Source organism: Semicossyphus pulcher, unplaced genomic scaffold, assembly GCF_022749685.1.
Source record: "Semicossyphus pulcher isolate SPU_LCO1_2020_fin unplaced genomic scaffold, fSemPul1.0.p SCAF_1, whole genome shotgun sequence".
Lineage (NCBI taxonomy): Eukaryota > Metazoa > Chordata > Actinopteri > Labriformes > Labridae > Semicossyphus > Semicossyphus pulcher.
Genome location: NW_027211603.1, coordinates 36,761,187 through 36,833,275, shown reverse-complemented (window position 1 = coordinate 36,833,275; position 72,089 = coordinate 36,761,187). Strand labels below are relative to the sequence as shown.

The window sequence follows — 72,089 nt, the reverse complement described above, 5'->3', positions numbered from 1 at the left end:
AAGAAGAAAACTGAAACAACATGGCTTTCATGGAAGGGTTGCTAGGAAGAAGCCACTGCTCTCAAAAAAGAACAAAGCTGCCCGTCTCAACTTTGCCAGAGAGCACCTGAAGAAACCTGAAGCTTTCTGGAAGTCCATTCTGTGGACAGATGAGTCCAAAATTGAACTGTTTGGTCACAACCAAAACAACCATGCAAAAAGTCAACACTGCATACCACCAAAAGAACCTTCTCCCAACAGTGAAGCATGGTGGTGGCCATGTTTGGCAAAAAGTCAACACTGCATACCACTAAAATAACCTTCTCCCAACAGTGAAGCATGGTGGTGGGAATGTTAAGATCTGGGCCTGCTTTTCGTTCTCGGGACCTGGACAACTCCACGTAGTCCAGAGAATCATGAATTCTGAGGAATACTGTAAAGTCCTGGAACATAACCTCAAGCCGTCAGTTGTGAAGTTAAAGCTTGGCCGAAAATGGATCATGCAACAGGATAATGATCCGAAGCATTCAACCAAGGAATGGCTGAGGAAGAAGAAGATTTGTGGTCTGGATTGGCCTAGTCAAAGTCCGGACCTGAATCCAACTGAAATGCTGTGGCGGGACCTGAAGCGGGCAGTTCATGCCAGCCTATCCAACCTCACTCAACTGGCTGCGTTCTGCAAGGAGGAGTGGGCAAAAATCCCCCAAAGCAGATGTGAGAGACTGATTAGTCGCTACAGAAACCGTTTGGTTGAGGTTATTACTGCGAAAGGAGGTGTAATATCCTATTAACTGAAGTGGTTCACAGATTTTTGTACCCATGAAATCTTCTTATCACTATAACGGTAAATTACAGCACAGAACAGAAGGCACGCACTTATTTACCTTTTTTCGAGTTACAAACAAGTTATTATCAGGACCACGAGTAGTCGACCTCGCAGATAAAACTTGTAATTCTCTCAGGAACATGCTGCACGTCTCTCCTTTCTCAGCATCACAGTACGTCTGCTTGCGGAAAACCCAACACTACCCTGACCTGCGCCACGTGTCCCGCCCCCTTTTTAGGGAATGATTTGAATTTGCTAATAGGTTGTTAAAACCCCAATAAAATTACAGAAACAGATTGACTGACATTAAACTGGTAACAGGTTAGGTTGCACGGCTGATTACACAGACTTTAGATCAAACAATCTCCTGTTCTCCTAAATAACGACTTTTAAAGGAACATAACTGTTTGTACAAACATTAATTTAACATTTTAAACTATACATATGATATTTAAACTTTTTGTTTTTTAGTACATATTTTAACCAGTTTTAGTATTATGAACTTTTGTGCTGTTATAAACATTTACATATTGTGTTACTGATTTTATGCACTGTAGGCTGAATGATTTTAGACAGGGCTACACATATACATATATATATATATATATATATATATATATTCAGCACCAGCTCAAAGAAAAGTTGTGATTTTGTTGTTGCGGTATTGTAAATTTCCTGTTCTGTCAAATGTTGGGTTTCTTATTTTTTGGTATATTTGGTCATGTGTTTTGTATAAAGTCTTGTGAGGGCTTAATCTTAGGACCCAGAAGCAGACACGGACACAGCTGGTTGCAGTGGTGTTAACAGGTTTTATTGTAACAAAAGATGGAGGAGGCGGGAGCTAGCGGAACGATGAGTGGAATGGCTGAGGGAGAGCTGCGGCTTGTGAGGATGGCATGAAGACAGAGCTGGCACTGGTATCCTGAGGCACAGGAGAAATAAGTTAGCCGACAGCAAAAACACACAATACATCTAATCCTCAGAAATGTACTGATGGGCTGAGAGTCTGACTACCACTGAGCTGGCAGAACAATCTGGTAGAATGGCAGAAGAGCTGGAGGTCTTAAACTGTGAGGTGATGAGGTGATTGCAGACCGGTGTGGAGCTGCACCAGGTGCCAGATGAGGTAGCCGCGCCCCCGACCTACCGACAGACACACACACTCTCTCACACACACACACACACACAGATGTGTTTTGAAACACATACCACCCACACCATGATTCTGGTTTCCATTAGAAGAAACAGGCTGCAATTAAAGCAATGATGCCAATTCAAAAACAGAAATGCAAAAGTCTAAAACAAACACGACTACGGATATGCTCTGCAAATAATAAAATGAACCTACAGCAAAAGGCCAAAACAAATGCATTAATATCAAATGAGCAACAGATACAGAAAAGATGCAAAGTCAAAAACACACAATCCCAGAAAACACATACAAAAGAACAATGTTGCAAATCCAGTCAACACAATGGAAGTGCAGTAAGCCATGTGTAGTTTGCGGTACTATCAGCTGACTGCCTGTTGTTGGGCTCTGAGCAAATGGGTGTATTAGTGTTCACTCCTCAAACTACAACAAACTCCCAAAGCCCCTGTGCTAGTTGGAGGAATTAACACTATCACATCACTGCTCAAAGCCCAACACCGGGCAGAGTCATTGAAAAGTGTCCTACTGCTAGCTGCACGTCTAACAGAAGCTCACTCAGTAGTGGTTACTTTAGCAAAGCTATGTGTTGATCAGGAGCCATTTTCAACAAAAGTTGTGTGATTTTTTTGCTCGTGTTATAAAGTTTTGCTTTTGTACAGCAGTCGGTGGTACATGGACAACAGAAACACTCCACTCCAGTGTGATAATTAATAAATTCACTGTCTCGTCTCCTTCCCTCTCTTCCGTCATTAATAAACTTTTCCTCCAAGCACCCCCTACAGGCCTGGAGCACTTCTGTTGTGATGACTGAATTTGCGTTTTTCTTGTGCATGTGTTTTCTGGGTTTGTGTGTGCATCATTTCTGTATTTGCAGTGCAGCACGTTTTTGTCATTTGCAGCGCGTTTCAGTCGTTTCTTCTATGTAACATTTTTCTTTCTCTATCTTAGTTGTTGTGTTGACCTTCGGAAAGGTTCATGAGAGTTTTTGTGAGACTTCCCGATGTTTTTGACACCAAATGAATGCAGACTGGGTGCCTTTGGTTGTGGACCCCACAGGAAAGATCCAAGATACTTCAGCACTGATGAGCTTGATTGTGCAATACATGTTTAAAAACAAAACACAATACTCACATGCAATAATTGCAATGTGCACTTCCACGTCCAACCATTTTGTGGACTGTGTGCACTGTATTGTATTTTCTGTATAACTGACATTTTTACAGAAGTGTTTAATTGTTTTTGTGCATTGTGTGCTCTTCTCTTTGAAAATGAATTGAATTGAAATGAAATTGAATTCTCTGAAAATTTCCCCGTTGTGGGATCAATGAAGCTTTATCTAACTTTTCACCAGTTGTAACATCAAGGCCTAGCATACTACAATCCATCACTCACTGACTACCCAAAGTTGACCCAGAGCTGACCATTTATTTCAAATCATGTATTTCAATAAACTCAGTAAAGTGGAAAAGAGAAGGCCTCAAGGTGCCTTCACACCTGCCTCGCCCTCCTTTTTTTTCTGCACTGACCTCACAGTTACATACCAGCATTTGGCAGACCAAAAGTCTTTATTGACACAACACAAACATGTTTTTATTAAAGATGCATCACAGGATGCATATCCTGGACAGAGGGAGCTGAGTCACTATGGATTATTTACCTTGGCCTCCGCCATCAACACCAGCCCAAAAGTCCTTCACCTCCTTAGAGCAACACACGTTATATTTACACCTTAACAATGTGCCATATTGTATTCTTCCCATAGCAGGCTAAGTGAAGGGTGTGGACTGCAGCATATTGAGACATCTTACAAACAGACTAAACCATTGCTTTGATCGCATAGCTACTCTTGGTTCAGCACTCCTGGAGTGAGACTCTGGAAAGTAAAGATGATAAACTTTCTCTTTGTATTTAAAGGGAATTTATATCACCTCCTCTTCTCGTATATGTGATGAGTTGGAGAACAGCAGATAGGAGATATATTATGAAAAATGGTGCAGGCTTTCCTTTCTCAATCAGAAGGGAGTTAAGCCAAATGGCAAGGCCTTTAATTTAATAGTTGATCTGTTTTTCTTGCCCCGTCATGAGCTCTTGGTAGTATTATGGTAGACCCTGAGCAAACTGGAGAGATTCTACAGATAGATGAGTGATACAAGGAAAAACCTGAATGAGAGGAGAAACATAAAAAGTGCTGATGATTCCGTTGCAGTGCACGGTACAGTTAAGCAATGGCGTCCAATCATGCTCAATGTGATGTATAACATTGCTAAGCAGGTGCAGTTGAATCAGATTTTCGTAACAAATTCCATCTCTGGATTAAATTCCCCATCCATAGAGCCCTGTGGGGTCACTGATATGATGGCGATTTTTGCCCGGTATGTTACACAGGTCTCTCCATAACCATAATTAAATTGAATTGAATTGAATTGAATTTGAATTGAATTTGAAAGTTTATTTTGAACAAAAAAAAAAGAAAAAAAAGAAAACAACAACAGACAATGAAAAGTTTGTTCAAAAAGGAGTAGGAAGAAGTCGAAATTTATCTAATCCCACCCCTTCTCCCTGCACGATGATTTATACATCTATAAATCTATCCTTCCTTAGAAATGCTACTATTAATAACAACAATAATAATAATAACAACAACAATAATAGTAATAAAAAACATGATTTACACTAAATATACACCAATATATCCATCTACATTTAAAGAAAAGACTAAGACAGAAGGACCTAACAATAACAAAACACAACATAAAAGAAATGAACCAACTAATAATGAACATAAATAAGTATAAAAAAAACAATAATTAAAGAAATAAATAATCAATAAGCACACCTAGTGACTGTCACACCCCCACATTTTCTTTAGATTTTTTTTTAAACTGTTGCATGTTTGGACATTGCTTGATCTCCTCACCTGTACTGTTCCACAGTCTCACCCCACAGAATGAAATGCAAAATAATTTTATTGTATGGATTTGGTTAGTTTTGAAGTCGTGTTTTCCTCTTAATTCATATCCCCCCTCTCGATTCTCAAACAATTTTTGTATATTTTGTGGCAGAAAGTTATTATTAGCTTTGTACATGATTTGTGCTGTTTGGAATTTCACTATGTCTGTAAATTTTAATAATTTTGACTGAATGAAGAGTGAATGAGTATGATCCTGATAGCCGACATTATGAATGACACGTATTGCCCTTTTTTGTAGAATAGTTAGTGAATTGATTGAACTCATGTAATTATTGCCCCAGATCTCTACACGGTAATTGCAATATGGTAAGACAATGGAACAGTACAGGATGCGTAGTGATTTATGATCCAGAACCTGTTTTGCTTTATTTAGAACTGAAAAGCTTCTTGATAGTTTACTTTGAACATGTTTGATGTGTGGTTTCCAACTAATTTTCTCATCTATAATGAATAATAAATAATAAATAATTCCTTGGGGTGATACCCCAAGGAATTTATTTTCATGAACCCTTTCAATCTGCACCCCATCCATCTGTATTTGTACTTGTTCGTTAATTCTGCAATTCCCAAATAACATTATTTTTTTAAATTTAAGTTTAATGATAATTTGTTTCTGTCAAACCATATTTTCAATTTACTCATTTCTTTGGTGACTTTCTCCAGTATTTCTTTTATTTCTCCCCAGAACAGAAAATGTTTGTATCATCAGCAAATAATACCAGCTTCAATACCTGTGACACCCTACAAATATAATTTATATACAAAATAAATAGATTAGGGCCCAACACTGACCCCTGGGGGACACCACAAACAATATCCAAACATGAAGAACAAGCATCACCCAATACAACAAACTGCCGTCTCTTCTGTAGATAGCTTTTAATCCAGTCTGACACAATACCTCTGATGCCGTATCTTTCCAGCTTTTTTTAGTAAGATGTCATGGTTGATTGTATCAAAGGCTTTCTTAATATCAATAACAATTCCAACTGCATATTTCTTTTGCTCTATAGCATTTGTAATTTCTTCAATTGCTTCTATTATTGCTAGTGATGTTGACCTGTTTGGTCTGAAACCATATTGACTATCAGAGAGTAGTTTGTGTTTTGCTATGAAGGTATGCAGTCTATTATTGAAGAGTTTTTCTAATATTTGTTAAAAATTGTGGAAGTAAGGAGACAGGTCTGTAGTTGGTGAAATGATGTCTGTTCCCAGTTTTGTACAGCGGAATGACTTTGGCTATTTTCATTTTGTTTGGAAATGAACCAGTTTGAAATGATAAATTACAGATGTATGTTAAGAGTTTAAAACAACAAATGAGGGAATATCTTTGAAAGAATGGTGTTCATCCCTCCAATATAGTTCAGGGACTTGTAGAATCAATGCCAAGATCTGTTAAAGCTAAGCTGCCACACTTGGTGGCCAGACACCTTAGACACTTTGGTCCCTTTTTACATAGCATTTGACAAGACTGACCATCACATCCTGTTACAGAGACTGGAACAGTTAATTGGCATCACATTAAGTTAAACCAGTCAGCCATCTAAACTAGAAGCATGCCTTAAGGACAAAAACACATGGATGACTTGAAATTTTCTCATATTTGATTCAGAAAGAAGTTACTGTGCTTCGCCGCAAACACCTCAGAGATTCTTTTTCTAATGATATAGCTGCCCTAGATGGCATCAGCCCGGCATCCAGCACTACTGTTAGGAGTCTGGGAGTTCTATTTGATCAGGATATGTAAATGGTAAATGGTAAATGGACTGTACTTATATAGCACGTTTCTAGTCTTTGCGACCACTCAAAGCTGCTTTTTACACTACATATCACATTCACCCATTCACACATTGATGGCAGAGGCTGCTACGTAAAGTGCCCAACTGTCAATCAGATATCACATTCATACCCCTTGGCTATGCCACCGGGAGCAATTTGGTGTTCAGTGTCTTGCCCAAGGACACTTCGACATGTAGAGACACTTCCGTTCCGTACAAGTGGAGGGAGTCCGGTAAGAGGCTCTGTCAGTATTGGCATTTTACCCACGTTTTTAGTCGTTTTTACTGTCACAGTTTTTAGCCTCATTTATGTTATCCTATCCTGTTTTAACCGGACAAAAGCTTTTAGTAATCGCACGCTTCGTTGTGAAGTTATAGGCCAACTCTACAACACGGAAGTCTTCCGGCCTGTGAAAACGCCGGTATGTGCTGTCAGCTGTCAAGATACTGCATCGCTTTTCTTTTGTCTTAAGTGATCAGTGCTTTTACGGATTCTACTCCCGGCTGCTGATTTTTACAACTTTTTACTGCTCTTACGGACTGCCGAGAATTCTGGACTTTTATCACATTTACTATATTATGGACGGACGGTTATGGCTACTGATGGATCTGAGTGAGCCTTACCATTTCAATGTTGAAGAAAAGCATCGCTTCAATGAAGGCCGAGCTCAGAGAGAAAGATAAGCTCATCTTGGGGTTTTCCACTGTTGCCACGGCCCAGGCGAAACACCTTGCAGTCCTGAGCTCGTCTTGAGATGGCTACCGAAATGGGACCAGCCGTTCTCACTGCTCCGTGCCAACTTCGGGACTGTTCTTTAATGATCACACTGTCCTGTGGTCCGGCTCCACAATCACCGGGACTCCAGAGCCCGAGGCCGCTTCAGTCCTGCAGGAGGATCCGCGGCTTCATCTGGGAGCGAAGCCCAAAGCAACGGCCGGCTCTACTGACTGCCAGGTACCCGTGGAGACACAGGCATGTGTCGGCGGAGCTGACGGTTAGGCCCCTGTGAGTTCGACTCCGCGTCAACCAGAGCCCTGGTCGGTGGCATGTAGGGATAAACACCGTGCAAAGCTTCCCGCTCCTTTCTCTCCACCTCTGGACCTCCCGCTGGCCAACAGGTTCGGCATTCTGAGCATGCAGGACATCCCTCCTCTGGTTGGACCCTCTCCTCAGCTTCCATCGCAGGCGGCTAAGTTCGTTTTCTCCTCCGCCTACCGCAGGTTGCTAAAGGAGGCCGTGAGGAAGAGAAACTCTGGAGGACTCATCCATCTGAAGGCAGCGAGGGTCCCCTCTGCTAGGAAAGGAACCATCACTTCGCTGCAGAGGTCCCCGGTCACGACCAGCCAGCCACACTCTGCGGCTTCCCAATCCGATGGCTCAGCATCCGTGGACACGGCGGTGGCTGGCTCGCCACACTTGTCTGCCCGGTCACGCACTTTGGGGGGTGCACCAACAGTTACCCGTCATTTGAGTATCACACATTAGTTTTTAGCAGTCCTCCTATTCTCTGCATCACTGTTTATAGACCACCCCATCACTCCACTTCTTTAATCAGTGAATTTTCAGAGCTTTTATCGATCATACACACCGCCTACAATAGAATTTTAATAACTGGCGATTTTAACTAACACGTCGACAACATCTCGGACCCACTGTCCAGAGAATTTTTAAACCTTTTAAATTGCATGAACTTTAACCAGCATGTGACACAGCCGACTCACCCTGGACCTGGTCATAACCTATAGCCTCTCCACTGCTGTGTCCTCTGTTGTTGACCTGGCTGTGTCCGACCACTACTGTGTGTATTTTAACATCGCCAGTTTTAACCACCAGGAGGCCCCGGTGAGAACAGTGAGAAAACGCTACCTGACTTCTGAGGTGGCTGCAAATTTTATCGAGATTTTACAGAGCACTCCTGCTGAAATCTTACCTGCACCCTGTGATTTTATTGCTGACAATTTTAACAAGAAATTTAAATTAGCTCTGTACTCTGTGGCTCCACTTTTAACAAAAACAATAAAAACAAAACCTTTACCCCCGTGGAGAAATGGGGAAATTAAAAAATCAAGAAGACAATGCAGGAGTGCAGAGAGAAGGTGGAGATAAACTCACAGTCCATTATCAGATATTTCGTGATCATCTCAAATCGTACAATAAAACAGTCAAACAGGCAAGAATATCCCATTTCTCAAAACTCATCACAGACAACAAAAATAACCCCAATTTTCTTTTCTCCACCTTCGATCTTTTAACCAACACCAATTTTAAAAAATCCTCAGAGTCACCAACAGACGCCCTCTGCGAGGACTTTGCAGACCACTTCAGAAGTAAAATCGACGACATCAGATCCAGTCTTTTAGCACATCAGAATGCAACTTTTATCACACCTGGACAGTCGCTTTTATCCGAGGAAACACTGGAGAGTTTGTCCTGGTTGATGCAAGGACACTTGGTCGAGTTTTCTCCCAGATAAACCCAACAACCTGCCTTTTAGATCCAATTCCCACATCACTTTTAAAGACATTTTAAGGATTCTTCGAGGAACAGATTTTAAATATAGTAAATTGCTCTCTTCAGACGGGTGTCTTCCCCGCTGCCTTCAAAACGGCAGTGGTGAGGCCCCTTCTGAAGAAGAGCAATTTAGACCCCAGCAGTTTTAATAATTACCGACCTGTATCCAACTTACCGTTTTTAAGTAAGATTTTAGAAAAACTGTTTTTTAACCAAATAAATGAGTTTTTAAATACAAACAATATTTGAGAGAAATATCAATCTGGTTTAAGGATGAACCACAGTACCGAGACAGCCCTTTTAAAGATTTTAAATGTTATCAGGTGTAACGCAGATTCTCAAAGACTCACAGTCGTGGTGCAACTGGATCTAAGTGCTGCTTTTGATACAGTAGATCACCATATTTTATTAAACAGACTTAGAAACCTGGTGGGCCTCTCTGGTACTGTTTTTAACTGGTTTTATTCCTCACAGACCGATGTTTCTTTGTAAGTATGGATACATGTTCCTCCAGAACACATGAAATCAAGTGTGGGGTGCCCCAAGGGTCAATTTTAGGTCCAATACTTTTTAATCTCTACATGCTTCCCCTTGGGGACGTCATCAGGAGACACGGCATCAGCTTCCACAGTTATGCTGATGATACACAGCTCTAAATTGCTGTGTCTCCTGATGACACAGGGCCTGTTGACACCCTGTCAAACTGTATTCTAGATATCAAGTCATGGATGGAAGAGAACTTCCTACAGCTCAACCAGGACAAAACAGAGGTTTTAGTTATTGGTCCTGAAGGCAAGAGAGAGAAACTTTTACCAAAACTACAAGATTTTAAACCCTCACGATATGTTAAGAAATTGGGCATCATTTTTGACTCTGTGCTCACTTTTATCCCACACATTAAAAACATAACAAAAAGAGGTTTTTATCATCTTAAGAATATTGCCAGAGTCCGCCCGTTTCTCTCTCAGGCTAACACGGAGGTGCTGATGCATGTTTTTATCTCCTGTCGTTTAGACTACTGTAATGCCCTGCTCTCTGGTCTTCCCAAAAAGACTATCTATAATTTACAATTACTCCAGAACTCAGCCGCACGTGTGCTGCCGAGGACCAGAGGGCGGGAGCACATTACATCGATTTTAGAATCTCTGCATTGGCTCCCCGTGTCTTTCAGGATCGATTTTAAGGTGCTTTTATTAGTTTTTAAGTGTCTCAACGGTCTTGGACCATCTTATTTATCTGACCTGCTTTTATCATATCAACCCTCACGGATCCTGAGGGTCCTCTGGCACCGGCCTTTTAATCATTCCAAAAGTTAGAACTAAAACTCACGGGGAGGCTGCATTCAGCCGTTATGGGCTGCAGCTTTGGAATAGCCTGCCAGACGGCATCAGGACTGCAGAGACTGTTGATGTTTTTAAAAGGAGGCTCAAGACCCACCTTTTTAGTTTGGCCTTTAACTGACTTCTTTTACCCTTTTAAGTCAGGCCTGTTTTCATCCTATCCTATCGTCTGTTAGCTTTTAGGTCCTTTTATTCTATTGTCTTTTAGCTTTTAGGTTCTTTTACTCTATTGTCTTTTAGCTGAGTTTTTTAGTTTTTAGCTCCAGTGCTTCCTCATGGGGGGCCTCAACACTGGTAGGTGTGTCTGGTCTGCCCGCCGGGGCGTCGTCCTGGAGACCCCTCGGGCCTGGAGGACTGGGGGGCTCTGCACCGTGTGTGGAGTCCACCCCGGTCCGTCCAGGTCGGGGGTCTCTGCGGTGGCATCGCTCCCTATGGCCCTGGGCTGTGATCCCTCTCAGTGTGGATGAGCTCCCCATAGGCGGTTCTTCCCCTCTCATGGTTCGTCGGTGCCCTGCCATGTTATTACGCGGACATTTGCTGTGGCGTGTGTGTATGTGTGTGTGTGTGTGTGCGTGCGTGCGATGGATGCGTGGGTCTGCGTGTGTGTTTGGGGGGAGGAGACGGGTTTTTTATTACAAGTTGCATTTCTGTTGCATGTTTTAATTTTTTCTTTCTGAAGCACTTTGTGCTGCATTTTTAATGTATGAAAAGTGCTATATAAATAAAGTTTGATTGATTGATTGATTCAAAGCCTGAGGGAGCTGGGGATCAAACCTCCGACCTTCCGATTGAAAGGCGACCGACTCTACCACTGAGCCACAGTCCTTCATCTCTCACATAAAACAAATATCAAGGACAGCCTTCTTTCACCTTCGCAACAAAAATCAGACACATCTCGTCTCAAGATGATGCAGAAAAACTAGTCCATGCATTCGTTACTTCTGGGCTGGATTATTGTAACTCGTTACTATCAGGCTGCTCTAATAAGTCACTAAAGACTCTTCAGCTGGTACAAAATGCTGCAGCATGTGTGCTGACAAGAACTAGGAAGAGAGATCACATCTCTCCTGTATTAGCCTCTCTGCACTGGCTTCCTGTAAAATCTAGAATAGAATTAAAAATCCTTCTTCTTACTTACAAAGCTCTTAATGGTCAGGCACCATCATATCTTAAAGAGCTCATAGTGCCATATTACCCCTCTAGAACATTGTGCTCCCAAGAGCAGGCCTGCTTGTGGTACCTAAACTTCATTCATGATTTACATGTCCAGACTTGCCGTCAGGATCGGACAGGATCTTATGTTTATAAGTTCTGTGTGCTGACCATCAAAGAAAGGTCGGATGTAAATGTTTATTTACTTATTGCTGCTGGATCACATGGCTGTATTCTCCACTGCGTGCATAATGGACACTGGACAGTGTATTAATATCTGTGGGCACAAAGTCAGTGCCACAGGTAGTTATGTTTGAGGATTATAATAAATGTACCTGTTAGTTGCGTGTGTGTATGTGTGTGTGTTTCTGTGTGTATTAGAGAGAGCACACATTTGAATGAGCATGCAAGGTGGAGAGCTTGGTGTCTCTGAGTTTTTGGCCTGTGTGTGGCTCGAGCAGGAATCTCCCTGAGGTGAAGCAGGTGAGTGTGGAGGCAGAGGTGAGTTTGTCCACGTCTTCCTGCACTTCTCACCAGATCGGTTACAACAAGAAAGCAGTATCATGATTCTAGGAGATGAGGGAAACCAAAGCCTGCTGTCTTACAGATGTCTGTCCCATAAACAACTTCATTTCACTGTATCTGCAAACAAACTGCTTTTTCCTTATGGTAGAAGTGCTGCTGTGCGTCCCCGTGTATGACAAGCAGACTCGCATGTTGTGAACTTGCTGATGTATGCCCATAATTTGTCCTTTAAATAGCAGGAACATAGGCTGCTTCTCATGTCTCTTATTTGATATGTCCTTGCTCGAACCATAAGTAGTTCCGGAGCCGCCATATTGAGGACCGTCTCAAAGCTCTTAATGCTACTTGGAGGAGCGATAAGAGATGATACACGATAGCAGCCTCCACGGAAATCTTTTACTGGCTGACACACCCCCTTATTAGATATCAGTTACTGATTGGACGCTGCACCAGATAGGACTGATGTGAAACTTCACAACATCAACAGAAACTTTCAGCCTAATGAATAATTTTCATAGTTCATGAATATAACAGTATTTGGGCTTAATAAATAATGAATTCAGATCAGATTATCAGTAATCCAAAATGCAAATAATGAATGTTTTATTAGAATGAATACAGTGCAAATGTGTGCAGACACAAACAGCTGTTAAAGCAGACTGACTGCTGATCCAGCGATGATCAGCTGACGCCGTCATCACAAACTGACATCGCTGCACGTGACGCTTCAGAGGAAAGGACGTCTCATGTCTCTCAAACATTCCCGATGATCAAAATGGCTGCTGATCAGGACTTCCGGTCGATCGGAGTTTATTCCCTAATTTAAATGCAAGTTCTCTTTTAAGTTTATCTCACAAATGGTGGAGGGGGAAAACACAAGAAAGACAAGGGGAAGGCAGTCTGCAAAAGTGGAGAAGAGTGACATAACGGCTACTGATGAGGCCTTGGCCGAGGAGCATGGGGAGTGTCATAGCGGGTGCGGACAGAGCACAGGGCTAGCAGCGACGAAAGAGGAGGATAGCTTCAACACCATCCGCGGAGATATAAAGACACTGGCCATGGAGATGAAGTCTCAACTCTGCGACTTCCGGAGCAGAATAAGAGACGATTTGAAAAAGGAGTTAGCCGATATAAGAGACAAGACCCAACTGAAGCTAACCGAAGTGGTATCAGACCTCAAAGCTACAGCTGAAAGGGTAGATGAGGCGGAGGGTCGAATTGCCGACATTGAAGAATGGACCGTGGACTTCAAAGAGGCACTGAGTCAGTCCCTACAAGCACAAGAAAGTCTTCAGACTAAGCTGACAGACCTAGAGGCACGCTCGCGGCGCAACAATGTCCGCATTTACGGCATCCCCGAGGCAATTGAGAGCAATAACATACAGCAGTTTATTGGCAATTTTATCCAAAAAGAGCTGGAGCCACTCACTGAAATTGATCTCCGAATACAGCGGTGCCACAGAGCCCTTGGCCCTAAACCACCTAGGGAGGTGCAACCAAGGTCAGTGATTGTGTACTTCCAGGAGTTTAAGACCAAAGAGCTCGTGTTGCACTCCGCATGTAAGCAAAAGGAGATTTTTCAATGCGACAGGAGGATTTATTTTGATCACGACTACCCTTCAGAAACTCTTGCTAAAAGGAAGGCGTACACGCAGATATGGAGGATGCTTCGGTATAAAGGAATACGGTTTCAAATGCCGCCGCCAGCCAAGCTACGCGTCTTTTTTGACATCGGGGCGAACCTACGGATCCGCAGCTGAAGCAGCAGAGGTCCTGAAAAAGAGAGGCTTCCCGACTGACTGCGAGAAACCTGACCAGCCTGGGTCAACGGGAAAATCACGGAGAGTTACCTGGCAGCGAGCACAACCCGCCGGCAGACCCGCCACAGGTGGATTAAGGAGAAGCTGCAGGGTTTTCAATGGCAAAAATAGTCCTTGGAGGTAACAGAGGCAAATGTGCCTGCACTATAAGAGTAAAGTACCGGGTAAGAGTCCAGATTCGCTATTAATGACACTTGCACTATCACTACGGGAGACCTGTTTCCCTCAATGTGAGGACAAAAACACTATCGTCACTTCTTCCCAGCTGATTATTCTTCCTGCTGGGACTTTATTCTGTTTATTTATCTGATTACATAAGTATAGTTACTCTCCCAGTTGGATCTAAAGCTTTTATTTAAAACTTTAAGGAACTTCCCTTATCTATAGAAAGACTATTTTTGATCGACAGATATGGGTACAACATTTGTTTTTTGACAGCTAAGTGCACAAAATACACTCTTAAAGAGGGAGTATAACAAGCTGCACTGGGGGGCTCTGGTGGTTAACTAGACTATTCCCTCCGGCTTTTAGAAGTATCTTGTTACTTCAAAATGGAGGTAATTTGAGTTTTATGTCTTTCAGCTTTACGTTATCTTGCAATGTTCAGTGTTCACTTTACAGTTCAAGAGTGGTTCAGGTTTGGTCATCAATAATACGTTACTCAACTTATGGGACCTGTGGGATCAAATGCAATGTCAGGAGTATAATGTGATAACCCTTAATGTAAATGGCTTACATAATCCAATTAAGAGGGGAAAGGTCATTGCAAAGATGAAAAGGGAGAAGCTGCATGTGATATTCTGGCAGGAGACTCATCTTAGCAGTATTGAACATGAAAAGTTGAAAAAAATGGGTTTTTAAAATGCTTTCTATTCGTCATTTAAGAAGGGGAGAAAGAGAGGGGTAGCAATACTAATTCCTAACAGAGTGAGCTTCCAAGTGGTGTCTGAATTCACGGACAAACAGGGTCGATATGTTTTAGTTAAGGGACTCCTTGATCAGAAAGAGGTCACACTTGTTAATGTTTATTTACCACCAGGTCGAGATAATTCATGCATTAGTGAAAAATTCCAGTTGATTGCTTCTGAAGCCTCTGGAGTTTTAATATGTGGTGGAGACTGGAATATGCAGCTCCACCCTAAATTTGACTCTTTAAAAAAGCTTGCCTCTAATGCCAGGTTAACAAAAGAAATGTTGACAGAGATGGGAATGTTTGATGCATGGAGGGATTTCCACCCAACAGAAAAACAATTTACATTCTACTCAGCGAGCCATGGTGTCCACTCAAGAATAGACTATTTTTTTGCCTTTAAGTGAGACAGACACAGACTGAAAGATTGTAGGATAGGGATCAGATATATTTCAGATCACTCGGCTGTTTACTTTACTTTTGACCTAGACACAAATAAGAAAAACACACTCTGGCGACTTAATACAAGCGTTTTGAATGACAAAACATGTAAGGAATACATACAGAAGGAGTTTAAAGACAACATGGATAACAACAATAATGGGGAAGTTTCGCCAAGCGTTTTGTGGGATGCAGCAAAATCCGTGATCAGAGGAAGGCTAATTGCCTTCACATCGCATAGAAAAAAGGAAAGGAGTAAAAAGCTTTCTGATCTAGAAGAAAATTTTAAAATCTTAGAGAAGGAACATAGTGAGGGGAAGAAACCCCATTTAATAAATCAGATAAACAAGGTTAAAAAGGAAATAAACAAATTATACGAGGAAGACTTGGAGAAAAAAGCTAAATTCATTAAGCAGAGATATTATGAAAATGGCCCAAGGGCCCAGAAATTTCTGGCGTGGAGACTAAGGAAGCAAAAGTGACAGAGTGCCATATTTGAAATTAGGGACCCTACAACTAAAAAAGTGTGTCACAAATTGGAGGACATCCAACGCATTTTTGAAAAATATTACAGAGATCTATATAGGGAACGAGAGACAACTAGCCACCAGGAAATAAACACTTTTCTAGATCCTTTAGACCTGCCTTCGATAGGTGAAGAACAGAATATTGCCCTAACAGCTGAAATTACAATGGAAGAAATAGGGAAGGCAATTTCTAGATTAAAGGCTAATAAAGCCCCAGGAACAGACGGCTTCCCAGCCGAATGGTATAGGGCCTTTAAAGATCAAATAGTGCCTTTACTCTTCCACTTTATACACTTAAAGGAGGAGTCCCACCGGGAACATGGAGGGAGGCAATAATATCAGTCATTCCTAAAGAGGGAAAGGACAAAAAAAGAGTGCAGTTCATTTAGGCCAATCTCTGTACTGAACATTGACCACAAGCTAAATGCGTCAATATTAGTCAAAAGACTAGAAAGATTAGTACCAGATTTAGTGGACAAAGACCAGACAGGCTTTGTTCGTGACAGGCAGACACAAGATAATATTAGACGGGTGTTACACGTAATTGAGCTCTGTGACTAAGGAAAATGGGAGCGCCATGGTGATTAGCTTAGACGCGGAAAAAGAGTTTGACTCAGTGCGCTGGGAGTACTTGTATTTGGTAATGAGAAGATTAGGATTCAAAGACTACTCCATCAGCTGTATCAAAACTCTCTACTCCTCTCCGAATGCCAGGATAAAAATTAACGGTCACCTCTCTCAGACTATAAACTCAGAGAGAGGCTGCCGACAAGGCTGCCCCATCAGCCCCGCCCTATTTGCTCTATTTATCGAGCCCTTAGCTCAATTAATTAGGGAGGACCAGACGATAAAGGGAATAACAGTTGGGGGATCCGAGCATAAGATTTGCTTGTATGCTGATGATGTGTTACTCTTTGCCACGACACCAGAGGTTAGCTTCCCCAAACTGATGTCCTCACTAAAAGAATTTGGAACTTACTCTGGATACAAATTAAAAGCACAAAAAACACAAATTCTAAGTCTTAATTATACGCCCCAGAAACACATGCTGTAGAGATTTTAATTCAAATGGAACTCATCCGACATTAAGTACTTCGGGATCCGAATACCTAAAGATTTATCAAAAATCTATGATAGCAACTATGGACCTATTAACAAAAGCATTAAGACAGATATAGACAGGTGGTCCCAACTGCCTTTAGACATGCATAATAGGATAGAAACAATAAAAATAAATGTTCTCCCTCGACTCTTATACTTATTCCAATCCTTGCCAATCGAAGTCACACCTAAAACATTTAATGAATGGGACAAATGGATTTCAAGATTCATATGGGAGGTAAAAGGCCAAGAATTCAATTTAAAATGCTGCAACTGCATAAAAAGAAAGGAGGTAGATCCCTGCCATGCCTATCAGACTACTATAAGGCAGCACAATTAAGACCTCTAGCATGTTGTTGTAACCCAGAGTATACAGCAAGGTGGAAAGACCTGGAAACCTTGCAGTTGGATATACCACTACAACCCATACTGGGCAGTAAAACCCTGTACAAGAAGCATCTTAACAGTTTGAACCAATGGACAAAAGTGCCTCTCAGAATTTGGTTTAAGGAATGTAGATCACCATTACTTGAGAGACAGTCTAGACAGCTAAGATGGATCGCTTTTGACCCAGATTTTAGGCCAGCGAGGTTTGACGGGAGGTTCAAGTATTGGTATCAAACCGGCATCACTTCCTGCTGCTTAATCTCCCCAAAAGGAGAATTGGACAGTTTTAAGAAAATCTCTGAGAATTATGGTCTGGAAAAATTGTTGACACATATGTACAGAAGTAAGGGCACCAGGAAAATTGTCTCAATTTTATATTCAAGAATTCAATCCGTGAAGACACACTCAACAAACAAGGTTAGGTTAAAATGGGAGAAAGAATCTGGACTTGTCATCTCAGAGGAGGATTGGCTAAGTATGTGGTCTGTACAGTCAACCTCCACCAGCTCGGGTCTTTGGAGGGACTTCTGTTGGCGGAATCTGATCAGATTCTTCATAACCACCAAAATAAAATGTTTTCAGACAGCCGAGGCTAAAAGGGGTCTCTGTTGGAGAACAGCTGGCTGACCATTTTCACATATTCTGGAACTGCCCAGAAATTTGGATTTACCGGCAGGCGGTAACAGGGGCAGTACGACACATATTTGGTGTCGGGATCGACTGTTCTTTTCCAACCATTTATCTGGGCAACATTGCAGCTCACTTTTCAATACAGGACAAGTACTTATTAAATATATTATTAGCAGCCAGCAAGAAAGCAGTAACACGGAAGTGGCTACAATCCAACCCTCCAACAGAGACTGAATGGATAGATATTGTCACTAATATTGAATGTATGGAGAGAATGACCTTCTCACTTAATCTGAGGGCAGAAAAAAATCTGCAATACTGGGAAAAATGGATTGTCTTTGTAACTTTAAGAGGAGATTTCTGAACAATTATTGTAAACTGACATGTATTTCCATCTCTATATCATAAGGATTTATAGATGACCAACTGTCTGTTCTCATTGTGTTGTAGTGTTTTTTTGTATACAACAAAAGAAAAAATACAGTATAAAAAAAGAAATTCCTTTTTTCCATTTCCTCTCTCCTCTCTTGGTTTCCTTGCATCTCTCCATGCAACTCTGGTGGGAGGGACTAAGATGCAAGTGACGGGCACAAGTGAAAGATGCATGCATGCAATTTAAGAGACATGAGAGGCAGCCATAGACTTTAGACTTTAGACCAGGTTTTTGTTGGTCTATGGCATAGTCCTTTTCTGCCTCCTCAAGTTAGCATTGCTCCACCCGTTTACCTGACCCCACTCCATTTTAAGACCAACACGCCCATGGGGGCTAACGTGGGCATAAGATCACTTGCTATTAACACAACGTGAGCGCTGGGCGTGAAAATGACAAATAGCAATGACACTTTGTGCTGGGTGCATAATAGGGCCTTTTATGTTAGTTTTTCTGTTAATTTGTAATTTACCCAAATCCAAGTGCCCATCTCACTTGAGAACAATTAAGGATCCCCGAAGAGTAGCAGAAAGAAATTTGAGAGTACCATTCCACGCTTTTGCCAACACAATCCGGCCTAGACAAGTGACAGAAATGGATGGACGCATTTAAAGCACTCAGAGGACAAACTGTTCTGAACCATGCTTTAAATGATTTTAATGAAAATTGTATTTTTGCACAGCAGTCAGTGGTTCAAGGCCAACTAAGACACTCCGCTTCAGCAGCGTCTTACGTTACAAAGTCTGACAATTAATCATTTCACTGTCTCGTCTCCCTACTTTCTTCCATTCATAGTAAACCTGTTGTTGGCCACAGTGAGCACGGATGCTTGAATCCCCCATTGAGTCCCCCTGCCCCGGGCCTGGCGACTCCGAACTCCTGGTGGTCTGAGCTTTTGTGCTAGTCTGAAAAGTGACTGCTAACAGACCCGTGCTCTGAGCCTTGACACCGGGTGTCCACCAGTAATACCGATAGCTGCTTTTGCTCTTAGCTGTTACACCGAGCGAATGCCAGAAGCAGCTGCACCCTGATTGGCGGTCAGTTTAGCTTCCTCTGATTGGATGGTCAGTGGACAACACGGAGGCGAGCTGATTGGCTCGTCAAGAAACTGTAAAAATTTGTACTCGCAGCTCGTACTCATAAGTTTGGCTTCGTACTTGCACACAGGAAATTTGTGTGTCCGTAACTCGGACTACAGCTACAAAAACGTTTTACACACTTGCAAATCTTATCCGCGAGCACAAAATATTTCTACACCTGTGAAACTTATTTACACAGTCATAAACCTGAATGTGTGAGGACAAATTTTTTTTACACATTCTGAATTTTTTTTACATGCACACAAAACATGAAATTTTTACAAGCACAAAATCATTTTACAAGTACAAAATCTTGAGCCATTATTTGACTCCATAGCTCCCTAGGAAAAAAGAAACACACCCACGCTACTTATATATCAATTTATTAAAGGCCTCAAACATAACCACTACAGTAGCTCTACATACAATAATGCCGACAAAGATTAATATTGAAAGTCCACTGTCTTTTACTCATGCTATAGTGAATATAGTCATGTGAACCAGCACAAGGTTATAAATACAAATGCAAAGTAGACCTTCCTTTGTTAGGCACAGAAAATATTATCCTGTTGAGGCATGTACATTCATATAATTAAATATATTCATATATTTATTATACTGGATGCACCGTTTGTTTTTCTTGCTTATAGTTTATATTTTAATCCTGGTTCTCTATGTATTGTGTTGTAGACTTGAATTATAAATATATTGACATGTCGACTGATTCAATCTAGAGACAGCTCCACATTTGTAGTGATCCTCTGAAGAGATGAGGTAAAAACTAGTAAGGTCTCCTCTATCTCTCTATCAGGCCATCTCATCCACACATGGAACTTTCCTGTATACTTGTTTGTAAAAGCTTACCTTTTGTCTGCAACGTAAATGGCACTTCTCTGTTGCTCTCATAATCCCTCGTTTTTTCTTGTATTGAATGTCTATTCTTACATAGTAAGCTGATCTGTCAGTGCATGACATGAGTCGAAGTACAAACATCCTACTGTTGAAAATGTGCCGAATAAAAGGGCACTTGTCAAATGACAAGTTGAAGTGGTTTCTCCAGCTTCTTGAAAGAGGGGCAGTACTGACTGGGATCTTCTGCTAGTCTATTAATAAGCACCTCACACAGCCCCACTTCAAAAACCCCTTTAATCTTTGATTTCGAGTTGTTTTTCTGTTTCACCAGATTGGTGTGGGGAATGAGGCTCCCTCAAAGAGCCATGGTAGCTCAGTTGGTTAGACAGTAGCGCAGTCTGTAGAGTTTGAACTGGAGGGTGGCTGGTTCAAGTCCTAGTACGGACCAAGTGTGGAATTGGAGCTGGTAGCTGGAGAGGTGCCAGTTCCTTTCCTGGGCTCCGTCACAAGGCACTAAATCCCCCACTGCTCGGGGTACATGTCCATGTGCAGCCCCTCATTCTGACATCTCTCCATTAATGTCCATTAGTGCATATCCATGGAGTTCTGTTTGTGCATGTGTGTATTTCAGGCATGTATGTGTGTAGCATGTTTGTAAAAACAGTGAAAAGATTGCATTTCCCCTCAGGGATGAATAAAATATCTCTTCTACTTCTTCTTCATCATCTGTGGGAGAGTAAATCCTTTTGGGGAATATAAGGACTTTTTGTTTGTTTGTTTCGAGGATTTGCCTAAAAATCCAAGTAAAACTTATGACCACTGATGGGGTGTCGGTTTAGCTCAGTTGGTGCCCCATATACAGAGGTGTTGTGGCAAAAAGTTCCACAAACTCTCTTATCTGCAACTTAATTTCAATCCCTAATATATAATAAAAATCTTAAAAATAGTTCATAAACTTGGTCGAATAAGTCTTCAAATTGAGAAATAAAACTGTCAAAAATAATCGTAGAAAAAGCAAAATCTGATGCAACAAAAATCTTTATTGATCACAGATAAACTGATACATCAATAAATCAATGAGTGTCATCCGGATGTGACTGCCCACGGGTCAGCCGCTCGGGTTTTATATACTCTAAACCCCTCCCTCGCTGGGCTTCTGCTTGCCCCAACACCTGTTGGAGCCCCCCCCTCGCTCTGGCTCTCTGCCCTCAGTTTGTTTCCTCTCAGTTTTGCCCGACTCATTTCCAACTTTTCTGCAGGACTCTTCCTCACTCCGGCCAATTAGGCGCGTTCTTGCGTGAACATGTGTGAAGCCGGGACATTGAACTGTTAGCCGTGAGTCTCCATCCCTATTATTTGCCCAGAGAGTTTTCCCAGGCTATCATCTTTGTTGTTTACATTCCTCCCATGGCTGATGCGTCGTGGGCTGCTGATGTCATCAACTCAGCAATGGCGAGGTTACAGACCCTGCACCCTAATGCCTTCATAGTGACCTCTGGGGACTTCAACCATGCAACACTGACATCAACCCTGCCCACTTTCAAGCAGTTTGTGGACTGTAAGACCAGAGAGAGCAAAACGCTGGACCTGCTGTTTGCTAATTTCAAAGAAGTATACAGCTCCACTGCTCTCCCTCCCCTGGGCAGATCGGATCACAACCTAGTACACCTTAAGCCCCTTTACATACCTGCTGTCCAGTGTCAGCCTGTACGAAGGTGGTCAAAGGAAGCCCAAGAGGGCTGTTCAGAGGCAACTGACTGGGATGTTTTCTGTGATGCTTATGTGGAGGACATAAATGGACTCACAGACACCATAACTGACTGTCAATTTTATGTACCGACAATCTCAATAAGGACTCACCTCCCCCTGTGCACTCACCTCATACATCTCTGTCCAATTCCTGCCCCCTACCCCACACCCCCTAACCCAACCCTGATCACCTCCCTACCTCACAGCACTTCACACCTCATCTTCCCTCCAACCACCCCCACCCCCCCTGCACCCCTGCCCTCAGCTGTGTGGTATCTTTCAGCACATTTTCAACCTTAGCCTGAGCATGATGATTGTCCCTGACCAGTGGAAATCATCATGCCTGGTTCCTGTGCTAAAGAAAAAACATCCAAACACCCATAGCGACTACAGACCGGTAGCTTTGACTTTACACGTCATGAAGTCACTGGAGAGGATGGTCCTGAAGCACCTCCACACCATCGTTGAGCCGTCATTGAACCCCCTGCAGTTCGCCTACCAGCCCCATATTGGAGATGAGGATGCCATCATCTTTCTGCTGCACAGGGCTTATTCTCACCTGGAGGAGGCAGGCAGCACTGTGAGCATCATGTTTTTTGACTTCACCAGTGCTTTTAACACCATACGACCTTCCCTGCTCAGGGTGAAGCTACTGGACATGCAGGTGGATGCTCTGCTAGTGACCTGGAACACAAACTACCTCACAGGCTGACCACAGTATGTGAGGCTACGGAACCACGTCAACAAATGTCATCAGCACAGGGGCACCACAGAGGATGGTCCTGTCTCCCTTCCTGTTCACACTCTACACCTCAGACTTCAGGTTCCAGTCACAGTACTGTCACCTGCAGAAGTATTCGGACAAATCTGCCATCGTGGGCTGTATCAGCAGGGATTAGGAGGCAAGGTTCATGGAGTGGTACGGACTGAACCACCTACAACTCAACATCACAAAGACAAAGGAGTTGGTGGTGGACTTTAGGAGACGAAGGACCAGTCCAAATCCAGTCACCATCAATGTAGCAGAGGTGGACATTGTGGCTGAATACAAGTGCCTGGGCGTCCACATAGACAATAAACTGGACTGGACTAAAAACATAGATGCGGTTTACAAGAAAAGTCAGAGCCGTCTGTGTTTACTCAGGAGACTCAGATCTTTCAATGTCTGCAGAACCATGCTGCAGATGTTCTTTCACTCGGTGGTGGCCAGCGTCATCTTCTACGCTGTAGTGTGCTGGGGAGGCAGGCTGAAGACATGAGACGCTAACAAACTCAGTGAGCTCATCAGGAAGGCTGGCTCTGTCCTGGGAGTGGAACTAGAGTCTCTAGTGGACTTGTCTGAGAGGATGATGCTGAGGAAGCTCCTCAGTATCATGGACAACACCGCTCACCCCCTGCACGCCACTGAGGAGCACCACACCATAAGTCTGTATAACTCCTGCCCGTTCAGCAGGAGGAAAAATGGAGCATGATGGGACTTTTTATCACTATGTGCAACTTCTGATATCATGTGCAATAACACGTTCAATATCAGACAAAGCACATGCAGGCAGGTATCAGGTGATGTGTCCAGGGTGGTTAGACATTTGCCAGCTCTGTGTATTTTGGCCATGAGCTTAGAGCAAAAATTCTCAAGACATCATTCAAAAGTGCAAAAAAAATGTCAATAAAAACATATCAGCGCAGTGTCACCACCCAGGGTCTGAACTTTTTACCAGCCAAGTGCAAAGTGCCCATTTGCTTTTCTGTTCAGAAAGCCAAATTGAAAATGTTAGTATCTTGACCTCATCATTATGAGCCAGAAAATAATTTGAAAACATAAAATCACTACCGGGCAATATTTTATGAAAACCCAAATTATTTCTCACCAACATAATGCTTACTAAAGCTGCTTGCTGTCAAAACTGGCCAAAACAACATTTAAGATCCACTTATTTTATAACGTGCAAAGTGAATCATTCAGGTGAAGCCAAATACATTACACACATACCACCATCAGGCAGAGAGAAATAAGACCTCCGGCACACAGGCAGGAACTGTAGGCAGACTTTCATTACTTATTTCAGTTCTCTGTGATAGTGTGGCGGTTTTGGTCCAATATTGAAAATACTTTTTTAAATTGTGTGACATTGAACAGAAACCAGGATCTGTTTACCCTTTAAATGCGTGACTGCAGAAAAGCTCCACCAGAGCAAATCATTTAACCCATCACACTCCATGCATGTTGAAATAATTTTCTGCCATATTCTGCCTTCTTCTGTGCCATTCAACATACTGACACATCACTCAAAGAGCTTGCAAATAAAGATGTTTGTATTGATTATAAAAGATCATTAGAGGCCTGTAGGGTGAAAACGCTGCTTTGTACAGTGATGGAGGTGACGACATGTTTGCTGAGCAAACAAATAGTAACTTTGTGCACATTGTCAGGTATTTATTTAACATGCAAATGTCACAGTCCAACTACACTGAAGTTGTTTAGATTAAGGGAGGGATCGATAGTTAAGATTCCTCTTTCCCTCACTCTTACCTAAAGGAAGTGGTGTAGCTCCACCTTGACTGGAAGGATATAAAATGACATCCTCCAAGTGAGTCTTTCATAGAGTGTCAGTCCTCAGGACCAACATGGGGACCACAGAACTCCAATCCACTTTGTGGCTCATCTACCTGACGCTGTTCTTCGGCTCTCTCCCTGATATTGGTGAGTGAACACATAAAAACTGCTTCCAGGTTTTGGCTACTAGATGATGGAACATGTCACAGAGAGGAAGACTAGATGTTGTTCTTTGATCAGAAGTTCATGTTTGTATGTGCTGCAGGAAAGAAACTTTATTGTTATTATTATTTTCATGGTTGCTAAAAAATGACTCCAATTATTTATCAATGATCAAAATACAATTTTCCAAAATAATTGTCTTTTGATTGAATGATCAATAAACTGCTAATACTGTGATAATGTTGTTGTTTTAGTGGATGCTTCTCACATCGATCACGTGTGCTCAACTTGGGGACATTATAACTGGAAGACCTTTGATGGAGAATTCTTCAAGCTGCCATCCAGCTGTAACCATGTCCTGGTCTCACAGTGTCAAGAATCCTACGAGAATTACAACATCCAATTGAGACACACAACAATCACCAATTCCCCCACCATCAGCAAAGTCATCATGAAGCTGGAAGGTGTCGTTGTGGAGCTGTCCAACAATGCTGTGCAGGTCGATGGCACAACGTAAGTTCAGTTTAAACTGTGTGGCTACACTTTACCTCATGTGTTCTGTGCTTTAGTTAGGCTGAGACTGGGAATTTGATTAAAACCAAATATTTACACTCACTATTGCAGGACAGGTTGAGCATGTAAAGTAAAGTAGTAAATACCGTAAGTAAATACGGTAGTTTAAAAACAAATAGGTTCATGTGTTTACCCTGTGGCGAATCACACAATCACACGACAGAAATATTTTCTCTTTTTTATTGGACAACTGAAGAAAATGTTAAAAACTGGTATTCTGAATTATAACAAATAAATACATATGACTTTAAAATGCCTTTTTAATAATGTGGAAAGATAGTTGGCAGAATTTAATGTTCATGACAAGTTCACTTTAGAGGGGAATAAAAAAATGAACATTGACGCAGTATTTTGACAACCCTACTTTAAATGTGTTTATGGTACCAATTGTTACATAAGTTGTAAAGACAAACATTTAATTGTAGAGGGAAAGCTGATTCCTCTTCATGAATGTCATACCTTTGTTACATTTGTTACAAACCTAGTGAAACATTATTTCATTAGGTTTGCTTTTAAGCAATTCCAGAGATTTAGTAACTTTTTACAAGATTTAAACTATGAAATTATTACTAAGGCTTGGTTGTACTAGAGTTAAATCAACACAATAAAACTCTCACTTCCTGTCTATTGGTCACATGACTAAGGAAGCTGCACAAGACAGCAACAAACTTACAGAGGGAAAACGAAAGAATAAATCACATTAAATGTTCATCAATATTCTCTAAAATAATACTCCAGCATATTATGCTATTCAAACAATACAAACAAACGTATAACTGAGAAATGGCGCTTACACTTCCCCTTGATGGTCTGAAGGGAAACAGCAAAGCTGCTTGATGGTGAAGGTACAGGATGATATAATCTTCCATACCAAATTGTCTAATTAAGAAAGGTTTAAACAATCTCAGCATCAAGGAATTTTATTTAACTGTTACCTGGGTCGTACTGTTGCCTGTTGTACTCGGTCAAGGGCTTTGCCTGTTTTAAACTGAGTGTTCAAGCTGAAATTTTAAATGTTTGAATCATCAGTGCTCTTCTTTATATCCAGAGTCTGATCTCTAAAAATAACTGGGATGTCCTTGATGTTCTTGTTGATCTCATAGGATTTGAAAATTTCTAATTAAAGTGCATCTTAATGGCAGCATCAAACTAAGAAGCACAATGGCAGACAGTGCAGCAGAGGCGAATCAGCTGTCACAAGTTTAGAGCTTTAGGTAGATTTTCAAACTGCAGTAAAGTGAGGTGCTAACTAATGCTGCTTGGATGGTTGGACAGAATCAGCAAATGCTTTTAGTAAAAATTCCACTTTGCACTTCTCAGCTGATATTTTTGTCCTAATTTAAACCGGAAGTTATTTATTTTTTTATATCAACATCGAAACAAAGGACCCTGAGGAATTAAACCTGGTTACTCATATTTCTGAGGTCACATCTTTACCCAGAGATGTTCTACGTAAAGCTTTTATTCTCTTCCTGAGACGACTCCCTTTCCTAGACTGGAGTACTGACAAATAAAAAGTACCCCTTCAATACTAGCACAATAAAAAGGCAAACATATTTGTTATTTTTTTCCAGCTGTTTCTACTAACCTTTAATGGACGTGATATTATTGCTACCGTTGATGTATGGTGGAACAGTACACTGAATTGTAATCCTAGAAACAAGTGTAGCACTAAGAAACAAGATTAGCTTTGTGCTATTTTCGAGGAAGCTGAATTACTTTTCATGTAAAGGCCTAAGTCATTATGCAGCAGGAACACAATAACAAGAAAGGAAGAAGAAGATAATTTGTTTAAACAGAAATGATAAATACACATATCCAAATTAAACAAACTTTTGGCACTGAACCTAATGTTATAGCAAACATGAGGTGGCCTTGAAGTTGGCAGATATAAAATCAAGCAGCAGGACAACTGGACAAGGAATTCATTGGAATTAGGAGAAGTTGAAAATAGATCGTATTTTGTGTCCTTATTTTAGAGAATACTGAATACCTCTTATTGGATATGACTCCCTGATTCAGCTGCTGGTTTCTGTCTCATTTTTTACACTAACCCTCTGTGTGTCCTTCAGGGTGACTCTGCCATATGTCAAATTCGGTGTTATTGTCAGAAGGACCACATCCAGTATCTTCGTTAACTCCAAGCTGGGAATCAAAGCAATCTGGAACCTGGAGGACTCCCTGGATGTACGATGCACACTCTCAAACATGCACAAATGTTTGCAGTCAATTTAGCGTTCAGGTGTATTTTAAATATATTTACAACAAATTTCTGTGATTGTGAACCTAAAAGGAGCTGACTGTGCAACTGCAAAAGCTCATAAGCATTATAGAAAGGCAACCCTCAGGGCTAGCTGTCGGTCATTTGCCCTTCAACCAGGAGACTGCTGTTCAAGTCCCTTGTGAAACCAAATGTAGGTAGCCCGTTTTACACAGCCTGTTCAAAGCGGGATTGTTATGCCATTGTTCTGCCTCTCTGTTCTGTATAAACAGTACAAAGGGAGAATGGTAGGGTGATATCGCTTCCATTATGTGGCAGTGGAGGCAGAAACAGAGCCAAATTGATGTCTGTTAAACAGGGAAGCTGGCAGGATGGGACAGTGATGTGAGCTGATGAGGCCCTGTATGGAATCATATAGAATCATGTTGTAGATTCTTGCTAATACACAACCAACCAACTGTATAAGTTGATGAAGTTAGGAAATAAGATTAGCAGAGAGTAGCATCTGAACAAAAAGCACACATTATTAAGTACACCTGTTACCTGCCATTCAAACACTTTCCATTGATGAGCAATTCCATCATACACATGCTTTCCTTTAATAACTTCTGTAGTTAGCAGCACTAAAGAGCTGAAACAAAATGAAGAATAAGACCCAGGGCAGCTGAGCTTAGGGAATTTAAATGTATCAAAATGCTATTGTCTATGTCATCTAAATTGAGTTACAACACACAATGTTACAATGTTACAGTTTCATTTAGCAGATGCTCTTGTCCTAAGCCATGTACATCTAAGAGTTACGCCTTCAGGAGTTATTGCAACATAAAGTCTGTCTTTCAGGGTCAAAGAAATGGTTCTGCACATCACAGTCCACAGTAAAACCAAAATCAGTTCTTATTTATGCTCTGGTCTAACTTGTCACTGCGGCGTGTCTTCAAGCATTTGTTTCAATCCTAAAATTCAGACGTTTTCACGCTAAAACTTTTCTGATGTGAACAACTTAAACTCAAACGGTTGAAATCCTTTGATTTGCTAAAAGTAATATATGTTTGGGGTGTATTCACAGATCGAAATGGATGAAAAATACCGGAACCAGACATGTGGACTGTGTGGAAACTTTGACGGCATAAGCAATGACTTCATGGTAGATGGTAAGGTCCTGTTTAGTATTATGGAGGGATAATGTGCTGATAATGATTGTAGTGGTACAGATTACAGGAATTAATTTTACTGTGACACCTCTCATTGTGAGGGTTGTTCTGTAAGGGTACATAACGTGTGAACAATCTCCTTAAAGGGGAATTCTTGTATATTTGTACCGTAACCATTTTTTTTGCCATATTTATGGTCTAAATGACTAATAGATACAAAAGTCTTTGCTTTCAAAGATTGACAGGCTCAGATTGATAATTGATTTCTGGTTTTCAGCTTTCCTGTTACATTACAGAAAAATATCTCTACAGAGATGATCCCATATTTCAGAGAGCAAGATTCCTTTTTTAAAACCAGAAAGAGCAATTAGATCACTCTTTTCCGTAGAGTCTAAGAGTACCTCTGTCTGTTAGTGTTTGTGTGTTACTATTTTACAACCCCCTGCATTATTTACAACCTTGTGCTGCTTAAGGCAAAACAAATATGTCGTAGGTTCAACCTGTATTATACTCTGGAAACCCTAACCATTTACCTAAACTGAACTACCCCTGACATAATCCCTCACATTCACCCGGCTGGTTGGGAGCTAAACACTCTCTTGATAGTGACTATTGTAACAAAAACCTCAGCACCTAAAGCATATGAAAATATTTTCAAATATTATTCACCACTGACCTTTTCTTGATCTTTCCTGCACATTATTATGGTATTTTTTTGTCTTAACCTAAAGATACTGCTAGATAATTAAAGTGTTGTGTGATTCACTGTATTGTGCTGTAGGGTCTCCACTATCTGTGACAGACTTTGCTGAGAACTACAAGGCCAGCGGCTTAACAGAGAACTGTGAGGAGCCTGATCTGATCCCAGTCCAGAGCTGTGGAGATAAGGTAACTCTCTGCACTCTTAATCAACATCACCATCATCATCATCATCGTCAACCTTCTTTTATACTCAAGAGACCATTGAGATGCAACCCACATTTAAACTTACCTCGAGTCAATTGTCAAAGCTAAGCAAAGGAAAACTGCAGCAGAAAGATATAAGAAACAGAGAAAAGACAAAACCACAATTACCTTTATTCAAAGCAATTCAGAATTTTCACTCATTGTAAATTATTTGATGACTAAAATACTATAATGACTCATGGCCAGGCATTTTGAGCAGAACTGTTCAGATCAAATTGATCATTGAACCTTTAAGTATCTGTGGATTTATCTGGAACACTTACAGATGTCTGCTGTTTTTTTTGTTTACACTTCTTTTCACACATTTTTACACAGTTGTATTGCTCCATAAGTGACAAACTAATGTTTAAAGATTTTCCTTTTTCTATTGATGGCAATAGTTCACATGAAGGTTAAATTCAAAATGATATCAAAAATTCACTTTTTCTGATAAAATTGAGGAATATAACACACTACATCAATCATTTCATCAGATTTTCTTTTCCCGTGTAAATTGGAGATTTATTAAGTTATTGCAGTACCTTATAATGAAGATCAAAACTTGAATAAGATAAGATTGTATCGATCCCCCACAGGGGAAATTTACTTTTTACAGCAGCTCAAGAGACAGGCAAATTTAAAAAGTACTCAAGTAAGAAAATTAGGCCAAAAAAGTACAGTTGGCAAAAGGAAATGGCAAAAGGATAGGAAAATAATCTGACAATATAAATAATAACAGTAAAACATAAAACTAGTATAATTGTAGTATGAATGTTGGGACGAATCTGGTTAAATACAGGCTTAAAAATTAAATAAATAAAAAATAGTTATAGTATTGTTTTTGCACTATAATGAGGTGTTATAGAGTCTGACAGCAGTGGGTATGAAGGACCTGCGATAGCACTCCTTCTTGCAGGGTGGGTGTCTCAGTCTGCTGCTGAAGCAGCTGCTTAAGGCCCCCACAGTCTCATGTAGGGGGTGAGAGAGGTTGTCCATGGTAGATGTCAGCTTGGCTCACATCCTCCTCTCACCCTACTCCTCTATGGAGTCCAGAGGACAGTCCTCCTGACCAGTTTGTTCTGAAGCATGCTCTAATATCTAAATAGGGAAGGGGAAGGGGGGTTTTAAGAAAAAAATGTTCTCCTTCTAAAAACGGGACGCCCTCAGAAGCGTCTCAAAAACTGAGGCTTTCCCGTCGGCGACGACACGTTCATTAATCTGTCGTCGTAGTGCTCACGGATCACTACTGGGACTATTCTAGCGGGCCCTTAGCCCTCAGGGGAAAATACGGCTAGTTTCTCTGTCCCTTGGTCCGGTCCCTACCGTGAAACCCCTACACGTCCTTCTCCCACCCTAAGGCCTCGTCCCTGACTTAAGGCTAAAATACAAAAGGGAGAGACGCGAGAAGGGGAGGGGGCTGAAGGAAAAAAGTCCCCTTATCTGACTTTATTCACTGGCCTAAACACCCATAAGATTTTATCTTCCTCCGTATGAGAGCCCTGTTAGTTGGACCCCTGTATGATTTAATCCTAACAGCTATGAAGGCCTCAATAAACATAGATGCCTAACATTGCTCAAAAAGGGGCTTTCTAAAGGTGCTCTCTGCCCTGTGTGTGTGTGTGTGTGTGTGTGTCTATAAATCAGTAATGTCGCCGTAGTGTGAATCTCATGAGCTTACCTCGGGGGCGTAACGGAGTCCTTTGAAGAAAACCTTTTCTCACTTTTGATTTAATACCACTCACTCCGGAACAAAAACTCCCTCCAAAGGATTTCTTAAAGTTTTACATGCCTTTATTTGTTCACTCAGTTATAAATGACACAAAATATAAAAAATAAATATAAAAGAAAAAAGTTAAAAACTCAAATTTGTCAGAACTGGTCTGGTTCTGTTTTCAGATGCCTTTAAATAAGGCTGATAATTTAGGAGTTGGACAATTTGGATGCAATTTAAGAAACCTTAAATTACATTCTATCTATCTATCAGCTAAATTTGGGAGTCTCTGGCGGGCATTGATTATTCACAAAACCTGGAGTCCTGTTTAGGTTTGTCTATCAAGAGATACCATGCAAATCCTCAATAGGCGTATTGTCGCCAGGAGCTTACGAGCATCCCCATTATGGCAGGCCCAACAGTTGTCAAAGTCTTGCTTCAAATCTAAATTACGCCAGAAGTTCAAGTCACAAACGGACAAGATTCAGATTTAAAGTTTTTCAGGCTATCTGCTTTACCTCTTCCTGCGAATGGAGAATCTCTGAGAGACGGGTAGGCATGTCCTGAGGAGAGTGGAGCGGGGAGTGAGCCCCGATCTCCGGACATTTGCCTTTATATAGGCCTCTGCGCAAAAGCTGGAATTTCCCAGCTCCTGCACCTGCAAGTTCACGAGGTCCGTTCACGTGAGGTGAGGTGCACGCGGTCCGTCCACGTGAGGTGAGGGACACTTTTACAGCCTACCCATAACTATTGGCTAACCAGAGCCCTACCCCACGTGGGCCAGCTGCGGCCGGGGAGCCAATCATAAATCTGTTCACAGACAAGACCAGTTTCAACAACTCTCCGACCCACAAATAAGTACTCAAAGAGAAGTTATCTGACATCTCAATAAATGTAAGCATAAATGATAAATGTTTAACAATACATAGTCAAAAGTCCAATAAATGGATATATGACATGGTTACATGAGTACATAAAAGTACATTGACAGAAAAATCAACCATGCAGATTGATGAAAAGACTAAAGTAACTACTAGAAGGAGAATAGTAGCACAAATCATTGATTAAAAGTCAAGGTTAAAATAATTCCTTGCAATTCACAATTCACCAATAATTTGTGTTAATAAAAAGTCAACATAATTGAGTAATACTCCAAAATAATATGTAATCAAACATCATTCTATTTTTCCTAGTTAAGAAATTAGATTATAATCCATTAATTAATAAACTCATATTATAAGTTGTGAGCTATAAGCTACACAGTGAGTTTACAATGTTGAAACTTAAACGCACACATATAATAAATCAAGAGAAAAAGAGCAAGAGAGCAAAGGCTATAGTACGTAAAGCTTGTTGGCTATAATGTTAAAGGCTGACATACAGTCAGTGTAAATGAGGGAAAACAGGATATAAATCAAGAATAGGATCTTTAAAGACTCAACTGCAGTAATTCTCAAGACACTCAACTAAGAGCATCAGAGGCCAACATGGCAGTAAAACTTAAAGCATACATGTTAGACTCTGACACCTCAAGAGGAGTACAAGAGGAGTAGATTTAAGATAATACAGAGAACATAAAAGTGATTCTCAAGACTCAAACGTGCACAAGTTATTCATAACAATTTTTCTGGCTACTCTTTCATGCCAGTGTAAGTTTATGGAGATTTCCTCCTTATCCTTTATTTGTATTATTTTTTACTTGTTATTTATATAGTCCCATAAGGGACATTGGCAAAATGCAGGAGTCCAAAGACATGTAACCCATTACTTCCTACATAAACGCTCATTTAAAAAATATTTAATTATAGTAGTCAAATATTAACAACAATTGCATTAAATTTTACCTGTCCTGTCTAACAGTTCAGTCTCTTCCTGTCCCTCTCTGTGCTCCCTCCTCCCCAGCAGACCACTGCATAGAAGACAGTAGACGCCACCACAGTGTCGTAAAATGTCCGTAACAGAATCCTGCACACTCCAGAGAACCTCAGTGTCCTCAGCAGGTGCAGACGACTTTGGCCCTTCTTGTACACGACGTCTGCGTTGTGGCACCAGTCCAGTTTATGTTTGAGGTGAACACCCAGGTATTTGTAGGCCTCCACCCTCTCGATGTCCAAGCCCTGGATGTTCACCGGTTCTGTCTTTCTGCAGAAGTCAGCGGGCAGCGATGAAGTGGCTGGGATGCTATCTGGTCTGTGCTCTGATGGGTGGGGGGATGAGTGGGAGCAGAGTCAAATCTGTTAAAAAAAACAGTCTGAGTTGGTTTGCCCGCTCCCGGTCTCCTGCTTCAGGCCCCCTCTCATGGCCTTTGCTGTGACCTGAGATGTTTTTCAGTCCTCTCCAGACCCCCCCCTGCATTGTTCTGCTGGAGCTGCTCCCCCATCTAAGGCTTGTTGCTGGCCTTGCCTTCCCTGATTTTCTGTTTTACCTCCTTCTGCACCCTCCTCAGCTCCTCTTTGTCCCCAGATCTAAAAACCCTCTTCTTGTCAATCATCAGGGCTCTTAGTTCATGGGTCACCCAGGGTTTGTTGTTCGAGAAACACTGTACTTTCCTGGTGGGTACAGTGATCTCTACACAGAAGTGTATGTAGTTTGTATAGTCCAATTTATAGATGAATCTTAAATAGGCTCACCACTTGCCTTCTTGAAATACCACCCATGCTGGTCTGCACCCCAGAGTGTGTGCGTTCTAAATGTTCAGAAATAGTCTGCAAGCAAAACAAATCATCAATGGATCTTGATGTAGCCAGGGCCTCTCTACAGGATTTTTATAACTGATTATATTGTATTGTTTTTTTCTTCAGCAATACTGTGACGACATCTTCTCCAGTGCTCCATTCAGCAGCTGCCAAAACTTACTGGATAAGGAAGCCTTCATTAGAACCTGTATGGCTGATAAGTGCTACTCTGAAAACAACACTGAATCCATGCTCTGCAAAACGATCTCAGAGTTCTCCAGACAGTGTGTCCATGCAGGCGGCAAGCCTAAACAATGGAGGAGTCAATCTTTTTGCCGTAAGGATGCTGACACCTGAAGATGACTAAATGTATTTGCAGTTCATCTGAATGTGCTTGCTCATGAGTTGCAGTGTTGAGTAGGATGATACAGTCACAGTAAAGTGTTTGTCTCCACAGCCAAGACATGTCCATACAACATGGAGTTTATGGAGTGTGGCAGTTCATGTCCTGATACCTGCTCCAACCCTCAGGCTAGTCAAATATGTGAAATCCACTGCCATGATGGCTGCAGCTGCTCTGCCGGTATACATACACATTTTCATTACAATAACAAGCTTACATTACATGCAAGCAGGATCTATTTTATGGTACACGTACATACGTAAACATGACAATAATAACAGTTATGTCTCCTCCCTATTTCAGGAACGGTCTTTGATGATATTGGTAAAACTGGCTGTGTTGCAGTGGATCAGTGTCCCTGTGTGCACAACAACAAAGTCTACATGCCAGGAGAGTCCTACTCTTACAACTGCAGATCCTGGTAAGACTGGAGACCTTTATTGAGGTGTCAGATTTAAGCAAGTATTCCTTTAGTTGACCTGTCTAATGAAGATGAAATGGCCAAAAAACAAATATAACTAGACAATTCCCCGTTGGGAAATCGCGAGAGTGGGCTGTGCTGCGCTGCATGTCTGTGTGCGTACATTGATCATATGATTTTTGAAAAAGAAAGTTTCATTTTTTTTGTCAATGAGGATTGCCAATGCTATGATACTATACTACAATGCAATGCTACAATGTATTCATTTCACCACCTACCATTCATTCTCAGCGTCTTCATCTATGGTATTTGTCTAGACAGACACATTCTGTACTTATGGATAGCCTATAGCTTTGCTAACCCCTGTTGGGAAATTTCCTATGGAGATCTGTTCAGGCCGAGACTATAATCATGCATGTGAAATTTGAAGCTGATATAACATTGTATGTAACAGGTAGTACTGGCTCTTGCCAGTAGGTGGCGCTAAGAGTATGAGCGAAAAATGATTCTGTAGAACTGTTCAGTCCGACACTGTAATCATACATGGGAAATTTCAAGCTGATTGAACATTGTATATGAGAGTTACTACTGGCTCTTACCAGTAGGTGGCGCTGTGACTATGAGTGAAAAATGAATATGCAGATGTGTTCAGGGCAGTACCCTCATGAAACCTGTGACATTTGGAGCAAATCAGACAATGTATATGAGAGTTGATACAGGCTCTGCCCAGTAGGTGGCGCCATCAGTATGAGTGAAAAATGTATCTGTAGATGTGTTCAGGGCAGTACCCTCATCAAACCTGTGAAATTTGGTGGAGATTGGACAATGTATATGACAGTTTATACAGGCTCTGCCCAGTAGGTGGCGCTATGACTATGAGTGAGAAATGTATATGTAGATGTGTTCAGGGCGGTACCCTCATCAAACTTGTGAAATCTGGAGCAAATCAGACAATGTATATGAGAGTTGATACAGGCTGTCACCAGTGGGTGGCGCTATAGTATTGGTAAGGAAAGGAGTGTGTAGATCTGTTCAGGGCGGGACTCTGATCAAGCATGTGAAATTTGGTGCAGACAGGATGAAGTACAGGCGAGTTATCGCAGCCTAAATGTCATGGCGAGGCATCATGGCGAAGGTTATATGCGCCGCGCCGCCAGGGTCACGCCCTCTGTTGTAACCTGAACAAGTTTTGTCACAGACCTTAATCAAGGTCTTCAGAGTTTCCTGACATGAATTTGAGGTTAACATGTTTTACCACCTTGGAGGAGGGGCTTGTAGAGTAAAATATGTCACTTCCTGTTGCCAGTAGCGGGCGCTAGGCCTGATGGGAAATATTTTCATGTAATTGTGTTCAGGCTGGGACTCTTGTCATACACGTGAAATATGAAAAACCACACACACACAACTGTCCAATCAGAGTCCTCCTGTGTTGTCTGTCATCTGTATCCGAGGTGATTTGTCCAATGAGATCGATCAGCGCGGAGCAGAAGGTTATATCATGGCAGAAAAAACCACACACACACAACTGTCCAATCAGAGTCCTCCTGTGTTGTCTGTCATCTGTATCCGAGGTGATTTGTCCAATGAGATGGCTGATATCTGTGCACTTGACACAGACGCCGGACGATCATACTCTGCTGCAGTCTGTCTGTCTGTGTGATTTACATTGGAGTGAATGGAGCAGTTGAGCGCTACTCTTGTCGGTTACAGTCAGATCAATCAAAAACCATAAGTCCTACTGATAAAGTAGACAGATTGGGAGAAAGAAGACAAGTGTGGCTACAACTTTGTGAAAAATCACTGTTCTACTGTGTAATTTGTGGCTGGGGTGAGTCACGGAAAGAGAGAATTTCTGAGAGTTTTTTGGAGTCTGAAGAATGAATTGGCCCAGCTGAGCTCGGTTGCCGCGGTGATGGTTGTCGTTACTCCCTAGCAACGACCAAAGCTGGTGTCTGTGGCAGCTGATCTGAGCGTGATTTCTGGCTCACATTTAGGACGTCAAACTACTGCCATTTCTTCTAAACCAAACATGATATCGGCAAAATTTCTTCACCATCAAGCCAGAAAGGCCTTAAAGAACACAGACATAAGTTTTTGTGGTCCTAGCTTCTAAAATGTGGTAATAGGAGCGAGTTAAAAACAGGTGCACTTTCGAAAATCCTGGAAAATCCTCCTCCCGATTAACATTGGAGTAAATGGAGCAGTTGAGAGCTACTCTTGTCGGTTAGGGGCAGATAAATCAAAAACCGTAAATTCTACTGATAAAGTAGACACATTGGGAGAAAGAAGACAAGTGTGGCTACAACTCTGTGAAAAAATCACAGTTCTACTGTGTAATTTGTGACTGGGGTCGCGAGAGAGAGAGAGAATTTCTGAGAGTTTTTTTTGAGTCTCCGCACTCTGTCAATTAGCTCTGCACGAACATTCCGCAATACACACCCATTATAAATCCTGATTTTTCCCAAAATAACTCACCATCTTTAAAGGGTCACCGTTCAAAAACGAAACATGGTAGGAAAAAAGTTCAAATACAACTTAAATAGACAAGACCCGTGCCTACATTTTAAAGTTTGAATGGTGTTTCTAGGTGAACGTAGGCCAGAGCAGGAGATGTTTGAAAAACGTGGCAGATTTGTGCGTTTTTTGGACCTCGTCCCATTCATTCCAGATGGGAAATTTGTGGCAGTTTTTCGCGTCTTACGACGCGAAAAATTAATATTCTGGAGATAAAAATAATAGCACACCGAGTCCGAACGAGCCGCACGTTTTGATGTATTTTTTGTTTGTGTGCGCTCAAAGCTGCGGGGCAAGTTAGGTGCCGAAAATCAGGGAGGAAGAATAATAAAAAGAGGCGCGAGCAATAACAATAGTGGGCTGTGCTTCGCACAGCCCACAATGGACCCCTATAGCTTTGCTATAGAGGGGGCCATTGTGGGCTGTGCTGCACAGCCCACTAATAATTGGTTTAATTTGGTTTTTGGAGACTACTTTCTCAAGTTTGATGTTGGTTACTTAAAACAGGTTGATCAAATATTTATTAGAGTTCACCTCCAGTTTACTAAATCGTAATTAATAAACAGAAAACAGCTCGTATTAAGTGTTTGTTCAAATCATTGCTTCATCAAATTATGGCCTGTTTACACTTGTAAAGTAAATGTTTACTTTAAGACGAACTCCCTTATTTGTTTTCCCTAATCCCCACATTTCTTCCCTGTTCTCTGTTGATGCATTGATGTTTTCCTTCTTTTTAAAGTAACTGTATCAGCCATGAACAAACAAACACACTAAATAGTAATTGTTTGTTTTGTTCTTTTAATCTGGGCATTATTTCTTAATCATTCCATGGTCTGGGCGAATGTTCTATTCTGATTGGCTAATGGTTTATCTTTTATTCCTGACAATTGGACACTTAAAAGAAGTTCTGGGAAAAGAGCCTTGTCATTGTTCAAAATTAATATGCTGGCTATATACGCCTATATGTTAAATAATTAACCAAATAACTAAATCAAAGTCTCCGTTTCCAATTCACGCAGCTAGTTTACAAGTGAAAATGTAATTAAAAACAAAAAGACTTCAACATTTTTTAACCTGTTTGTAGAATATGAAACCTTGATGACTGGGAAGCAGCTGAAGAAAGAAACTGAGAAGTAAAGGAGAAACAAATATAGATGATGAGCTAGGAGGAGGGGAGATACCTTATTTTCAGTTCACCGTTAAGCCCAGACTTAGATGTGTACAAGTTTCCCATCTGTAACGCTGCCAAGAGATTTATTATAATAACACTGTCAAAATATAGTTAACAGACTGTACTGACAGACAATTTCATTGTCTTAGGTCACATAAAGATGGAATTATTTTCATGACGGGTGTCACATTCCTTAATACTGCGCTGAAGTTACCACCAACTTTCCAAAGACACAAATAATTTCACTTTAACTGTGCAGTGCTATTGGTGCTGATGTTTGTGAATTTTTTATAATAAAATGATTAGCAGCAAATTGATAAATGAGGACAATACAAAACAAAAAGAACAGACAATATCAAATGTGTGAGGATGATTGTCAAATCAGAATTGGCCTGGCTGTAGTGATGAAGAATATGATTTTCGTTTTAGTACCAAAAGCATGGTAATCTAAACCCTATAAATTGTGAGATAGTAAGAATTTAAGATACTATCCTACAACAACTTTTGATCACAGCAACAGCAGACAACAATCATAGTTAATGACTACTTGTATGTCCAGTATGTGGAAAAGAAATGTGGTCTGACACTTAGGCCAATGTAGGGTTCTTTAGCAGGAACAAACTTCCTACAAATATCCGTGAACACCACAGAATGGTGCCTGTACAAAACAAGCATGAAGAAGCAAACTCACCCTCAAAACTTCTACTGCAGATCACTCCTCCCTACTAACAGCAAACATGACCTTTCATTTATTCGTGAAAATCTTAATGATAAATGTTGTACAAAGGTTAGCTTGCTAGTCTTGTTGTTGTAATGTAGTGTAAATATATATTTACTTTCGGTGCAAGTAATTGACTCTTGCTAGTGTACTGTTGTCTTTCTTGCTCATAGCTGAGCTAAAACACTACACTATGAACACTACCATGGACTACAACATTTTCATGTTGCCAAGTTGTATCAAAGATGTGTTCGCCTGAAGTAGCGAACTTTCCATTGCATTAGAACCTTTAGAACCCATTAGAAATCTTTGTTTTTAGTAATAAGTGAAACCCTTGGGCATTACCAATGAAACAGCATGTGGGCTTGTTTGAAACTATTTGATTGAAACAAGTAATGGTCAATTTATTTTATCTTAGCAAGTGAACATGGTATCAGTGAGATAATGCCCTTCGAGATGATGATTTTTGGTTACTGTTTGTTTTGTTTCTCCAAAAAGTTCAATGCATTCGCCTTAAATCCACAACATTAGAATAGTCATTATGTATGTCTGAAACTAATCCTGCTGTACGCTGGTTTTGCTCTGGACATGTGAAAACACCTCCGCTTGAAAACTAGCGCCACAGAAATAAGCCTTTTCTTTTCTGGTCTCACTTCCTTCAGCCTGCTCCAGAATTACTCATAATGGCAAACATTCTTCATCGCTACGTTTTGCCTGAGGAACCTTTCCCAACCTTGTGTTCATGTGTGTTTGGTTTGGAACAGAGAGGACAGTGGGTTCCTTCCTGGGGACGAGGAGCAGTTCTATTTTTTAGTAGCTACAGGCGGCAGGCATACGAAGTTTAATTATATTTCCTGAGACTTAGGTCTATGTATTCCTCATCTGTTGTTCCTGCTGATATAATGTTAGCCTGTTTGCAGGGAATGACAGTCTTCCTTATATTCCTCTGCCTATTAAACCATGTTTTTCTTTCAGGATTTCTAGATAAAGCACCAGAGTAATTTGAACACTGCTTGAAAAAATGTTTTGTTGTTGTTGTGTGTGTGTGTGTGTGTGTGTGTGTGTGTGTGTGTGTGTGTGTGTTTACTGACAGTGAGTGTAAAAGTGGCTTGTGGAAGTGCAAAGAGGAGGACTGTCCAGGAATCTGCTCTGTGGAGGGAGGAGCTCATGTCAACACCTTTGATGGAAAAATGTACACCTTCCATGGAGACTGCTCCTATGTTCTAGCCAAGGTAGCACACACATCATCTGCAATAAAGCTAGTGTACCACCACATACACACCAGAGTTATACACTGCACACAAGCAGCATGGGCTGGTATCCATCTATGCTGAGAATTATATCGCAATGTTGATGATTATATAATGTCATGAACTAATGAAAGACCCATTAAGTTTTTGGTGAACAGAGCTCTTTGAGTGTGTCATCATGAAACAGATCAGTGTTTGTCATTAATACACTCATTTTATCCCCAATGTGTGTTGCAGCAAAGTAGTGGCTCGTCCTTCGCTGTGCTGGTGGACCTGGAAAAGTGTGGTGTCTCTGGCAGTAAGACCTGCCTCAGAGCTGTAACTGTGGTCTTAAAGAGCAATACTATGGTAAGCTGCACACAGATATGCTATTCACTAATTTGTCAGGATACACACTGACAAACAGGTATTCATTATTATAGTCTGTTTGGAGTGGAGTTTTGTAAATCATTTATCATATTTATGCAGACACCACCAACATAGTGATTAAAAGTAAATAAACACCTCAGAATTATTTGGAATACTGTTGGATTCCTGTTTCTTCAAATCTAAAACATTTCTTTCTACACTCTGACAGGTGATGAAAATCCTTGCGTCTGGGCAGGTCAATATAAATCAGATTCGTTCTGAGCTTCCACTGTCTAATCGTGAGTTACTTCAACATATATTTCAAGAGACACACAGGTTGTCAAATAAACAGCTATAAAGACCCTCAGAATCACCAGTTACAGTGCTTATCTATAAACTGAAGAGGGACTGCCGATATTTCCATCGCTAAACCCTTTTTTTTTCTTTTTTTTTTTTTTTTTACATATTGGGGTCTTAATGATAAATAGGTACAGAAATGTTTCCTATTACTCCAACAGATTTTAAAAGGGTGTATTACAGAGAGGAGACCTCAAAATCTGTATGGATAGAGGCCAGATTTATTTTCAAGTGCAGATGGTAACATGTAGAATTTCATTCAATCTAACAGTAATGTGTATATTTGAAATTGTAAAGCTGTAACACTGAGTTTTTCAATGTCTTCTCACTGCTGCAGCGGAGCTCATAGCATTTAAACAATCATCCTTCTACATCGTGGTTAAGCTCAAGATGGGCATAGCGATTTTAGTCCAGCTGAACCCCAGGATGCAGGTCTTCATCAAGATGGACTATTCACTAAGAGGAACCACTGCTGGTATGCCTCCACCTCCACAGCTTCATCTGGTGTTTACTAGCATTTCAAAAAGGAGTAAAAAAACATCTCCTAACTTTTCCAACAGGTTTGTGTGGGAACTTCAACAACAAAATGAGTGATGACTTCAAGGTGATAAGTGGTCTGGTGGAGGGCACTGCTGTTGCTTTCGCCAACACATGGAAAACCAAAGGAAGCTGCCCCGACATAGCTACACGCTTAGGACATCCCTGCAACCAAGGCATCAATCGGGGTACTACTTTATCTCTTCTCCTGCATCTTGCGTCATGTCATATTACATCTCATTTCAAATAAACTATGCCACACCATACCACACCATACAGTTAACAATGCCTTTTTCTTTTGTAACCGCTTCATTTCTCTTTGTTACTGGCTCTCAGAACAATTTGCCCGGTACTGGTGCTCCAAACTAATGGATCGCAATGGAGTGTTTGCACCGTGCCACAGCACTGTTCCCCCTAATACATACGTTGAAGTGAGTCTGCACACACAATGCTATAATGACAAATAAACTCAGATACTGTCCCTGCATTAATAAGTCCATGCCTGCTGTGTCCCCTTATAGAACTGCATGTATGACAGCTGTAGCTGTGATAATAGTGAGGACTGCATGTGTACCGCTGTCTCCTCATATGTCCTCGCCTGCTCAGCAGCAGGAGTCCATCTCAGTGGCTGGCGGAAAGACATCTGTGGTGAGTAAAACAAAGGCCCTCCTTTTATTTATTGTGGTAATAGAAAGGCTGGGATTGTAACAAGCAGCTGATCACATGCAACATAAAATGAGGCTAGGTCAAAACCTCGATGTGGCTGACTGCATCAGGGTCCTCACACTGCTCCTCCCGCAGGCCATAAGTGTATATGTTAGTAAAAATAAATCATGTAACAGACGTAACTTGGGTGCGATCTGTCCCTCTCTCCCCCTCGCTCTCTTTGCATCTCTTCGTCTCGGCTCATGCGGTTGTTTTCGCTGTGTGTTAATTAAGGTCCTGTTTCTAATGTAAATAAGATCTTTTTCTGTTAAGACAAACCCACAGAAACATTTAAAACAAATACCAGAAAGTACCCCTGGAAATGTGCGCTGCAGACATGTTGAGGACAGCAGAGGAGCAGCCCCAACTATTCCCCAGAGCCATGTACACTGTCTATGGCTCTGATTTAGGGTGTCATGATTTTGATACTAATTCAGAAATAGATCAGAGGGACCTTTTGATTTGGAACAGGTTGCTAGTACTTGCTCATTGGGGGATTCATGTTGGGTCTCTGTAAACAATACAAAAAGTCCAGACCTGGATAATGCTACAGCTTACACAGACTCATTTGGAATATCCAAATGCAGCATGTTGTTTGAAAATCAGTGTACAGATTCCAGGCATAGCCATCAGTGGTAATTAAAAAGGTTAAAATCAAAGGTATTATCGTGCAGTAAGAGAATGGTTCACACCCCTCTCTAATGCTAACTCATTGTGTATCTTCTCCACCAGGCCAATACAGTTTATGTCCAGCAAACATGGTCTATCATTACAACATGACCAGCTGCCATCGTAGCTGCCGTTCCCTCAGCCAACCTGACTACTCCTGCCAGGCCAACCTCATCACAGTGGATGGCTGCGGCTGTAACGAGGGAACCTACATGAACGACAAAGGCCAATGTGTGCCCAGTAAAGACTGCCCCTGCTATTATAAAGACAACATTATTCCCGCCAGACAATCTGTGACAAAAGATGGCCGCCCATGGTAAATACAGAGTGTTGTGATTTCAAGGGTTGGGCATGAGGGTGAGGTAACAAACACACAGCTGGTTAGTTCATAGTGAGCAGTGAGTTAAGTTCATGGACAGGTCATTCCTGTTCTGTTTCAGGGCTTTGCAAAGCGCACAATTTTCACCTTGTAGTAGATAGATAAAGTCAGAAACTCACTAAAGGATTTTGTGTTCATGTGGCTGCTAAACCTGTACGAAAAAAAGACAAATCACATGCAAAATGTTAGGCCCCCCCGACTGTGGTGCCAAGCAAACTGAATCTTGTTGTCCCTTTTCTGTTTGCAAGTATTTGCTGTAGGTAGTATAAATGCATTTGGAGGAAAACTAGGTCTTTTTGCAAATAGATTAATTAAAAAAAAAAGTGCAATTCACAAGCACAATCACTACCAGCCACTTGCAGGTCGAGTTAAATTAATTGTGCCTTCAGAGAGCTAGTGGCAATACAAGTGCATTATGTATAAAGCTGGTCTGCCCCAGACGTTTCAGTGAAAATAAAAGAATTCCACTTACTGTATGTCTGCTTGTAAACACAGTCTGTGAATAACATTTTGACATTACGATAACCAGGGTTTAATCAGTCTCTGGCTGCTTGGCACATTGGTGAACATGTTTTCCAGATGTGTACGGCTCTTGTTGGCTGGTTCCAGTGAAGAAACCATGTCACAGACAATAAAACTGGTAATCACATCAGCCAAGTCTGGGAAAGTGGAGCAGAACAGAGAGTGGAGGAGCTGACAGCTCTTCTCCACAATTAGATGTATAACAAGGGCAAAGTGCACTCAACTCTAAATCTTTATAGGCTTGTTTGTGCTGGAAAACGATTAGTGCAAATCCTTTTGTGAATCAGGTCCTGAGATTGGGCAGAAAGCAGTGGCAAGTGATTTCGTGGTTGTTGTGTACTGTGTAGATAATAGATAAAAACATATCAGGGAGAGCCATCGTAATGGAAACAACACTCCACAGCTAGATACCATTTAAGAAGAAAGAAGTCATCTGTTAGTCATTATAGAACACAGGTATTTTCTGTGACATGATGTTACAAACACATAGAACTTCTATATTCAATCCCATCCATTGAAGGACCAAGAATGAAGCCTGATGATGACATTAACACTGTTTCTGTGTCCCTTCGTACCTGTTCTCACAGTTACTGCAGACATGGAGCTCTCAGCTGCTCAGGAGGGTCACAAAGTAGGTTTACACATGTTCAAATATTGAACACCAAAAATATAACATTAACATTCAGTTATTGCAGAGGTCTGTTACGTGTTGACAAGTATTTTAAATACTCTTCCAAATCCAAGCTGAAACAAAACAATGTATTTTTAATCACACAATATTGTTGATGTCATTACGTCCATGCCTCCTGTAGGTTTGACATTATTGTCTCTATGATGATTTTGTTTCTAACTACCCAGGCCCAACATGCAGGCTCCCCATGGTTTACTTCGACTGCTCCAAAGCTCCACCTGGGGCTACTGGGACTGAGTGTGAGAAGAGCTGCAGCACTCTGGACATGGCTTGTGTAAGTGTTGCTTAGCACTCTCACACTTTCAGAAAACCTATAAGCACAGGCTCTGTTTGTCTGAAACACCCTTGTTGCCCTCCACTTTTCTTGGCTACAGGTCAGTACTGGCTGTACACCAGGTTGCATGTGCCCTGAAGGCCTGGTGTCAGATGGAGCAGGAGGCTGTATCAAAGAGTACAAGTGTCCATGTGTGCACAATGGACAGGTCTACCAAGCTGGAGAAACACTGACTGTGGACTGCAACACCTGGTTTGTACAGGGCCTTACATACCTTAACATTAATAATAATAATAATAATAATAATAATAATAATAATACGTTATAATTCTTATTTTTATTAACATTTTTAAAAAATTATATTTTTTAAACGTACTCATTTAAGTGTTATTTTCCAATTTTAGTGTCTTAAGGGGTTTGTGTGTTAATGTCTCAGCCAAACTGTATTTTGTAGTGACACACAAATGCCGCATAGGAACTGGGCAACTCACTGAACTATTCACAGCACAATATTACAAACCATTATATAACAGGGCTCGTTAAGATATGAATGGATTTTGTCAACTCACAAACAAATGGGGTTGAAATAAAACAAATACAAAAATACACAATGCATTAACTTAGCAGGGCAAACCGGTGCAGTTTTATCTTTTTCTCTTATTGGTCTTCTCTTGAAAAGTTCTTTTTACTGAAGATCCTCTCTTTTAATGTGACAATTTTGGGGGGCTGCAGAGAAATATTTATGCCACACAATGCCAATGACCATAGCTAATGAGTATAATAGTATTTTTTTTCAATATAATACTAATTTCAGATCATTGTGGCCATGACTCTCTCAACCCCTGTATTGTTATTGTAAGTATTGTTAGTATTTTGACAGGTTTAAATGATTGAATGTCTGTATCTGCTGTGTCTCCTCAGTTCCTGCTCTAATAGGAAGTTCACATGTACCAACAATGTGTGTGATGCCGTTTGTGGGATCTATGGCGACGGGCACTATGTGACATTTGATGATAAGAGGTTTGACTTCAATGGACAGTGTGAATATACTCTTCTACAGGTAAAGTGACATGTAGTCAGATTAAAGTTTAAATCCTTGTGATTTCGGTCACCAATAATCTGAATTGTTCTAGCAGTACATGAACAGCCACTTTCTGGTTTTTACTGGCAATTGAATAAGTGTCGATGAGTTCTGCTCTGCCTTGTGGCTTCATCATGATAAACTAATATGAAGCAGAAAGAGCAGGAAAAAATACTTTGGCCTTAGCTGTGATTTGACCAATAAACTCTGTGGTGGATATCAATAAAATAATTTTTAAAAATCAGGTTTGTATGTTGTGGATCTAAAATCCACACCATCTTCTGCATGTATCTGCCCCTTGTCACTTAGCATACATTTCACATGACTACCTGCTACTTCTCATCTGTAAGGAAAGCCAAAGCATGGCTGCGGCCAGCAGCTCGTCTGGAACACAAGCAACGTCTTTAACTGCCAAGATTTGCAAACACAGTTTAATTCAAATTTTCCTTTGTTTGCATGTGCTTTTTTGGCCAGTATTCTGCGCCATTCTAAAATATTTCAAATAAGATAATATTTGTAAAATAATGACTAAAAGTGTAATCACTGTACATGCCAAAAAGATAGGACACTAATGCAGAAACCAATACATCCATTAAGTTTAAGAAGAAAAACAATGGTTTCCAATCGTTGCATTCCATGTCTGTGCCTAACTCAGGACTACTGCGGCCAAGGTCAGAGCAAGGGAAGCTTTAAGATTATCACTGAGAATGTTCCATGTGGAACCATGGGAACCACCTGCTCCAAGACCATCAAAATCTTCCTGGGGGTAAAGACAACACTCTCGCTGTCCACTGCCTCAAACACTTGTTCAGAATATCCAACATATATGATGTCAACACTCTGATATTGGACTGGGACTGTGGCTCAAATTATAATCACTATTATTTAGTAATTGAGGATTTATAATAATTAACATTTTATTGACCCTTGGGTGCTTCAAGCTAAACTGACACTTAACTTTATTTGCTATCATAATTGAAGGCACAAGTTTCCCTCTAAAACCAATAATTATGCCTTTCATCCCAAGTTCCCAATGAAATGCAACCCTGTAAAATAATCATCAAGCAAGTGATCACTTGTCCTTCCTCCCTTAACTGGTACATGTTCTTTCAATGTTCATACTAACAGGATAATGAATTCCAACTTAAAGATGAGAACTTCCACGTGGTTCAGGGCAGCAGTCAGGTGCTCCCTGCTCAGGTGCAGAAGATGGGTATTTACCTCGTCGTGACGATCAAGCCGGGACTTGTGCTCATGTGGGACAAGAAGACCAGTCTTTTCATTAAAATCAACCCAAAGTTTCAGGTAAATATTCAAGTCTGTGTGTCATGATTGACAACAGGTTTATGTACAAAGCATTTATTCAGACTCTTGAAACTGTCAGGATACACATGAGATATCTTAGCAGAGAGGTCGGAATATTTTATTAAATAAAGCCCATCGTATCAATCACTACTTTCTTCAATGTTATGAATTAACATTGAGTTTAGCACTGATTTTACTTTGATTTGAAATGTAAGGCTAACACATGTACAGTTTGGTAGTGTTAACCGATCTCATCACCCACAAAAAGTTAGTGACTTATGAGTGAACAATGCATCTCACTTAGGAGGATGATATTTTCTTCAGGAGCTGGTTGAAACAAAGTACAGCTATGGGGGAGGGTATTTTGAACTTCATTTTCCTGGGTCATTTTAACCATGACAGAAATATTTTAATGTGTGTGTTACCGGTCTCAGGATTGGGACCTGAGGACGGCTGAGAAAAATGAATAGAAGTCACACACATTAACGTGTCTAATGTTCTGGCTTTAATTGTTCTCTTTCATCCTGCGTCTTTGTTACAAATAACATCTCTCTCATATTTCTTCAGATATCCTGGCTCCAAACACATTAGTTCAACTTGTCCAATACTATGTATTGCACTATACAGAGATAGTGAAATTAAAATCAAAATGCAACTTAAATACATGTGTAATGTCACTTTTCCTTTACACATGAATTCTGTATTTAACACAAAACAATAACAACATTACGTCATACTACAGTGTAATTATATTTCCTATACCTCAGTACAAGGTTCACACTTAGAAAGATGAACAACTATCACAGAAGTATGATAGGGTTTTATATATTCTCATCCTATACATGACCATCTACTTTCTATTTAACTAAAATCACCATGACAATTTACCATGAATGTAATAAATCATTAGCATGACCTTCCTCATTTATGTAATGATTTTATGTTGCATTGATAGCTCTCCAATCCTTAATCCTTATAATGCAGAAATAACAACAAAGGGTTTTAATAGTTAAAGTCGGAGTATAAACTAAAAGACTGCTGTACCAAGTTAACCAGCTACAATCTACAAGGATCCCCGACATCTGGTAACAGTCACTAGCATGGCAAGCTAGCTACACATTAGCATGATACCACAAGTGGATAATTCTTGTCAATGACACCTTTACTGCCTTTCTCATTCATTCAACTGCCGTGAGTTCTACCCATGTACTTTGTGAACTAACCCGTTTGTCTTTAATAACTTTTCATTGAATATCTACTGAGTTTGAACAGTTAACCCACCTGAGAAAAATGACGAGAAGTCACACACATTAATGGATGTTAGTTTTTATGAACTTAGGAAATAAATGAAATAAACAATTAAATGAAATTTTAAAAAAAAAATAGTAGGTGTCTGTTTTTACCTAGCTTCTGCATTTAATGACATATATTTAAGAGTCCTGTACATGTGCTTTAAAATAGGCCAGAACAATTTTACAGCAATACAGCAACTATAGCATGGCAGGCTGAGAACATGTAAAAGTGGTAAAACTAAACAATCAAACAGGTACCTTACTCTGTATAAGTCATTTTATAAAGCAGTCAATTTTGCCTTTGGATATCTCCCACTCAGGGTCAAGTCTGTGGCCTGTGTGGAAACTACGACGGCAACAGTAAGAATGACTTCACCACCCGCTCCCAGGAGACAGTGGCAGACGTTCTTGAGTTTGGAAACAGTTGGAAGGTTTCGCCCAGCTGCCCAAATGCCCAACTGATCACTGATCCCTGTTCCACCAACAGCTATCGGGCAGCCTGGTCCAAGAGACAATGTAGCATCATCATTAGTGTCACCTTCAAGAAATGCCACTCACAGGTAACTATGGTGACAGCAAGCATGTGTCCTAACCGTTACTCTTCGGCATGATCTGAGATGATCCAAGACCGAAAGTGACAAATCAGTATGAATGTTTTCATTTCCACCGGTTGTTTGCTCTTAATTTTAGCAACCCCTGACCTTGTAGCACCACCAACACCTCAATGTCTCTGCTATCTGCACCAACAGGACTGATTTCTACTTTCCCACCAATGCTCCTACTCATACAGCACAGATTTTCATCATTGTGAGCCTCTTTTTAAATATACTGCTAAAAGTACTTTTTTGTTTGTTCAAGGTTGATCCTGGTCCATTCTTTGATTCTTGTGTGAGAGACTCTTGTGCTTGTGACACTGGTGGGGACTGTGAGTGTTTCTGCACTGCGGTGGCTGCCTATGCCAAAGCTTGTCACGAAGCTGGGGTCTGTGTTAAATGGAGAACTCCAAAAATATGCCGTAAGTTTGGTTACCATCACACCAGGATTATCCTAGCAAGGGAATTAGGTCACCATCAGTTTCTTCCAGGTTTTGGAACAAGAGCATGTATGTACTTATTTTTCTCTTGCAGCTATTTTCTGTGACTACTACAATGCCCCTGATGGCTGTGAATGGCACTACAAGCCTTGCGGAGCTTCCTGCATGAAGACATGCAGGAATCCATCGGGAAACTGTTCCAACCTCATCACAGCCATGGAAGGTACATTAGACTGATCTTTTGGCATGTTATGGAGGTCCCTACTTTTCCTGGTGCTTTATTTTTAAAGCATATTCTTGCAACACGTTTTCATGATTCATCCAATGGATCAATTAAAAACTGTTTACATTTCTCAGGGCTATTCTGAGAAATTAATCCGTCCCACTGCTATTTAAATAAATATGCAAACTTTTGTAAATTCTGCAAATTAAAAAAAACAAACACAAAAAAAGTGTAACAACTGAGCCATCATCAGGAGTTTCAGCATTCAGCACATATGAAATGTGTGTGAGGACAATACCTGGATGAATGTGTGTGTGGATGGGTGAAGGAGGGGAAAACTGTAAAGTGCTTTGGCTGTAACTGTATTTCTCTTAAAGCTAATCAAACCCTACAATGGTTTCTCAGGCTGCTATCCACAGTGTCCCCATACCCACCCCTACTTTGATGAAGACTCCATGAAGTGTGTTGCATGGAACCAATGTGGCTGCTTTGATGAACTGGGCAACCATTACAACAACGGAACAAAGGTTCCATCCAAAAGCTGTTACGATTGGTAAGTCTCATACAGAGAATAGAACAATGGGGGCGGCTGTGGCTCAGTGGTAGAGTCGGTCGTCTCTCAATCGGATGGTTGGGGGTTCAATCCCTGACTGCTACAGTCACGTGTGGAAGTGTCCTTGGGCAAGACACTGAAACCTGAATTGCTCCTGGTGGCATTGCCATCAGGTATGAATGGGCATAGATTGGAGATTGGCACTTAGGCATTTGCCATCAGTGGATGAATGTGTGTAGTAATGGGTGAATGAGACATGTAGTGTAAAAGCAGCTTTGAGTGGTCGTAAAGACTAGAAAAGCGCTATATAAGTAGTCCATTACCATTAACACACAGTTAGCAATGATACATACAACACATTCGATCCTGGTGATTCTGATGTATTAATAAAAAAAGGGACAAGAACCCTATTTGTTGTTTAATAATGAATCTTTACTGCATCTGAGGCAACAGCTACTGTAGCTACGGCTACTGTACTTCCCTAATCCCCCCCATCTCATGGGAGCAAGGAAATTTGAACTTTGAATTCGGCCACAGAATCTATTGGGCCTGTAAATCCAATACAATGAAAGTGTTTCAAATCTCATGGATCTTACAGGCATATGGTGAGCTACTTTCCTAATGTCTGCACATTATAAAACATGCAAAGGATACTATCCAAGTAAAAAGGGACACTTTACAAACAATTGTATCTTTACCCAATGAGGACTCATTGTGGATATAGTGTATACTGTAACTACTGTTACTTCATTTCATTGTCAACTTTGCGTATCTTCTTTCAAGGATGTCTCCAAAGTGTATTAAACTTTCAATTCAGTCCCAAGTACTTTTGCAGTCATAAACAAATGTTGTCTCTGATTGGCCCCAAAGTTCATATTTTTACAGTTAACAGACCTGTAAGACTTTGAAATAAATGTTTTTTTTGGGTAAATAGATTGTTTAAAAACTGCTGATGTAATTATGTGGATCAATAAGCAGTTTTTAAAAAAAAAAAAATATGACCATAATTTCTTCTATTCCAAAGTCACTGTACAGGCTCCAGAATAAGCTGCAACTACAATGTATACTGTAAGTGCGCATATACACTGAACATATTTTTGTTTATTAAGCCAATTATTTATTAATGTATTTAAATACACATGCACGCACGCACGCACACGCACACACACACACACACACACACACACACACACGTGTGTATGTGTGTATATACATATATACAAATAACAGTGAATAATTAAAAATGGTACTCTGAATCCACAGATTGCACATGCTTTATTTATGGGAAGATCTACAAATATGGGGAGGTCATCTACGATACCCATAATGGGATTGGAAGCTGCATTAAAGCTGTTTGTGGACCTGATGGGATAATAAACAGGACAACTTATCCATGCATATCTACCACAACAACTGGCCCAACAACAACCCCCTTTACATTCAGCACTCCTGGACCCTCAACTTCAGGTTTGGAAATCTATTAGGAATTAACAGTTAAATGAATTGAATTTGCTTGAAACAACTTGACCCTGAAACAACTACTTCCACAATTGTAACATCAACACCTTCTGTTGCTACCTCTACTACAACAGCACCAGTAGCAACAACTAAAGGAACTACAATAAAACCTGGAGAGACAACCACACTGAAAGAAACAACATCAAGCATTGAGACAACAAAACCACCTACAGGCTCCACCACTGGCGCAGTTACAGCATCTACCACGGCTGTTGTTGAAACTACCACCCCAGTGCCAGGTGTTACAACAACGGGCCCAAAAGAAACAACAGTTGTAACATCAACACCTTCTGTTGCCACCTCAACGACTCCAGCACCAGGAAGAACAACTAAAGGAACCACAATAAAACCTGGAGAGACAACCACACTGAAAGAAACAACATCAAGCATTGAGACAACAAAACCACCTACAGGCTCCACCACTGGCCCAGTTACAGAGTCTACCACGGCTGTTGTTGAAACTACCACCCCAGTGCCAGGTGTTACAACAACGGGCCCAAAAGAAACAACAGTTCTAACATCAACACCTTCTGTTGCCACCTCAACGACTTCAGCACCAGGAAGGACAACGAAAGGAACCACAATAAAACCTGTAGAGACAACCACACTGAAAGAAACAACAACAAGCATTGAGACAACAAAACCACCTACAGGCTCCACCACTGGCGCAGTTACAGCATCTACCACGGCTGTTGTTGAAACTACCACCCCAGTGCCAGGTGTTACAACAACGGGCCCAGAAGAAACAACGGTTGTAACATTAACACCTTCTGTTGCCACCTCAACGACTCCAGCACCAGGAAGAACAACTAAAGGAACCACAATAAAGCCTGGAGAGACAACCACACTGAAAGAAACAACATCAAGCATTGAGACAACAAAACCACCTACAGGCTCCACCACTGGCCCAGTTACAGAGTCTACCACGGCTGTTGTTGAAACTACCACCCCAGTGCCAGGTGTTACAACAACGGGCCCAAAAGAAACAACAGTTGTAACATCAACACCTTCTGTTGCCACCTCAACGACTTCAGCACCAGGAAGGACAACGAAAGGAACCACAATAAAACCTGTAGAGACAACCACACTGAAAGAAACAACAACAAGCATTGAGACAACAAAACCACCTACAGGCTCCACCACTGGCCCAGTGACAGCATCTACCACGGCTGTTGTTGAAACTACCACCCCAGTGCCAGGTGTTACAACAACGGGCCCAGAAGAAACAACAGTTGTAACATCAACACCTTCTGTTGCCACCTCAACGACTTCAGCACCAATAAGAACAACTAAAGGAACAACAATAAAACCTGGAGAGACAACCACACTGAAAGAAACAACAACAAGCATTGAGACAACAAAACCACCTACAGGCTCTACCACTGGCCCAGTGACAGAATCAACCACGGCTGTTGTTGAGACTACCACCCCAGTGCCAGGTGTTACAACAACGGGCCCAAAAGAAACAACAGTTGTAACATCAACACCTTCTGTTGCCACCTCAACAACTTCAGCACCAGGAAGAACAACTAAAGGAACCACAATAAAACCTGAAGAGACAACCACATTGAAAGAAACAACAACAAGCATTGAGACAACAAAACCACCTACAGGCTCCACCACTGGCCCAGTGACAGCATCTACCACGGTTGTTGTTGAAACTACCACCCCAGTGCCAGGTGTTACAACAACGGGCCCAAAAGAAACAACAGTTCTAACATCAACACCTTCTGTTGCCACCTCAACGACTTCAGCACCAGGAAGGACAACGAAAGGAACCACAATAAAACCTGTAGAGACAACCACACTGAAAGAAACAACAACAAGCATTGAGACAACAAAACCACCTACAGGCTCCACCACTGGCCCAGTGACAGCATCTACCACGGCTGTTGTTGAAACTACCACCCCAGTGCCAGGTGTTACAACAACGGGCCCAGAAGAAACAACAGTTGTAACATCAACACCTTCTGTTGCCACCTCAACGACTTCAGCACCAATAAGAACAACTAAAGGAACAACAATAAAACCTGGAGAGACAACCACACTGAAAGAAACAACAACAAGCATTGAGACAACAAAACCACCTACAGGCTCTACCACTGGCCCAGTGACAGCATCTACCACGGCTGTTGTTGAGACTACCACCCCAGTGCCAGGTGTTACAACAACGGGCCCAAAAGAAACAACAGTTGTAACATCAACACCTTCTGTTGCCACCTCAACAACTTCAGCACCAGGAAGAACAACTAAAGGAACCACAATAAAACCTGAAGAGACAACCACATTGAAAGAAACAACAACAAGCATTGAGACAACAAAACCACCTACAGGCTCCACCACTGGCCCAGTGACAGCATCTACCATGGCTGTTGTTGAAACTACCACCCCAGTGCCAGGTGTTACAACAACGGGCCCAAAAGAAACAACAGTTGTAACATCAAAACCTTCTGTTGCCACCTCAACGACTTCAGCACCAGGAAGGACAACGAAAGGAACCACAATAAAACCTGTAGAGACAACCACACTGAAAGAAACAACAACAAGCATTGAGACAACAAAACCACCTACAGGCTCCACCACTGGCCCAGTGACAGCATCTACCACGGTTGTTGTTGAAACTACCACCCCAGTGCCAGGTGTTACAACAACGGGCCCAAAAGAAACAACGGTTGTAACATCAACACCTTCTGTTGCCACCTCAACGACTTCAGCACCAGGAAGAACAACTAAAGGAACCACAATAAAACCTGTAGAGACAACCACACTGAAAGAAACAACAACAAGCATTGAGACAACAAAACCACCTACAGGCTCCACCACTGGCCCAGTGACAGAATCTACCACGGCTGTTGTTGAAACTACCACACTAGTGCCAGGTGTTACAACAACGGGCCCAAAAGAAACAACAGTTGTAACATCAACACCTTCTGTTGCCACCTCAACGACTTCAGCACCAATAAGAACATCTAAAGGAACCACAATAAAACCTGGAGAGACAACCACACTGAAAGAAACAACAACAAGCATTGAGACAACAAAACCACCTACAGGCTCCACCACTGGCCCAGTGACAGAATCAACCACGGCTGTTGTTGAAACTACCACCCCAGTGCCAGGTGTTACAACAACGGGCCCAAAAGAAACAACAGTTGTAACATCAACACCTTCTGTTGCCACCTCAACGACTTCAGCACCAGGAAGAACAAGTAAAGGAACCACAATAAAACCTGAAGAGACAACCACACTGAAAGAAACAACAACAAGCATTGAGACAACAAAACCACCTACAGAATCCACCACTACATTGGTTGTAGTCACAGAAATGCCACAAACAACAATTTCAAAACCTTCAATTTTAAACACAACCTCTACGGCTTCAACTGTAAGTGCAGCAACCACCACTAAAGGCACTACTTCTATTAGCCCAATTACACAGACTCTTCCAGGCAGCACAACTGTCTACACAACTGGTGAAACCACTTCTGGAGAAGTTGGCTCAACAGTGGTTTTTACAACACCAATCCTTACCACAACAACAACATTATGTGTGTGCATTTCCAATGGAACATCATATCGTCCTGGTGGGTGATCCTCCATTTTTATTTTAAACATACATCATATATAACATTTTAGACTGGGGTTTCAAAATAGAAATTATGTAGTTAAATGAAATTTGTCCTCAATAGATTACAATTTTGAAGCTCGGTTTTAAATCATTTTATTACATTATGTTAAATCTCGTTGCTGTCAAACAGAAGATTTCATTCTGAAAATATTATTACGAAAATATTCTGTTATTTAGAGTTGGTGTCATCAGATAGTGAGTCCATCATGGCGAGTTCAAATTTTACATTTACAATACTCGCATCACCACAAAATAATTGGCTGACAATGTATAATAATGTTAAATATTCAGTATAAGAGTTTCAAGTTTTAAGCCTCAAGTTTTATCCCAACTCTGATTTTCACAGGGGATTTGCTGTACAATGTAACTGATGGTGCTGGATGGTGTTTTGTTGCATATTGCAACGAATCTTGTAAAGTTGAGACACTTTCAAATTCATGTCCCACAACACCAATATCGACCATAGCCCCTGAAAACACCACTGTACCACCAACTCCACTCAAGGAATGCATCTATATGAATCAATCAAGAAAGGTAAAAAAAAATGGATAAAAAGTTTTATCTGTGATTATGATTCCAATAATAATTGTGCACTAAGAGCTATTTAATGTGAAGGAAACAACTAAGAAGAGTTTTGCCAAAATCCTTTTTGTAGCTTCATAATATGAGTTGCAATAGTAACAAGAACATTAATTTAATCTGGAAATGTTGATTACTCACAATTTATTCTTTAAGGCTTCATAGTTCCCTCTTATATATCTTGCTGCTTCTCAACCCCTATCCAGCATGGAGAGTCCTGGATGATTGAAAGCTGCACCCATGCTATCTGCAATGATAGCAAGGTAATAAAGAAAGTTTATTCCTGTCCCGATGTACAAGATCCCATATGTACCAATGGACGCCCTGCTGTTAAGGTCTATGATGAAAATGGATGCTGCTTCCACTATGAATGTGAATGTAAGTTGAAAATGTAACATTGCAACAGAGTTCCACTACTTACCACTACTTTTATATGCAGCGAGGATCTTCTTTCATTATGCTAAGACAGCTGTCTAGAGCATAGACTGCAGTATTGAAGTGGAACGCCTCCTGGTCAGAAAATTTTATTTTTTAAGGGCCAGCAAGGTGCAACTCCACTTGTTGCAAAAAGTTGTCCAATTCTATAGACCCCTATAAGCAGATAAGCCTACTTCACCTCAGTGAACATTTTCCTTGTGAGTTTATGGCCTCAACTGCATGTTTTTTTCAATACGGCCAGCTTAAATGACATGCAATCTTGTGTCAATTAGATAAATACGGCATGTGTCTAGGGTAGAATGTGTCACATCTGCCCGATTCGTAGGTGTAATAGCTCTAGTAAATGTAACTGTGCTAGTTCATCTAGCAATGGAGTGCATTCCTTTTTCCTATGGACATTTCTAATTGTTATAATACAAAATGTTAGAAAATGTTTTATTTGCTTTAAGAATCCACATAGAAATAGTAAATTTGATAACACATTGCCTCCAACATTTTATTGCTGATTTCTGTCAATAAGGTCTTGCATGTAATAACCCACCAACCAATAGCAGGAAGTAGTAGCTACTAAAGCAGCTTGCTGCTAACTAGAGCTAAGTACTGAAGGTATATTGAAGTAGCCTTAGCGGAAGTAATTATGCTCTCTACTTGTTTCAGTGTTTACTTTCTCTTTCCCTCCATGGTTTTTCTCATCCTGCAGGTGTATGCACTGTCGTGAATAAAAAGCACTACAGCACGTTTGATGGAAAAACTTATGATTTCCAGCAGTACTGTGATTTCTACCTGGTCACAGAAATCATAAATAAATACAACCTGACTATTATATTGGATAATCAAGAGTGTGATCCTTCAGACAGCACATTCTGTCCCCAGGCTGTCATTGTTTTGTTCCAATCCTACAAGATAGTTTTGACTCAGTTGAAGGATGTAGGCAATGTGGTAAGCATCATTTTAAATCGTCACGACACATATTGTATAAGTGTCAGTATGTCACTTTATTGATTTTTTTGAGACTGCGTGATGCAGATTTGTCTTTTCCTTCCTACAGGTGTATATAAACCGAAAACGTATCTATCCTGCCTACAGAAACTTCGACCTGCTCCTCACTAGCACAGATACGGAGATCACATTGAAAATACCAGCCATTAACACAGAAGTTATTTATAGGACCAACTCATTCAGCATTTACCTTCCTTATTCCCTCTTCAGTGGGAACACTGAGGGACAGTGCGGTGAGTATCCACAACAGACATGCTGCTGTTTTTTTTTATTCTAAGCCTTTTCAGTAATGTAAGAAATAATGGGGTGAAAAATATGTCAGTGCTTTCCCATGGACCTACTGACCCGCCACTGACACAACTTGCAGTTAGGATAGGCCCCAGATTTCACAAACTAACACAATCATTTATTGTTGCTGCTAATGCTAAATAGTAGACCTGTTGACTTCAACTGTTACAATTACGATTACCTCAGCCTTTATCATTACTCTACTTTTCTCGCTAATTTATTTATTTTGCTAATCTTCACCCTAGTCTACAACTATTATTGGCATTGTAACCATAAGTACGTGTCTGTTGTTGTTCATGTAACAAGAACATATGTTGTTGTTGCTGTCTTTTCCCGTCTCTATCCTTCATCTCCTTCTAACCCATTTTCGGCCCATCCAGTCGAGGCAGATGGTTGTTCAACATGAGTCTGGTTCTGCTCGAGGTTTCTGCCTGTTAAAAGGAAGTTTTTCCTTGCCAATGTGCCGAATATTGCTAAGTGCTACTCATGGTGATTCATGTTGGGCCTCTCTTTAAATAACATAACAAAGAGCCGGTCTAGACCTGCTCTTTTTGTAAAGTGTCTCGAGATAACTCTGATTATGATTTGGCGCTATACAAATAAAATTTGATTGATTTGATTGATTGATTGATTGATCTGACATTTAATGAAGAAAACAAAAACAATAGCATTTTCACAATAAAAGTTTTTTGTCAAAGTCGTCTACTTTATCTTTGAACTTTCAGACCAATTAGTGCCACGTTCATAAGGATGTGCATGCTTGTTAGAGTGTTATAATTATCCCCTAAAATTGCTATATCAGTTCAAGTCAAATGTTTATTTAAGCACCAAAAGTCAGTTAGGTCCAGTCCAAAGACTGTATAATGGACGGCGTGTCTCCATCTGCTCCCACTTTAAGAAACCGATTCTAAAATAGCACTTGTGATAGGCGCTGCCATCTTGTGAATTTGACGTCATTTAGAGCAAGAGTTGTGCAGTAGAGATCGTGGGTGGAGCAGCCGTAGCCACTTCGCTAACCAAAACACACACTTAACTTACCGAAAAAATGGGCAAAGATCCCGCACGTTGGCGTATTAAAAAGCAGAACATCTTTATTCTGTTGGTCGGAGGTTAACGTTCATATATATGGAAACTTCAATGACTGTAGTGATTGTTTTTGTTACATTTCCTCTCGCCGCTTCTCCTCTACTCTGCAAATCCGGAACAGATTGGCTGCAAGAGTTTGTCAACAGAGCTGTCAATCATCCTTTTTACAGCATCAAATAACTAATTAAAACAAAACTTTTCCAAAAAATGAACACTTGACGTAAATCAGCATGATAATAACTAACTATAATGACAGAAACCATGACTGAGAAAAATTTATTTGGCGTGTATTTTGATTTAATAGTTTAACCCATGTCCCATCTGTTAACATGGAGGAGGCATGCTTTAACTGCAGCCAGTCAGCAGGGGGCCCTTGAAATGTTTGGCTTCACTTTTAGGGAGCTGTCATGTCGTCCATCTTTTTATACAGTCTATAGTCCAGTCCAACATAGAACAAAGTTATAAAGGGTTTACAGGGTAATCCATATAGGGATACCTGTTCTGCTGTGTTCATGGACAACTTATAGTCACAACATGCTACAAAAGAGCCACATTGTGCAGCTTCAATTGCTGCCATATTAAAAAAGCCAACGAAGACTTATGTTTAGCGAAAGTAGTCATTAGTAAAATTAGAGAATCATTTTGTTGTTTCAGTGTTTTCAAATCAATTTTATTCATAAAGCACAATATAACATCAGAAGTAATCCAGGACACTTTTTATTAATGAGCTACTGTTCCTTCTCATTTTCCAGGGACCTGTGACAACTCCCAGGCCAATGACTGCCGTTCTCCCAACGGTATGATGGGAAGCTGCTCAGTCAGTGCAGGCGACTGGCTTGTCCCAAATAATACCTGTGTTATCCCCACAACCCCCCCAATGACAACGACAGCAACATCAACGGAGACCACCTCAAAAGAAACAACAGCACCCCCTTGCAAACCAGCCATCTGTGAACTACTAATTAGCAGGTAAAGGGGAGACACATCCTCTTTTGCTACTACACTATCTGCTATAGATTTGGAGACATCTGATGCATTGTGTGTAAGAAGTTAACTCAAGTATAAGTAGTTTACACCAAAATGTGTAAATCAGTAGCTATCATTTAACATTTATTGACTAGAGTTGGGGGAAAAAGTGAAATTAATTTGTTACCATTAGTTTATTTTAATATTAAATTGGTTCTTCATTATTCAAATACACAACACACATTCTCAGATATACTTTATGCATTGTAATGCTGCATCTATCATCATCTGCTACTCTCTCTTGTTTCACTTAATTTGTGTTGTGTCTTTCCTCTCTCTCTTTCATCACATGCTCCTGTCTCTCTGTCCCTCCATGCGTCCAGGTGTTCTGACTGTCTATAAGAAGTAAATGTAGCCACTGTGACAGCACCCACTGGTTTGTCCAGTCTGGCAATAAGGCTGCAGCAATCTTGTTTTATTTTCAGCCAAGAGTGATAATATTTGGACTAAATGTGTCCTGACTACATTGAAAAAAATCATAAGTAGAGTTTGTAAATACTGTAATGAGTTTTGGACTGGCTATGAAAGTCTCAATTTAATACTGATGCCACTGTACGACTTCTATCAGATAGTCTTTATCTGTCATGTTATTTTAAATGACCGGCATTCCTAAGATGCTTGACATGGATGTATTTTTCTTCATATTTTTCAGCATTAATAACATATTGCACAAAGAGACTGCTCAATAATGGCAATGCTTTTTACACTGTTTGACAGGATAAACTTCTCCACACCACAATGCATGATCACTTTTCCTGACAAAGTGTTCTTGCTTGTATGTGTCCTTTCAGTGTATTTGAGCCGTGCTTCTCAGTCGTACCCCCAGGCCCATTTCTTTCATCCTGTCGATCTGACAATTGCTACAGTACTAATGCTACCTGCTCCAGCCTGGAGGCCTATGCTGCTGAGTGTTCTAAAGAAGGCGTCTGTATTGACTGGAGGAATGCTACCAATGGGCAGTGTGGTGAGATATGTAGTCCTAAGTGTAAAATTGCACAGTTATTCTGTGGAATGTTCAAAAATGTGTAATGTAATGTAATGTATAAATATATTTCCATCTTACAGAGCACAAGTGTCCAAGCAACAAAGTGTACAAGGCCTGTGGCCCCTCAGTAGAGCCTACATGCAATGACAGGTAAAGAACATGTTGTGTAAAAAGTGTGATCTTGTTTATCTGTATGTTTTTCTAAATGTTTACACACCACCTGCTTGATTCATATGCTGTCATTTCTGCTTTTTAGTTGTCCATCATCTGGGTTCTAAATAAAATTACAAAGAGGAAAGAAAAACCCAACAGAAATGAACCTGAAAAACACTCACATATTCAGAAAATTTCACAAACAGTGTAGTGATCCATAGTCACAGTCATTGCCAGTTACATTTGCTCCCCCTGAAAGCAAATGAAAGTTTGCACACAGGTCCAGTTCTTTGTCAACCTGTCTTTGCTGAAGCAACCAACTGAAAACTTCAAAAATGTATAACAAATCTGTATTTTGTGCTACGATTTAGCAACTTGTACCAAAATGTAGCTCTATTGACAAAAATGTTAAAATTGTATCCCTAGTATTTTTTGCTGAATCGACATCTATCAAAGGTTAACCCTCCTGTCGTGTTCTCTGACCGTTTTACAACTTTCATCAATCATAAATATTGTGTTTTACATTTGATTGCCTCAAGGTCTTATGATATCCTCCACACTCGGCATCTGAACATATAAAATTGCTGATCACCACTTTTATTGAATTTTGAGTAGTTTTATTAACTTTGTGGTGTTCCCGGTCAAAAATGACTGCCACACATCCCCCCACATGAACCACACATTTCAGACTGAACAGTTTTTGAACCAGATGAAGAGGAGATTGAAGTTGAACCAGAGATAGAGGAGGATGTTCCAGAAATGGAAGACAACATCGATGGATTTTGGAATACATTTTCAATGTCTATTCTTTGTAAATTCACTGCAGTTATTCATGTTAAACACTAGCCTGAGACATCGTTTACAGCTTAAAAAGGTGTTTGGTGATGATTAATGGTTTTTGTGTTTATGTAAGAGCAGTTAAAACTAACTTAAGTTCAAATTTGACTGGGAACACCAAAGTAAGGGGGCAGAAACGAACACGACAGGAGGGTTAAGCCTACAGTGCATCGAAGTTTCTTGTTGAATAAATCTCCAATCTTATAATAGAGTAAAATTAAATGTTGAAGTCATGGTGGATGTAATGTGGTGAGTTCGAGAATTTTATCAAACAAAAAAACCACAAAGTTCTGACAGAATGTTGAATTCTACACTCGTGAACTATTGCAGTCACTGAAATTAGCATATTTACACATCATTTAGTGTATTATGAGGTAATCATTCATTGTAAAAATAAATAACAGACGCCACTTAGTTTTGATTACTGAATATTTGACACATATAAACATTCATTTAATTTGTGACATCAGATACAACAACAAATTCAACGCAGGAGATATATCATCCTCTAACGACACTAAGGAGGGTTGCTTCTGTCCCCATGGCACCACCTTATTCAACCAAGTCTATGAAGATTGTGTCCCCTCTTGTGGTAAGAAAAAATTCCATAGATAACTCATAATTCATCAAATTGCACATCTACAGCTCCACAAACATTTGTTTCTGTTTGAATTTCAGACTGTGTTGGACCTGATGGAAAACCAAAAATGGTGAGAACTCTGCCACAAACATACATTTATGTACACAAGCAAAGCTTAGCTGTGTGTCTGAACTGTTTTTATTTCTCTTAACCAGCCTGGTGAAACATGGACAAGTGGCTGCAACATTTGTGAGTGTGACAAGGACTCCATGAGCGTCCAGTGTCAGCCTGTTCCCTGTGCAACAGTAATGATCCCTGACTGCAGCGAGCCTGGCCAGAAACTGGTTACCAAGACGGACGGCTGCTGCTCAACACATTCATGTGGTCAGTTGTAGTTTTGTAGAAGTAGAGTTGATTATTTCACCTTCTTTACTGACTGTACTGAATCATCAACATTCTTATCTGGCAAGTGGGACGTCCATAGTTTGCCTTGTTATTGTGCAGTTTGTCACAGTGTTGGGTGCCTCCTGGTCCGTACTGAATGGATGCAACAGACTGGATATGACTGCTAGGCAGTCAAACGCAGCAAAGCTTTAAAAAACATCAGCATGGGATTAGTAAAGTAAAAGTAAACTAAGTTGTTTTTATTTTTGTGTTGAGGTGAGATAACTGCAGGTCTTTCTTTGCAGTTAGCTTAAAAGCTACCTATAAGCCTATTTTAACATCTGGCCAGGGACTACAGATGTAAACTACCTTTTTGGCTAACTCTGGCATATTTACAGAAATGTTGATTAATAAGCATTGTCCCTGTAAAATAAAAAATAAAATAAAATAAATACAGCTTTCCGAAATTAAGGAAACATTTCTAGGGAGTAGATGCTGAGGCTTCACTTCACTTGAGACCCACCATGTTTGTTTATAAAGCATAAAATACAGTCGGCTGTTTATAACTTTTAATAACTATTTATAACTTTTAATAAGGTGGGCAACACCAGCCTACCTCCAAAGTAACACAGTCCAACCCCTTCTGTCATCTTACGGTTCATTTTAGTGCTCGGATCAATGCTAAATTCTACTGGATTCAGACCTTTTAATCCATCCTCTCCTCAGAGGTGAAACGGAGTGTCAAGGGCATAGGGACATGTTCCTTTCAGTATCAGGTTACTAATGAATTGCATCTATTAACGGTTTAAGCAGAAATTAAAATAAAATCGACAAATCAATCGATGCACCAAACTGTGGACAACTTGTTCAAGATAAGATAAGAGAAGATAATCCTTTATTCCCCCGACAAAGGGGAATAACATTGTTATTGCTGCAAAGTGGACAGTGCAACATTATAGTAAGGCACATAAAAATAAGTAGCTAACAAGTGTATCCTAAAAAATAGTGAATCCTAAAAAATATGTACAGAGCTAATAAGATAATACACAACAGACCATGTGAGACTGCGGAGTCTCTGTCCTTCACTGTAAACAAAGACTCTAGGCGTCACTGTAGTTGATATGTCTCTGTTTGAAGATTGTGTTTTTCTACCTTCTAGCATATTGTGATTTAATTGTTTTTGTATAAATAAATTGTAGCGAGATATGTAATCCATCAGAGGTTCTAAATGTGATGTAATACTGAGCAGGAAGATGTCCTCAGGGAAGTACTGAAAGGAAACCTAGGGAACAAAAGGGAATTCTTTGAACAATGGTCAGTAGTAAAATGTTAGAGAAGTGGGTTTGTTACCAGAGGGTAACTGATTCAGTTCAACCACCTGCTGCTGGAGCAATGCCGCTCAGGCTTGTTGTATTGTAATATGTAAGAGCACATTTTTTAAACACAGCCTGGCTTTCTAAGTTTGTAATTGTAAGTTACTAACTTGTGGTACAAATTCAGGTAAACCGCCAAGTCAAACTCATGATTCCTATCCCTTTGCCCCCAACAGAATGCGACGTAGCCCTGTGTCTGACTCCAATGACCTGCCCGCTGGGCTTCGAGCTGTCTTACTCACAAGGCACCTGCTGCCAATCCTACACATGTGGTATGAGATTCAATCAGTGTACATCTGTCAACAGAGAATTATCTGTAACTTCTAGAACTGTATGTGCACATGAAAACATACTTGAGTGATCTTATTATTTATTAGAAAGAGTTGTTTTGTGAAAGAAGGTCCCCGAAGAAGGCTTAGAAGTGAAGCAAAACATTTCCTTCAGTTAAATGGACAGCTGATTTTTCAAGGTATTGTCAGTAAAAACAAACATGATAACTGGTCCAACTGTTTAAAGCTACTTTAAGGACATTTGTGACATTCTTGGACGACAAAGGCAAGGCAAGCTTATTTATATAGCACATTTTATACACAAAGGAAACTCAGTGTGTTTAACACAAATAAAAGAGAACTCCAAGGGAAGATTGAAACAACATGCTTAAACAAATTGAAGACTACTATATACTGAGTAAATAAAATAGTAATAAAAGAGAATAAGATCATTTAAAAATAAATATAAACATTCTTAAAAGAGAATATAGTTCTCAACAATTATATCACAATCATGCACAGTTCAAAAGTTGTAGGGTTCATTCAAAGGCACATTAGAAGGGAAATGTTTTTAACCTGGATTTAAAAATGTCATGCTAATCTTGTTATGCGTAAGTTGTGATTTCAGATGACAAATCTTTATTTTAATAGTCAAATGTGTCGCTCACCATGAATCTTTAATCTTTAATAAACAAGTGTAAATATTGATCTAACTCATATCTTTTTTTTCCTTTTTTTTGCAGTACCTAAAGGTGTATGTGTCTATGAAGGTACTGAGTTCATGGTAAGTGTGCAGTTCAAACTCCAGCTGTCAGTAAACTAGTTTGTTATTGTTCAGGTAGATTAGGATGGAGGAGCCAAATAGAAATAAAGCAGGCAGAGCATGCTGAAATAAATGTGATTAACTTGGCTGAGGCTCAGGCTAACAATTTCAACAATGCCAAGGCAGCACAAGCATGCAGGTTTTTGGGACAGGTACAAAGTCAGGAATAGACAGGAAAAAAATAGCCACAATTTGTCAGTTTTTTTTCTTTGTGATCTAGATCAAATAAACTAAAATACAGTTCTTGTAATACTGAAATGTTTGATAGTTAACATAAATCAATTTGTACTTTTTTAGCCGGGTTCCAAGATACCAACACCAGGTTCACCATCAGGACCAACATCAACACCAGGACAACCATCAGAAGCAACATCACAAAGAGCAGGTCAACCATCAGGAACAACAACAACAGAAGCTGGACAACCATCTGGAACTACAACAGCAGGAGCAGGACAACCCTCAGGAACTACAACAGCAGGAGCTGGACAACCATCAGGAACAACGACAGCAGGATCAGGACAACCATCAGCAGGGCAACCATCAGGAACCAGAATAGGATTTGGACAACCATCAGGAACCACGACAGCAGGAGCAGGACAACCGTCAGGAACAACAGTAGGAGCGGGACAACCATCAGGAACCATAACAGCAGGAAGAGCTGGACAACCATCAGGAACAACAACAACAACAAGAGCAGGACAACCATCAGGAACAACAGTAGGATTTGGACAACCATCAGGAACCACGACAGCAGGAGCAGGACAACTGTCAGGAACCACGACAGCAGGAGCAGGACAACTGTCAGGGACAACAGTAAGATTTGGAAAACCATCAGGAACCACGACAGCAGGAGCAGGACAACTGTCAGGGACAACAGTAGGGTTTGGACAACCATCATCAGGAGCTGGGCAACCATCAGGAACCACTACAGCAGGAGCGGGACAACCATCAGGAACAACAACAGCAGGAGCAGGACAACCATCAGGAACAACAACAGCAAGTGCTGGACAACCATCAGGAAAAACAACAGCAGGAGCAGGACAACCATCAGAAACAACAACAGCAGGAGCAGGACAACCATCAGGAACAACAACAGCAGGAGCTGGACAACCATCAGGAACCACAACAGCAGGAAGAGCTGGACAACCATCAGGAACAACAGCTGGAGCTGGACAACCATCAGGAACAAGTACAGCGGGAGCAGGACAACCATCAGGAACTACAACAGCAGGTGCGGGACAACCATCAGGAACCACAAAAGCAGGAACAGGACAACCATCAAGAACCACAACATCAGGAGCGGGACAACCATCAGGAACAACAACATCAGGAGCGGGACAACCATCAGGAACAACAGCAGGAGCAGGACAACCATCGGGTACAACAAAAGCAGGAGCTGGACAACCATCAGGAACCACGAAAGTAGGAGCAGGACAACCATCAGGAACAACAACAGTAGGAGCTGGACAACCATCAGGAACTACTACAGCAGGAGTTGGACAACCATCAGGAACAACAACATCAGGAGCGGGACAACGATCAGGAACAACAGCAGGAGCAGGAAAACTATCAGGTACAACAAAAGCAGGAGCTGGACAACCATCAGGAACCACGACAGTAGGAGCAGGACAACCATCAGGAACAACAACAACAGTAGGAGCTGGACAACCATCAGGAACTACTACAACAGGAGTTGGACAACCATCAGGAACAACAACATCAGGAGCGGGACAACCATCAGGAACAACAACATCAGGAGCGGGACAACCATCAGGAACAACAGCAGGAGCAGGACAACCATCAGGTACAACAAAAGCAGGAGCTGGACAACCATCAGGAACCACGACAGTAGGAGCAGGACAACCATCAGGAACAACAACAGTAGGAGCTGGACAACCATCAAGAACTACTACAGCAGGAGTTGGACAACCATCAGGAACAACAACATCAGGAGCGGGACAACGATCAGGAACAACAGCAGGAGCAGGACAACTATCAGGTACAACAAAAGCAGGAGCTGGACAACCATCAGGAACTACAAAAGCAGGAGCAGGAAAACCATCAGGAACAACAGCAGGAGTGGGACAACCATCAGGAACCACAACAGCAAGAGCGGGACAACCGTCAGGAACTACAACAGCAAAAGCGGGACAACCATCAGGAACAACAACAACAGCTGGAGCAGGACAACCTTCAGTAACAACAACAGCAGGAGTGGGACAACCATCAGGAACAACAGCAGGAGCGGGACAACCATCAGGAACAACAGCAGGAGCGGGACAACCATCAGGAACAACAACAACTGGAGCGGGACAACCTTCAGGAACAACAACAGCAGGTGCGGGACAACCATCAGGAACAACAACAGCAAGAGCTGGACAACCATCAGGAACAACAACAGCAAGAGCAGGACAACCATCAGGAACAACAACAACAACAGCAGGAGTGGGACAACCCTCAGGAACCACAACAGCAGGAGCGGGACAACCATCAGGAACAACAACAACAGCTGGAGTGGGACAACCTTCAGGAACAACAACAGCAGGAGCAGAACAACCATCAGGAACAACAGCAGGAGCGGGACAACCATCAGGAACAACAGCAGGAGCGGGACAACCATCAGGAACAACAGCAGGAGCGGGACAACCATCAGGAACCACTGCAGCAGGAGCTGGACAACCATCAGGAACTACAACAGCAAGAGCAGGACAACCATCAGGAACAACAAAATCAGGATTGGGAGAGGCTTTCAAGCCAGGGCCCTGCCAGGAGTGTTACTGTGGCCCAAAAATGGATCCAATCACAAAGCTGAACATCATTCACTGCAAACCTATTGTTTGCAACACAAACTGCTCTGAAGTAAGCTCAGTCACAGGTTTTAACAACAAATGCACATACATTCACTACTACTCTTCCACTAAAGCATGCTAAATGCAACACAACTGGGGACCTATTTCTAATCATGTCTGTGAACACTTTCCAAGTTGAAATGTATGAAAACAAACTTGGGAAAATTTATGCACCTTTATATTTTTGGCCATCTTTAAGCGATCTAGATTACATGGTCTACAGTGTATATCTGGGTGCTTACTCAGGTGCAAGGTGCCCAAAGGAGTTGTATAAAGTCCCTCACATGTTAATAGGCACACAGAACTATCAGGAGAAAGTCTGAAACGGTAACACTGCCTGGACACTGGACAAACAGCAGCAGCAGCGGGAACAAGCTAAAGTTAGCCCAACTGCAACAAAATTAAACTGGGGTAATTACCTGTTGAGCAGAACTGTTTAACTCAGCATCTGTTTTTAATCCTTTCTGAGGTCCCGTAGCTCTCTCCACCTCAGAAATGCCACTCCAGTGTTTACTCTCGTCTCGTTTCAGTCTCAGTCCAACTCTTTCCTTTTAGCTTGCTTTTCCTCTTTTTTCTCCTTCGCTTTAACGGTCTTTGTAGAGTAAACCGTAGTTGGCAATGGAGGGATGGGCAGTTTTTCATTCGTGGTGGTTGTTTTTTAAGTCATTGTGGACACAAACCAGCTGACGCTGTGCACACTGAAGAAATTGTGCATGACCGTGCGAGCATGCGTAGAGTACTGGTGCTTTGCAGCGTGTGATTATCAGCAGCCTGAGAGACTGCTCGGCTCTGATTAGTTGTTGTGTTTCGGAAGCGTTGTATTCTTACAAAGGCCATTAGGAGCAGTAGGAGGAGCCAGAGGAACATGATCTTTTTCACGGATTATCTCTCTCATGTACTACTGCATGTTTAAAGTGACAGTTTGAGCAAATATGACAAAAAGTTATTTTTAATAATGTTACCTACTACAGCTTTAAATGAGCTCTTCAATATATGGGAGAATAAAATACAGTAAAAATAGTAACAGTAAATAACCAACTATAATAAAGCCTACTTGTGATGCTATTTGACAAAAATAGAAAAACATTTAGATATTTGGTGAATTATACACAAATCTGATCCACAAATAGGATACATTGTTTGTAGGGGGAACGATATTTTTACAATGAAAAAATAAATGCATGCTAAGTGTTGTAAATTATGCATTAAAGTTTGCTTAGATCTATTGTTTTTTTTATTGACTCATTTTATTACACATTATAAACTATGCAGCAGCAATTTCTTACAAACCCAAAGATGTTTCATTTTTTTTCACTCTCTGTCACTCACCAGGGTTTTGAATACCAGGCTGTACCTGAAGAGTGTTGCGGGAAATGTGTTCAGAAGAGCTGTTTCCTCATTGCACCTGACAACACAACACATATAATTGAGGTCAGTACTGCCGCTGTGGAGCCTTTTCCTCCATTTCTATGCAATTTATTTTTTTACAATCAACAATTAAGATATATATATTCAGAATGCTTTTAATGAAAATAAGACAAGGAGAAAAGAAAAATACACTTTACACAAAAAGCTAGCTTTATTTCAAAACTTGAAACGTTTTGAATTAAGTGACGAAAATATGATAAAATGTAACAAAAAGCCTGAAGCTATTTATATCATCTTGTCACAATTAAATCCTTAAGGTATTGGCACACTTCCTCTGGATCACAAGTGTAGTTGAATTAAGGCAAAGTTGGCTTGGCATATGAGTTGAAAAGGTTAAAGATGATTTATTTGATTATAATTTGAATTTGCTTCTGTTTTTTCTCATGATATAGGTCAACAAAACGTTTGTACTTCCCAGTAACAAGTGTGTGCAATATAAATGTGAAAACATTAATGGACAGCTTGTTACTAAGGAGACCAAGACCATTTGCCCTGCCTTTAATCCCTTGGACTGTGAACCTGTAAGTTAATCAAATCTCTATAACTAAGATCCCTCCCCTGTCTCAACACATACTGTCCATGTCTGACACACAACATGACATGTGTCTTCCTCCTCCAGGGTACAGAAACAACTGATGCAAGTGGATGCTGCAGAACCTGTAAGTTAGTGGAGGCAGAATATTTAAATAATAACTCCTAATTTGGAGGACAAATCTGTGTGTTAGAGCCTGTTGGGACCATTGATAGAACAGTTGCTGTGTCTTACAGGCAAGCTGCGCAGCGTCTGTGAGGTCCTCGGTAAGCAGGAAGTCATCAAGGTGAACGACTGTAAGAGCGTGCAGCCGGTCAACATGACATACTGCGCTGGACACTGTGGAAGCTTGTCCATGTAAGTCTATTTACTTTTTTTTGCTTTGGGAAGTATAATTCATAATTAAAATGAACAGGAGAATGATACATATCCTTTTCTATAGCTCACTGAAAGCTATTTATTACAGTACCTGTACAGGACCTGCACTAACATGTTAAAACCTGAATAATTCGCTTCTTGAACTTAGAACATCATCTATCCTGGATAATGTGTTGTATTTACACAGCACAACCACTGTCATGTTACTGTTATGTACATGTTATCCAGGACAGTTATCACCATGTGGTTCCTGGATAGTGCAAGTTATCACCATGACAAAAAAATGAGCTATCAACAAACAAACCTTTCCAGAATCAATATGATGATTTGGGTCTTGGATCAAAAAACATATAATCCAGGGTCAACTTGACAGTATCACTCACTCTGCAGCAGCTCATATAGCTAAAGCTACACTAGTACAAGACAATAAGAATTAAAAACTATGACTCAAAAATCATGCATTTAAGGGTTCTGTACAGTTTAACTAAGTTTATCAGATTATAAGGCCGGTAGATGATTAAGTGATAGAGCTATTGTAGTCAGAATTTCAGATTAAGAGTTGTTTTCTCTGTCTGTGTGTGTGTGTTCGTGTGTGTGTGTGTGCAGGTATTCTGCTGTAGCTAACACAATGATGCACCAGTGTGAGTGTTGCCAAGAAGACACCACCAGTGAGAGGCAGGTGGAGCTGCAATGTGCTGATGGCTCCAAGGTCCAGCACAGCTATACTGTAGTGGAAACCTGTCACTGCAACAGAGCAGAGTGTGTGGGAGGGACAACTGTTCCACTGAAGCGCCGCAGGAGACGCTGATCAATTACTCTCTGCTGGACTGAACCCTTGAAGACATGATGCAAGACTTAACCTTTGACCCCCTTATTCAGTAGATCTCTTGTTTAAATATTTGTGGCCAAACTGTCTTCTTTTTCAGTGTCAAAACAGACTACTGTGATGTAATCTTTCTTCATTCAAATCAATAGTATTAAAAATAGATATCTGCAACAAAAACACTTGTGTGAACATTCTTTTTTATTTTTGGGGAATTAATCATGTGATAAGAATACTTCAAAGCAAATCTGTATGTCTGTATATATTCTTAGCAAATGATAACAAAGGTCAATTTGTTTCAAAAACATGTTAATGACTGTAGTTTACAATGGACAAAGGTTTCTGAAAGGCCTTGTAGTCACTTCAAACTTTGAAGTTCCTGCGTTTTTTGCAGCATTTAAATTGGTACAAAAGAATATGAGAAATTAAGAATTAAAGAAATTCAACAGCAATAGTTTTGAAAGATAAAGTCACAACATAAAGAAAGTTTCTTATAGGAAACTTTAGCTGAGAGCA

At 40.8% G+C, this 72,089-nt stretch overlaps 1 protein-coding gene across 1 annotated transcript; it reads left to right on the top strand.

The window, feature by feature from the left end:
• The first annotated feature begins 24,784 nt into the window (after nucleotides 1-24,784).
• LOC138592215 (mucin-2-like) lies at nucleotides 24,785-71,708 on the top strand. The gene is made up of 48 exons (XM_069662958.1): nucleotides 24,785-24,860; nucleotides 25,130-25,388; nucleotides 27,521-27,635; nucleotides 28,736-28,820; nucleotides 29,602-29,708; nucleotides 34,278-34,488; nucleotides 34,609-34,734; nucleotides 34,858-34,975; nucleotides 40,472-40,610; nucleotides 40,866-40,976; nucleotides 41,206-41,275; nucleotides 41,671-41,808; nucleotides 41,894-42,058; nucleotides 42,207-42,301; nucleotides 42,392-42,522; nucleotides 43,318-43,560; nucleotides 44,733-44,776; nucleotides 45,004-45,110; nucleotides 45,211-45,362; nucleotides 46,032-46,170; nucleotides 46,847-46,957; nucleotides 47,320-47,496; nucleotides 49,109-49,348; nucleotides 49,647-49,803; nucleotides 49,916-50,044; nucleotides 50,450-50,597; nucleotides 51,622-51,665; nucleotides 51,861-52,064; nucleotides 52,190-55,699; nucleotides 56,090-56,277; nucleotides 56,529-56,700; nucleotides 57,461-57,699; nucleotides 57,809-57,992; nucleotides 59,886-60,102; nucleotides 60,951-61,123; nucleotides 61,225-61,294; nucleotides 62,605-62,726; nucleotides 62,813-62,844; nucleotides 62,930-63,098; nucleotides 64,648-64,743; nucleotides 65,484-65,524; nucleotides 65,861-65,948; nucleotides 68,298-68,422; nucleotides 69,745-69,843; nucleotides 70,233-70,361; nucleotides 70,460-70,499; nucleotides 70,609-70,729; nucleotides 71,357-71,708. The coding sequence occupies exons 1-48, from the start codon at nucleotides 24,785-24,787 to the stop codon at nucleotides 71,556-71,558; spliced, it is 9,858 nt and encodes a 3,285-aa protein (XP_069519059.1). The 3' UTR covers nucleotides 71,559-71,708.
• Nucleotides 71,709-72,089: the final 381 nt, after the last annotated feature.

Excerpts from the sequence above, each read along its gene's own strand:
- LOC138592215 (XM_069662958.1), top strand. The coding sequence starts at position 24,785 with ATGGGGACCACAGAACTCCAATCCACTTTGTGGCTCATCTACCTGACG. Across the intron at positions 43,561-44,732 it reads ACAAAAGATGGCCGCCCATG|TTACTGCAGACATGGAGCTC; the intron begins GTAAATACAGAG and ends CTGTTCTCACAG. Across the intron at positions 57,993-59,885 it reads GAACACTGAGGGACAGTGCG|GGACCTGTGACAACTCCCAG; the intron begins GTGAGTATCCAC and ends CTCATTTTCCAG.